Raw genomic sequence first — 70,453 nt, 5'->3', positions numbered from 1 at the left:
CATACTTGACTAGTGTATTTTTTGTTCAGGCCAGGACAGAAACCCTGCCCAGTCCCCACCTGCCCAGAGAATGGCGCTGCCTGTAATGGGGTGGGCCTTCCTACCTCAGTTCCTCACAGAAGTGTCCAAGGGTCAGCTTGATCAAAGCAATTCCTCAACTGAGGTTTCAACTTTCAGATAACTCTAGAGGATGTCAAGTTGACAATTAAAGCTAACCAGGATAGTGGGGGGACTGCAGAACCACCTGGGATGTCCAAGTGGCCTCAGGTCTGCCCTGGGTCTGCCCTGGGTCCACAGCTTATGGCCGTTCACTTATTCATGTGTTTATTTGTTACCTCCAAGGTGGGTCTGTGGACTCACTTCCTGAAGGTAGCTTTCTAAAGTGTGCCACTGGAGGACCAGCCCCGACATCATGTGACTGATTCATGTGATATGTGTGTGGGAGCCATGTACGACCCACAGGTGTGGCCTCCATGCTCCTTTATGATAATAGCTGTCCCGCTACCTGTCTTGATTTGTCATCTGTTTGCCACAAACCTACCCAGTAGGCAAAATGGGTAGGTGTGAGGTCAGCCATGTTACCACCTAGTTCAAGTGAGTCCCGTGCTTCTTAAGTCAGCACCTTCTCTCTCTCTCACTCATCTTCTTACTGGCCTTTGTTAATTTGCTGTTGACTTGTGAGGATTCCTTATGTGCCACAGGCATTAGCACCACCCCCTTTCTCTTTCAGTTTTTCCCCCTCTGCTGCCTTAGGGCAGAAGTTCCCCACCTTCCTAAGGCTGTGACCCTTTGATACAGTTCCTCAAGCTGTGCTGATCCCCAACCATACACTATTTCATGGCTACTTCATAACTGTAATTGTGTTGCTGCTATGAATTGTAATGTAAATAGTTTTGGAGACAGAGGTCTGGTAAAGGGGTTGAGACCCACAGGTTGAGAACTGCTGCCTTAGGCGGAGGCCAGCTCCTCTCCTGTGATGCTTTCTCCTGTCTCTGCTGCGCAGCCTTGCCCACCTGAGCTAATGCAGGACCATCTGTGTTACCCCAGGCTCAAGTGCAGCTACATTCTTCTTCTCTATTGCAAACACTTCTAATCACAAAGGTGCCAGACTCAGGTAAGGAATGATCCAGAACCACCCATTTGATTTTTCCTCCAGAAAGAAACTTCTCTCTTCCAGCATTTTCTCTGTCCTGTTTATCAGAAGGTCTCCCTCTGTCCATCACCCTGCTCTTTGTCATTTTGTATCTCTTTACTTTCATAGCAACACTGTAGGGTCAATTCTTTATTGTTTTCTTACTTGTCAGGTTTTGTTACTGTAACAAATGGGCAAGAGCTGGCTGATGAGGATAAGTTTCCTGGCTCGCCTTTTTGGAAGTTCCTGACTATGGTGAGGCAGAATCATAGTATCAGTATGAAGGAAGCAGGAACCGGAAGGACTGAGTCCTACTATCTCTTTCACAGGCACATCACCCAAAGACGCCCCCCTCTAGTCCTCATCTCATAAAGTTCTTACTACCTCCCCATTACCACCTTGGTAATACTGGGGACCAGGCCTTTAACACATGGAACTTGGTGGGAACACTTTAGATCTAAGATATAGCATTGTAGTACATCACACATTACATAAAACGTATACTGCCTTAAAGGTTTATAAGTGTTCAGGTGATATTGAGACATTTACATTGCTGTGTAACCATCACCCCTGATGACCTTTTTGAATTCCAGATCAAGCACACCATGAACCAGAGACCCCAGTCTCACCTGTCTCTGGGAACCATGCTGTTCTGTTGGAGACCCAGTGTGTGGAGTCATTTTTGTGACTGCTTGTCTGGTATACCAGGATACCTTCAGGTTGCCCCGCCTTAGAGAACATCTCAGAAGGGCTATTTCAAGCATCTCTTTGGACAGTTTACCAGAAATGCATTGCATTTATGACTTGGTTTTAGGGGTGTCCTGACTGACATCTGAGGTGCCCTGTCGTCTGGGTTTGCCCAAAACTGTGGGATTTCTTCCTCTGAAAATTTGGTACACTTTTGTTCAAGCTTTTCTTATAGATTTCTGGAAGGTTCTGTGCCATGCCAACTCTGTGTCCGCACACACCATTGGGCTGATGGACTCTTAAGAGGGATAAAGGTGGATGGGCATGGATCCTGTGAAGACAAGAGCTGCCAAGAGCTATTTTAGGTACAGGTACACACCTGCAAATCAATGAATGTAATTGTAGAGTCTTAGTGTACAACACCGTGTCTGTGGAGAGGGAGGGGAGGAAGGAGAGACACATACGGAGAGAATCTGGGCGGGAAACGTGGCCATTCTCCGCATCTTCTTCCAAATTGTCTATAAGTTTGGAATTATATCAACCCATGCTCCCCTGTGAATGCATGGAGTCCTGGTGCCAGCACCTCTATACATGCATGCATGGAGTCCTGGTGCCCGCTCCCCTGTGCATGCATGCCTGGAGTCCTGGTGCCAGTTCCCATATAGCAAAGAGAAGAGGAGAAGAAAGAGATGGAGGAGGTGGAAGAGAAGGAGGTACCCCTTGTCTCCCACAAAATTCCATTTCTAGTATCCATTTCCTGCTGTGGCTTCGTTTCTGCAGGGTGGGCTCTCTGGTGTCCTTCCTGGAACTGTGGTGGCTTTGGTTTTGATGACCCCCATCTTTGTAAGTACCCTTGGGGATCAGTTCTCTTTGATTATTATGAAGAATTTAAATACCAAATCTCCTGAGCCTGGTAGGCAATTTGGAGTATCTTCTAAAGGAACATTTCCATTTCTTTCTTGTTTATTGGCTTGCTTGCATTTTATACTATTTTAGGTAACTTTTTGTTTCTAATATTCCCTTCAAGTATGTGTGCACTTCAACAATCCCTAGAAGCCATTGGAGGAGGCTTGGGCACTTGTCCTCATGCTCTGGAAAGGCTTCAAGCTGGCGTTACTTCCCCTGTTTCAAGTCCCTGGGTCACCTTTTCTAGGTTACTCTAAGAAGTGTTGGCCTAGTTCACAGCTGCCTGCCATTTCATCAAGCAATCTCTCAACACCTCTGTCAAGACTTTCTACCCTACTTGATTTTTTTCCTGCCTTACCTTTATTTATTACCTTTATTTTGGGATTAGATACCCCCCCCATCCTTCACTGATGACACAGATGACAGAGACACTGTGGGCTACAGTTTTGGCACTTTGTACAAGACAGACGTCTAGGTGCCTGTGTATTCTTTCTAGATAGCGTGTAATTAAAGTATTTGTTTCCCGCTGGACGGTGGTGGCGCACACCTTTAACCCCAGCACTCAAGAGGCAGAGGCAGGTGGATCTCTGAGTTCGAGGCCAGCCTGGCCTACCGAGTGAGTTCCAGGACAGCTGGGGCTACACAGAGAAACCCTGTCTCATAAAACCAAAAAAAAAAAAAAAAAGATAAAAAGTATGTGTTTCTTTTATTAAAATAGTCAAGCAGATTGTGTGTTCCTTCCAAATTTGGGCTGGAGCAGGCTCTTAACCATTGGTCTTAGTGTGTTGGGGTTTGAGAAGGTGGACTAATTGATTCAGGCATATCTGGTCATTCAGGTTTAGTTTCCCAAGACATGAGCCCTTTGTCACTCTTACTGGGCAAGTCCTGGGCAAACCAGGCTTGGTCATTCCACCCTGCTTTGGGGGATTTTCCAAAACTTCCAAAGCACCTAAACATGAACAGTTGTAGGACTTACTACAAGGGAATTTGAAAAGAAGGGTGTTTCATGAAGGGATAGTGCAGAGCTTAGATTTGGATCTACTTATTTAGCTTAATTAACGACAGCTCTCAGTTCCTCTAAAAAAATTTTTTTTTTTTTGCTAATTTGATTAGTCAAAGTTTGAGAGCAGCATGTAAATCTTAGTCACCTTAGTCACCTAGGAGAAAGTGACAGGGGTGTGTGGATGTGTCTTACTTGGGGTCAATATTATAATGTAGCATCATGACCAAAAGCAACTTAGGGAGGAAAGGGTTTATTTATTTGTAAGTCAGGGCAGGAACTCAGTGAAGGAACCTGGAGGCAGGAGCTGAGGCAGAGGCCATGGTGGAGTGCTGCTTACTGGCTTGCTCCCTGTGGCTTAAGGGAGCCTGCTCAGCCCGCTTTCTTATAGAACCCAGAACCACCAGCCCAGAGATAGCATGACCTACAGTGAGCTGGGGCCTCCCCCATCGATCACTAATTAAAAAAAAAAAAATGCTCTATGGGCTTGTCTTATGAAGGCATTTTTCTCAGTTGAGGCTCTCTCCTCTTCTCTGAATCTAGCTTGGGTAAAGTTGATATAAAAGCAGCCAGCACAGGTAGGACAGTGGATAGAATGACCAGAGAAAGAACCCGGATGATGGCTTTCCCAGAAACTGGATGGCAGCAAAGGCTTTGTGGCTAGTCAGACTCTGAAACTGATACGTGAATTTTTCTGTTGTTGCTGTTATTATTATTATTGTGGTTGGTGGTGGTGGTGGTGTGTGTGCGGGGAGGAAGGTATATGTGTGCCACTGTACACAGGTAGAAATCAGAGGACAGCTTTCGAGAGTCATTTTTTTTTCTTCCACTGTGGGTTCCAGGGATTCACCCCAGAGCATCAGACTTGCATAACAAGCACTTTTTTTAAAAAAAAAAACTCTAAACCACCTCATTAGCCCTGGGATGCACACTTTAAATACATGCAGTATGTTACATGTCAATCACATCTCAACTAAGCTATTAAAAAGCAGTGCCAAAAAAAAAAAAAAAAACAGGACAAAAAGTGGTGCCAAGCAGGGTATGGTGACACATACCTTTAACCCCAGCACCCAGGAGACAGGCAGGCACATCTTTGTGCCAGTGCCTTGGCAAGTGAGTCTGAAGTGACGCTAGAATGCAAAACAGAATCTATGGTTGTGGAAATGGCCCCAGGAGCTGAAGAGCAGAGGGCCAGCTGCCACCCCAGGTGGCTGACATTCCTGGAGGGACAGAGCAAAACCCAAGCTATAACCCAGGGGAACTTGTGTTAGATCAATCAGTTTGTTTAAAAGTCACATTTAAAGCATTGCATTAAATACATCAATTTATTTAAAGTCACATTTAAAACATTGCATTAAACACATCGATTTATTTAAACAATAAATTTGGAAAGAGCAGAGAAATATCTTCAGGGTTTGGGGAGATAAATCACTGAAGTCTCATATCAAGCCACCCTGTCTCCTGTAGCAGGGGGACAGTTTTGGCTATGCAGAAATTCAGAGATGAAGCCAGCTGTGGCAAGTCAGCCCCACCCACCCCATGCACATGCACACCACACCCTTCCCACACCACATGCATGCACACCACACACACATGGACACACATGTGCACAGACATACCTGGAGCCTTCCCAGGGCTGCCCTGGAGACCTGTGTCTGAAGGCTGCGCCCTGCTCTCCTTAGAGGTATGAAGAAGGAAACCCCCATGAACACAGTTTGAACACAGAGGAAGGTGGAGAGCCGGGGGTTTGTGATGAGCTGCTGGGGAAGGACACTCATCTATCACTGTTGTCTCCTGCTTCCTCCTGTGCTGTTAAACAGAGATTTAACGGGATTGTCTGATGCTCCTTTAAACATTACAGGTGCACAGACTCTGTTTCCAAAACCCACAGTAGTGATCCTGGCACGGAGCAGCTACTGTGTGCACATGGGATCTGCAGAGCCAAGCCAAGCCCCACCCGGCCATGTTGCCCCCTGCCTGCACTCCAGCCCAGCAGGGAAGCCCTGGACAGAGTCTGTTAGGACACTCCCTCCTTTCTGGCATTCTGGAATGTTCTCTGATGTGCGTCTCAATTCAGGATCCCTCATATCTGTATTCTATCTCTACCCACAGACGCTGGACAAAGGTCAGCATGACTGGGCAGCTGTGGCAGTCTGGGCATGCCTACTTGGTAACACCAAGAATGCCCTTCATTCTAGGCCTGGTGTCATCACTGTCCCCCTGGTGCCTCACGGTTGGTGATTTACCCTATAAGAAAGTACAGGTGACTCTTTTTTTTTTGGTTTTTCAAGACAGGGTTTCTCTGTGTAGCCCTGGCTGTCCTGGAACTCACTCTGTAGACCAGGCTGGCCTCCAACTCAGAAATCTGCCTGCCTCTGCCTCCCAAGTGCTGGGATTAAAGGCGTGCGCCACCACCGCCCTGCTACAGGTGACTCTTAGGGGAATGTTTAAGAGATGAAGACATACTCTTACTATTTAAAAACCAGGAAGTAAAACACATCTCTGACGCAGCCCGTCTAGAGAAGCCCCAACTTTCTTGGCCCCTGATCAAGATTTTGACCTTTACCATCCAGCACTTCCTTTTGGAGACCCTGAGTGCACAGGTGCCCTCCTCTCAGGGAGATCTTGTGTGTTTCTGAGGTCTGTTATTAAAGAGAACGGTGCCGGGGCTGTAAGGAAGGCTGTTCTCAGGGCACTTCATAGCGGGAGTCACAGAGCCATGGACAGTGGTGATGCACGGGGCTCGAGCTGGCTGCTGCTTCTTGCTGGTGCTTTGCATCATCAGAGCCATGGAGATGCAAGACTGGGAGAGATGGCAGTGGGTGACTTCAGTGAGGTCCCAGGGCTCCAGAAGCAGGAAATCCGGGGGACAGCAGACAACCAGCCAATCAAAGGCAGGCTGGTCTGCTGTGTCAGGGTGAAGGCATGAACTTGGCGGGTGACAGAGGGAGGGGGCACCCAGGAGGTTCTGCAGAGGGACGCCTAAAGGTGTTCATATGGTAAAAAGCCCGAAAGCTGCTAGATTTTCCCCATCAAAATAGAGGGTCCCTTGCTCTTCCTGGGCTTATCTGAAGACATCTAAAGTCATCTCTGGCTTTTCTCTCAAGCTCTAGAGAGGGTGATATTCCTGATTTGAAGCCAGTCCTAGCTATGGACTTCCCTGAACCCTCCTGAACAAGAGTCTCAGAACAGAGCAGGACCCTGGCCTTAAAGGGACAGTTTCCCTCATGTGACGGAGCCCCAGGCAGATTCCTGTCTCTGTGGACCAGCCCTCTGGACATCGAGGAGACTAAGTATGTCCCAGCTCTGGTGTCTCTCTTTTCTCTCCACTTTTCCAGAAGTATCCCCTGTTCAGAGCAGCACCCCCTTAGAATATGCTGACCTGGATTCTGAGGTCGCATCCTACCTTTCCCAAGGACCACACTCCCAACCAAGTGTCAGTCACGCCATGCCTGCTGGAGCACAGGCAGGAGTGAGGGGCATGAGAAGCTTGGTGACAGCTTGGTGACCATGTGCACAGCTGGGAGCAGGTGTCCTCTGTGCTCTGGCCTCAAGCTCCTCTTCCTTCATCATGAGCAGCAAGGCAGGTCTCTGCAGGCTTCCACACCAGAGGGTGCTCTTTGAAAAGATGATGTCAGCCTCTGAAACCTGTATGGGGGACCTGGGACAACCCATAGAAGAACAGAGACATGGCTGAAAGACAAACCAAAGTAGCCAGGACCATGGCCCCAGGTGTGATCCAGGCCAAGAAGGGACACCCAGGGGGACTCAGAGACGTGGCTTGGGGACAATGAGCTGAGCTTAGTAAGAGGTGAACGGCTGTCCTGCATTCCCTGCCCACCCATTCTGTATCATGTGACTACAGAAAGCCACGTGGCATGAGAGACACAAGTTGCCCAGGGCCAGTCTACAGGAAGGGGCTCATCCATCAGCCCTGAGTCTGACCCAGGTGCCACTGGTCCAGTGGGGGAAGGGGACACAGGACGGCCCCTGAGCTTGGCCCAGACTAGGATCTGGCTCTTGGGCCTATGCTGAGCCTTAGAGTCCTGGCCACTTTCTGGCTCTACCTCTGCCCCACATCCTGTAGACTGCACAGCTCAGGCCTGCCTACTCTGCCTCAGCCATGTAAGAGCACCTCACCTCATTTACCGGTTCTGTCAGCCTGGGCAGGAGCCAGTCAGTGGCGCAGCACACACAGACTCAAGATGGCTACCCGGTCCAGCTGCCCCGGACAGCTTGCATTCTCTCAAGCTCAGTCCTCTGGCCTGCCAGTGAGAACAGTTACAGGTTCCTGTTCCTCTCCCCATGCAGGCAGCCATCCCCCAGCTGCTGCTGCTTCCTCTCCTGAGGAGCAAGCTGCCAGGCCACGTGGACACCCATGGAGAAAACACTATGAGGTCTTTTCAACGGCTTTCTCAACTACACAAATCCACTGTGAGCAAAACGCAATGCTGGGACACTTCCTCAGGGAGAACCTCTCCATTGCTGCCTCAGGCTCTGTCAAGCTTGGCCAGAACCCAGCCTCACTCCCAGAAGCCTTCCTGTGGCCTCTTCTGGAAGCACCTCAGGCTTCAAGAACAAGAAAAACTAGAGCCACAACCTGCTAAAGGCTCTACCTCTGCCAGAGCACTCCGGCTCTGCTTTTGCAATACTGACCCCCCCCTTTCACTCCTGTAGAAAGGCCTGTTCCTTCTAGCGCCAGATAAGGGTATCACAGAGCTAGGACTGCTATAGAATTTTCGTGGCTCCAAATCATAGTCTCCGTAGGCAGGCAAGAAGCCTGGGAGCTGGCTGTTTGTCCTCCTCTGAAGGGTTAAGACCTCCAGGCTGCATCTGTAGCCAGATGCATGATAACAGAGGTGCTGTCCCCAGCCAGGCCACTCTGCAGGCCCCAGCCAGGCCACTCTGCAGGCCCCAGTCAGGCCAGACTTTTTCCAGACCTCGGGCCTCAGGTTCCCGGAGGGTTACCACAACTGTTCCAGAACAGAAGCGTTCAGTGCGTGGGTGTTGGAATGTTCCACCACAGTGCCGGGTGCCCCCCACCCCCACCCAGGGGACCGGGAAGTGAAATTGCTCAGTCTGCGTTGGGTGTGGCAGTCTGGGGTGGGGGGGTTGGGTATTTGAGTTCATCCGGAAGATTATTATCAAGGGAAGTAAGGCAGCCGGCCTATTTTTTTTCTTTTGACATTTTTTGAGACAATATCTTGCTACGTAGCCCAGGCTGGCCTCAGACGAGTGATCCTCCTGCCTGGAACTACACATAAACATCACCTTACCCTAGAAATCGTCCTCTGGAGCAGAGGACAAACGTAGTACTCGCCCATGGGCTCCTCAGCCGAGAGGGACTCTGTGCCAGCCTGAGTTTCACGACACCCTCCTCATCTTGGTTGGTCTTCTTTGAGACTCCCTCTGAGGTGGACACTGAGGGTCAGCAGAGGAGAGGGAGAAACTACATCTTGAACACGTTGGAAGCTGGTTTGTTTGAGACATCCCCGCCCCGCCCCCCCCCCCCCCCCCCCCCGCTGCGTGCCCTTTATAATGGCACACCTAGGTGTCTGTCCCAGCCCACTATGGTGACAAACAAAGCTGTCTTCCCCTGAGCTGAAGAAAGTTTTGTTTAAATGTTTATTTATGCTGGAGAGATGGCTCAGCAGTTAAGAGCACTGACTGCTCTTCCAGAGGTCCTGAGTTCAATTCCCAGCAACCACATGGTGGCTTACAACCATCTGTAACAGGATCGGATGCCCTCTTCTGGTAGATAGATACAGTGTACCCATATACATAAAATGAATATTTATGTGTGTGCACTCTAGTGTACGTGTGACAATCAAAGGACAGTTTGCAGAAATTCTCTCTCTCTCGTTCCATCCCGTGGGTCCTAGGGAGCCAATTCAGGTCATCAAACTTGATGGCACATACCCACTGAGCCAAACAAGAAGCAGTTTCCTGTGCAGTGGCCAATAAGATGGGCAACAGGCACATTGAGCAGGACCCTGCCCTCCTGTACTGGCTTCTGCACCATGGTGACTGACCTGGACATGTGGTAATATCCCTGTTCTTGGGACCCAGCCATCACTTGCCCAGCTCTGAATGGAGAGGTGGCTGCAATGATCAACTCACTCCAGGTCAGAAGCCAGAAGCAGAGATGAGTGCAGCTACAGCATCCAAGCTATGTAGAAATGGAGTTGTGGTCCCGGGTTAGAAATCTTTCAGCGCTGAGATGGCTACTGCAGAGCCCACGGGGGCCTCAACTCTACACAGCCCCACTCTCTGGTCGGCCTCCGCTTACTGCTCATGACTGCGGAATGAAAGTTAAGCCACCTGTCTCAGTTACTTTGCTGTCACTGTGATAGAACACCATGACCAAGTGTGACTTAGGGAGAAAGGAATTCATCTTGACTGTTGGTTCTAGAGGGATAAGGGCCCATCGTGGTGGGGAGACATGGCAGATGGCAAGCAACAGACCTTTGTGGCAAGAGCAGGAAGCTGAGAGATCACATCTTTTGCCACAAGCAGGAAGCAGAGAGCGAACCAGACGTGGGGTACAGCTTTGGACCTCAGAGCCTACTCCTGCCAAATGGACTATTTCCTTCATCAAGGCCACAGCTTCTAGACCTCCCTCAAACAGCTCCACCCACTGGGGGCCAAGAGTCCAAATGCCTGCACCTATAAAAGGCATTTGACATGTAAACTACCACAACTATGGCACCAAAGCCATCAGTCTACATCACACCCATGGTGGCCACTGGGATTTTGTCAGGTGTGGCTGTGTGCCAATAGAGCTTTGTCTATTGAATAGTCGACGGCTGGCATTTGGCCCTTAGCCTGAAGCCAACGACCTTGAACAAGAGCACTAAGGTTCAGAGTCACCTGACCAAGGTCACATGGTTTTGAAACAGCAAAGCTGTTCAGTCATATTGTGGAACCCTGCACAGAGCATCTTAGAGTGGCCACTGAGCCCCTCAACTCTCAGGGGATGAGTGGGCAGAGAGTCATGTAGAGCCGGGGAGGAACTAATGTGTGTTCCTTTGCTCAAATGGGCTTGGAAGTGGTGGTTCTGTGACCTGTCCCAGCATGCACTGGGAGCAGCAATCCTCTACCCTATCTCCAAGAAATTGAATGGTTCTGATTACAGGTTTGGAATACTCAAGTATTGGAGGTCTATGTAAGATATTTGAAGAGGAAGAGGAGGAGGGGGAAGAGGAGGAGGGGAAGAAGGAGGAGGAGAAGGGGGAGGAGGACTTAAAGGCATATGCATGTGCTAAAAACATGTAAACCATTCAATCCCATATCTCAGCATAAGGAAAACGGATCCAAGAGTAGCTGGCCCCAGCATCCGGGCCTCGCCAAAACTGAAATCCTAGCAGGATAGGCTGTTAAGTGGTTTCCAAGCACAGGCCAACCCACCCGAAACGCCTGGAAGTCACCTTCCACTGGCCACTTACACTTCCTTCTGGAAAGCCCCTTGGGCTTTGTGCCTGACAGTGAAAATGACTACAGCAGTGTCCTGGGCCACCCACCTGAGCTCCCGACGCAGGTACATACCTGCTAATATTATATTGAGGATTTGAAAACCAGGAAACGGGCCGGGCGTGGTGGTGCACGCCTTTAATCCCAGCACTTGGGAGGCAGAGGCAGGCGGATTTCTGAGTTCGAGGCCAGCCTGGTCTACAAAGTGAGTTCCAGGACAGCCAGGGCTACACAGAGAAACCCTGTCTCGAAAAACCAAAAAAAAAAAAAAAAAAAAAGAAAACCAGGAAACGATTTTGGGATCCACCAGGTCAAGTAGGGGGAGATGGAGAGGCTGACTGCCAATTCTGAAGCTGTCCTGGTCCCTTCCTATAGACAGGAGCAGGAACAGCTGAGGAAGGGCGCTAGGTAAGTCGGGATGGGGGTAGGGAGGTAGAACAGTGAACAGGGAGCTTTCATCCTGCCAGGTAAGGGCAGACTTAAAAATATATTCATGATGTTGACCAAATGAAACACCCATGGCTGGCTTCCAGATCTGCAATTTAGATGCAATGGTGTCAATGCCAGCACCATCAGGACCTCTTTCCGGAACACACGGAGCTCAGGGCTGCCTGAGTTATCAACACCATCAGCAAATATTTGCAGAGCAGCACAGACACCTGTTCCTAAACAGACGCACAGCTGCAGAGGTCTGGCCTGCCCCGCTGTGGATTGCTGTGAGGTTCTGAGCAAGCTGGGAGTTGGGGGCGGGGGGGGGGGGGAGCCTCTCTGGGTCTCAGTTTTTCCATCTGCCAAATGGAAGTACATGGTGGGAGAATACAGACTGGCCTCAGAGGGACTCATTCAGTGGGATTTTTTTTCCCTATTCTTTAGGTGCTTTTTAAGATTTTATTTGCTTTGTTGTTGTTTTGTTTTGAAAGGCTCCTAGACTCTCCCAGCTGAAACCAGTTGAGGGCAGAGGAGTCAGGCCCCAGGATGCTAATGATGCACTGTGCTTCCTGAGTCCCAGGATTGCAGGTACATGCTGGGTGGCCCTGTGGATGTGACCCTCTGTGCACAGACACACATGCCCTTGTCCCCAGGACCACAAGGCTAGACACACTGCTGGCAGTACTCCATCCCTGGAAGGGCTCCGTCTGGCCAAGAGGGCTGACAGACATGCAGCAGAAAGCTTGGGCACTGGGCATGCAAGCCGGCACTGCCCCATGGGTATGATTCATTTGCACAGAGTGCTGTCCGGAGTGGCCAGGCCTGGACTGAACCTCTGGCCGTGCCTCAGGCTCTGTGCTCAGTATTAGAGAAATTGCCCTTCCCCCGGGGGTAAAGGCTAAGCTTCAACAGGCCCCTTTAAGTCCTTGTCATCCAAGCTCATTCTAGATGACAGTATGGCGTCCCTGTAAGGACATTGGGGTTATCCAGGGGATACAAGGGACCAACTGCTTTTATTCTCTCAAAATCCAACGTGGCAAAGCCCCTGCTGTGACACTACTCACCCTGGGGCTTCAGCAAAGGAGGAACATGAAGCCCTCTTGAGAGGGGTTCATGTCTATCAGATTAGCCTGTGGGCATGCCCGTAGGGCATTTTCCTGATTAATAACTGACGTTGGAGGGCCCTGTCCATTGCAGTGCCATCCTTGGGCTTGTGGGCCCAGCTGTGTGAGAAAAGCAGACGGAGCGAGCCAGTCAGCAGCACTCCCCACACCGTCTCTAGCACTACCCCCACCGTCTCTGCTTCAGTTTCTGCCTCCAGGTTCACCTTGCCTTGAGCTCCAGCTCTGACTTTCCTCCATGCACTTCAGTGTAGAGGTGTAAGGGAAGCCAACCCTTTCCTCTCTGATGCTGTTTTGGTCATAGTCTTTATCATAGCAACGGGGAGCAAAGCAGGACACCCATCATCATGCTGAAGGTTGATATATCAGGCAGGGTGTGAGGAGTTCCGGGGGGTGGGTGTTGCTCGCACAGCTTAGTGTTGGCACCAAGCGGGAAGACAGTGAATGGTGACAGTTTGCCCGTCTAATCTCATCTAGCATTAATGCCACAGTGTATGTGGGACTTACCTAGCTATTTGTTCCTTGACCATAATATTTCCTGAAAGCTTTTTCTCTTCCTATCCCCCTCCCCTGCCCAAGGCATGGTCTGCTGGCCTGAGCTTTGCTCTTTGTGAGGCACAAAGCACTGGGTCTGCAGGCTACCCACACTGTTGAGTGTGGGCTTCACAGGGACATTGGCTCCCGGTCAAGCGCGGTCGGGTCTTGGAAGCCACACTGTGTGGGAAGGACACTGAGAAGTGCAGGGAGGGAGACTGAGGCACAGAGGGCACACTCGAGCCAGTGACTTCTGTACTATAGACTGGCCCAAGCACACTCCAGAATGCCGGAGCCATAAGTTCAGGGTCTGTGGGCCCAGCACTAAGGGAGCATCATCAGGCCCCTTAGTCCTCCCTTTCCTCTGTGCCAAGTAGTTCAAAGGCTTGGTTCCTCCGGAAGGCACCTGTCCTAACTTCCTGGCCACCTACAGTAGGGTGCCCAAGCTGCTGGACACCCCCAATAATTTTATTTTTAAACATTTGCTATTTCTCCTTCTCCTTCTCCTCCTCCTCCTCCTCCTCCTCCTCCTTCTCCTCCTCCTCCTCCTCCTCCTCCTCCTCCTCCTTCTCCTCCTCCCCCTCTTCCTCCTCCTCTTCCTCCTCCTCCTCCTCCTCCTTTTCCTCCTCCTTCTCCTCCTCCTCCTCTTCCTCCTCCTTCTCCTTCTTCTCCTTCTTTTGGTTTTTTGAAACAGGGTTTCTCTGTGCAGTCCTGGCTGTCCTGGAACTCACTCTGTAGACCAGGCTGGCCTCAAACTCAGAAATCTGCCTGCCTCTGCCTCCCAAATCTGCCACCACTGCCTGGCCTATTTCTTCTTAAGGCTTTGCTCTCTCCACCCCTACAGTCCCGTACTTCTTCCCATTGTAGCAGCCCAGTGGCCTTAGCTGGGTGTCAGCCTCGGGGACCTGGGTCCAAGGCCACTCTCTGGAGCCAGTCTCCTCTAGGGGTGAATTCCAGACCATCTTGACTTGTGACTTTTCCCAGGAGATAAGGTTTCCGAGGTCTAACCCCTTCACAGGGGTCCCTCTCAGTCTCTTCTCACTGCACCTAAATCCCACTCCTTCCTCCCTCCCACACAGCTGGGGCCTGGAAAACTAAGGAGCACCCATCATCTCCTTATCCCAGTACATGAAATTCAGGTCAGGCCAGATGCTCCTCATGGATAGGTCTCTTCCCTGGGGCTCTCTGCAGAATCAGGGATGCTCAGGAGGCCAGAAAGAGCAACTCAGACAGGAGAGCACCTGGGAAATGTGATCATTGTAAACCTCTAAGCTTCTTCCTCAGGCTGAAGGGTTGAGTTCATGTGTGTGGTCTGCTTAGAGCTCCCCTCAGCCTCAATGGATCTCCCGGTTCGCGTACAGTTCCCTCAGTTCATGCAGAGCCTTGCCGTATCGTAAGGTTACCATCCAGGCGTCAGAGGCAGCACGAAGTCTGGCCCTCATTTCTGGACTCTCTCAGTTTCGGGGTTCCCTCAGACAGGAACTCCTCTCCCTGGAGGTCAGTTCTGGAGTAGGGACCCCTGAACCTCGGCTCATGGCGCTGACAGTACTACATCTGCGCCAGCTTGGCACCGGTGTCGGTAAGACTGCTCAGATGGCGTAGGTGGTGCCTGTCGCCTGGCACTGGTGATGAGAAGCACGTGGGCTGTGATGAGATTGGGGGTGGGGGTGGGGCTGCTGACTGAAGGCGGAGGAGGAGCGCAGCGAGAGCAGTGACAGGTGGGAGGCGGATGGAGGATTTGGAAACAAATCAAATTTTCAGTCGCCAGGAAATAGATCCCCAGCCACAGGTAGTCTGCAGAAGAGAGTCGCTGCCTCCCAACTGGCACCTCAAGGGGCAGGCAGGGGCACCTCTCGCAGCTGCTTCACCAAGCTGGCAGCTGTGTTGCCTTGCCATGTGGAGGGAGCCAGTCCCCGGGAGTGCCCATGCCAAGCTGGTGGCAGCTGCAGAGAAACCATATTCGTGGCACTTGGACATCTTTGCCCTGTGAGGCCTGGCATTCGTGGCTTCATGGGAAGAAGTTCTGGCAGGATTGGGGTCTCGATATGTCCCTGCCAGGATCTCTGATCTCATGACAGTCCCACACAGCTCCCTGTCTCCTACATGGCCCTGTGGGCCAGCTTTGTTTATTCACACTTCAAAAAAAGGCCAGCCATGTGCTTGCAACAATTGCCCTGTGCTGTATCTACTGGAGCAAATGTAGAGTCAGGCCCTCTGTGGGTCTCTGGAACTTTGAGGACATGCCCAGAGCCTTCTCCAAGGCCAGACAACAGGGTTGTGGAGAGGAAGCATAGATGATGTGGACGGAGGGGGAGTGTAGACGAAGTGTAGACACAGGCAGAGAAGACTGTGAGTGACATGTTTTACATGGACAGAGGGGCCATGCAGATAAGGTGTGGGCTTGGACCAAAGGGCCAGAGGATAAGTTGGAGACATGGACAGAGGGTCTGTGTGGGCTAACCTTGGATCTAGTCAGAGCAGCTCTATGGGAGAACTGTGGACCAAAAGCAAATGAGGTCACAGCAAGCAATGGGTCATGCTTTGTGCTCCTGACTGGCTTTAAATCCAGGTCCCAGTTAGTTACTTTAGTCAGTTTGCTGAGTAGCTCATAGAACTCAAGGAAATGTCTACTGGTTTATTTAAAAGGGAGGCCAGACAGACAGGGGAAATAGGGAAAGGGCTGGCAGTGCCCCCATGCAGGAACTTCTGACTGAACCGTTTGGTTATGCCAACCTCCAGGGTGCTCAGTTGCCCACAGGCTCCGTCTCCTCTCCTCTTGGGCTCTCGTGCAGACATCACAGTCTGAGCATGATGGTGCATGGGCACATGTGGGGACGTGACTGGGCAGAGGGGGTGAGGGGCACAGGCTAATGTCTGTGGTCAGGTGGTGGATACTCAGCCAGGCTTGTCTGGCCAGACACTTCTTGGGGATTTGAGCTTCTGTGACCTGCTTGGAGAAGAGAAATTGTAATCTTTAAATTTCTATGACCTGTTGAAGAGGTGGCTATGAGTCAGGAGCCACAGAAAAACCCCAAACAGACATCTTCTCTGAGTTCCCATTTCTTGGGACACTGGCAGTGTTTTAGGAGCCCTGTGCCAAAACCCAGTACCAAAATTCTCGGCCTCGCGACGTGAGCAAACACGGCGTGAGCAAACTCACACTTGGTAGACACCGTCTCCCTAGACCAGCCGCCCACAGCATGATGGATCCCCTCAAGATGCTGAAAATTAGCAGTGGACCACAGCCATCTGGCCATGAGGAACGGATGACACTGCAGTGTTGTGTAGCTCAGCCACTGGCTATAGTCTCAGGATGATCTGAGCTATCCAGCAGACCTAATGACTTCTGCTTAATTATTCATCTAATTCTAGAACGCTCCTCTGACCCCCACAAACTCACAGCCTCCCTTCCTGTGCACGCTCCGGGCAGCCTCAGCTAAGCACCTTGGACTCCACGCCACTTGACCCAGAGACCTTGTGCTTGCCATCCCTTTTGTCAAACATGATGGTCCTCTTTTTTTTTTTTTTTTTAAGCCTGATTCTTGAACCAGATCATCTGAGCCCTCACTGCTCTGTGATATAAAATTATAAAGATGGTTTGTGACAGAATGGTGTCTGATGTGTTTGATGCTTGCTGTTTTCCTGGCACTGTGTCCTACCTGGGATTCCTTATTTGACTTTTATAATATATACTGGAAGTGGCCTTCTCTCCTAAAGATGAGGAGCCGAAGGTCTGAGAAGCTCACCCCCCCCCTCCCACGTCCCCTCCCAGATGGAAGCCAGGCCTTACTCCTCTGATATGTTCACATTGCCTTAGAACTTCACGGCCTATAGGGTTAGGGAGATGGCTCAGTTGGTAAAGATCTTACCCATCCTGCAGGAAGCTCTGGTTTCAATCCCCAGCACCCATGAACTATGTGTGAAAGACATCCCAGACGTTGAGCAACAGCGGCAGAAGGGCCATGGAGTTCAGGGTCATCCTTACCTTCAGATATATAATGAGTTTGAGGCCAGCCTGGAATTTATTAGACCATGTCTCAAAAAAACTTTATGAGTGAAAAATAACAAATGTTATCCTACACAATCACAAGCATCAAGAATCCAGAAGAGAGGTCTGAAGATAAAGCTTAGCAGTTAAGAGCACTGGCTGCTCTTCTAGAGGACCCCAGTTCAACTGCTAGTACCCACATATACAACTGTCTGTAACTCCTGTTTCAGGGGATCTGACACACTCACACAGACATACATGCAGTCAAGTCACCAGTGTACATAAAATAACAATAAACAAACAAACAAATAGTTTTTAAAAACACAGAAGGGCACAATCACACCTCCCACAAGTTGTTCATGGTCTTCAGCCTTCATGGGTACTGTGGGATTTCAGGCAGACCCTCCACAGGCTGTTCCTGTGTCTTCCCTCCATGGAAGTTGGTTTCTCTAGACACAGGATCAATCAAGGAAACAACAAACAGGCTAGGGCGCCTTCCATATCCTCCCTGGGAACGTACATGACCTCTCAGTGTCTAGCCATAAATTTGGGTCAGCCCTGTTCCATGTAGGCTGGACCAGCCTGGACACAGAAAACAGGTCAGAGACTGTCACGATCTCTTCTCTCAGTCACCAGGTACAAGGTGGCCTCAGTGCTCCCAGGGCTGGGTCTCACCAGGACACCAGTGCAGGCGCCTACAGAACAGGCCGCCTGCAGAAGGTAATGCATTCACAGCTTGCGGAAGTTCCCCTCGTGAGCAAAGTCCCTGCCAGCCAGATCTGGGCTATGCTTCAGTCAAGTGAGAAGGTGTGACCCAGGCGCCCCCAGCAGCTTCTGCTCATTAAGCTGGAGGTGCAAAGGACTTGGGGGAGGGGCTGAGTCCCCTTCCAGGATGCTGCAGTGAGGAGATTTTTATTTTCTGGAAAAGGCAGGTGTGCTCATGTGGGGGGTCAGCAGGTGTCTGGAGTATGCAGGCATCTGACGGGGGGGGGGGGGTGGTGGAGTGGGGGGGGGGACAGGGAAAGGCCTGGTGTCTGGTTGTGAGATGTGGCCTAGAAAGTGCAGTTATCTCGACCACCTGAACCCAAGGTGGAAAAAGAGGCTGCGTCTTGTCTTGAAACTGTCATGTGGGATGGCTCAGCCATCTCCTCGAGGGAAGGTGGGAGCTGGCTTCCTGCCCAAGGCTGCAGGTGCTGCTGTCTGGCTACTCCCATTTATCTCACATCTGTTGACAGGCACCTGTCCTGGACCACAATGGGGAGCCAGTGATGAAGAAGGCCAGAGTAATGGCAGTTCACACTTGCCTGCAGCAGGAAGTGTTCTGGTGGCCTGAGCACACAGCCTCCCTCTGAGGGGCAACTGCTACACTCCACCCTTGCACTTGCAAAGCTCACGTGTCCACCTGATCCTCTGTGCCAGGCCCTCATGGCCTCGTCTCTGCTGGCTCTTTTGAATTTCTCCTATGAATTCCCTTGTTCTGTCTTTTCCACTTTCCCTTCACGAAACCTCAAATCCTGCCCACCAGACTTCCCAGCAGACCCAGCTGATCTATTCCTCCTCGCTTTTCACCTCAGCTGTTTGTCCAGACACACACACACACACACCCTTGTTTCCAGCCCTTCCGTGGAGGATTCTGCTTAGCCACCACTCTTCCTAGCCCTCAGGTCTTTGGGAAACTCTCTGCTAGAGCATCTTGGTCCTGCAGGACATCTGTAACTCAGCTGAGGACAGTAATGGGGGTTGTGCTGGAGTTCTCCTCACATGGATATGTCTGCTTTCTGCATTTGTTTTTCCTGGCTGGTTAGTCCACATCTCTCCTGTTAGTGACTATCTGGATAACCTCAAATGTCTGGTCATTCCAGACAACCCGTGCTGTGGTCACTGAAATGTTAATCAGAAGCTCAGGGGCTGGGTGGGACTGGACCCTGTGGGCCTCTTGTTATTTTTGTATAAGTGTGTGTGTGAGAGAGAGAGAGGGGGAGAGAGAGAGAGACCACAGAAGCCGGATCGCCCATGGAGCTTGAGTTGTAGGCAGTTGTGAACTGCTTGGTATAAGTGCTTAGAATCAAACTCAGACCCTCTGGGAGGGGAAAATACATGCTCTAACCACTGAGCCATCTCTCCAGCCGCTCTATCTCTTCTCTTGTTGGTTTTGTGGTTTTGTTTGTTTGTTTGTTTTTGAGACAATCTTATGTATCCCAAGCTGACCTCAAACTCTCTATGTAGTCAGATAACCCTGAATTTCTAATCCTTTTGCTTCCACATTCCAAATACTGTGATTAACATGTCTGGTTTAGGCAGCACTGGGAATCCAACCCTGGGGGTTATGCTAACAACTGAGCACTCCAAACCCAAACCCAGACTCTTGATGATTTCCAAGGCCCACGGGCCACAGAAGCTGACTTGATTCAGGCCATGTTTAGGACTATGCTTCGGATATAGACATTTAAGCATAGAAGTTCTAGGGCCTGTGGTGTAAATACCAATGTTAGACATTGTGATTCATGTTGATTCTCTGCCTCTTCCTCTCTTTGATCTCACTTGCCCAAAAAGGGAAAAGAAAAGGAAACAAAAAGTTTGTTAGAAACATGGTACTGGTATAGTGACAGACAAGTAGACCAATGGAATAGAATTGAAGACCCAGAAATAAAGCCACACACCTATGGTCACTTGATCTTCGACAAGGGAGCTAAAACCATCCAGTGGAAGAAAGACAGCATTTTCAACAAATGGTGCTGGCACAACTGGTTGTTATCATGTAGAAGAATGCGAATTGATCCATTCCTATCTCCTTGTACTAAGGTCAAATCTAAGTGGATCAAGGAACTTCACACAAAACCAGAGACACTGAAACTTATAGAGGATAAAGTGGGGAAAAGCCTTGAAGATATGGGCACAGGGGAAAAATTCTTGAATAGAACAGCAATGGCTTGTGCTGTAAGATCGAGAATTGACAAGTGGGATCTCATGAAACTGCAAAGCTTCTGCAAGGCAAAAGACACCGTCAATAAGACAAAAAGACCACCAACAGATTGGGAAAAAATCTTTACCTATCCTAAATCAGATAAGGGACTAATATCCAATATATATAAAGAACTCAAGAAGGTGGACTCCAGAAAGTCAAATAACCCCATTAAAAAATGGGGCTCAGAACTGAACAAAGAATTCTCACCTGAGGAATACCGAATGGCAGAGAAGCACCTGAAAAAAATGTTCAACATCCTTAATCATCAGGGAAATGCAAATCAAAACAACCCTGAGATTCCACCTCACACCAGTCAGAATGGCTAAGATCAAAAATTCAGGTGACAGCAGATGCTGGCGAGGATGTAGAGAAAGAGGAACACTCCTCCATTGTTGGTGGGATTGCAAGCTTGTACAACCACTCTGGAAATCAGTCTGGCGGTTCCTCAGAAAATTGGACATAGTACTACCAGAGGATCCAGCAATACCTCTCCTGGGCATATATCCAGAAGATGTCCCAACCGGTAAGAAGGACACATGCTCCACTATGTTCATAGAAGCCTTATTTATAATAGCCAGAAGCTGGAAAGAACCCAGATGCCCCTCAACAGAGGAATGGATACAGAAAATATGGTACATTTACACAATGGAGTACTACTCAGCTATTAAAAAGAATGAATTTATGAAATTCCTAGCCAAATGGATGGACCTGGAGGGCATCATCTTGAGTGAGGTAACACAATCACAAAGGAACTCATACAATATGTATTCACTGATAAGTGGATATTAGCCCAAAACTTAGGATACCCAAGATATAAGATACAATTTGCTAAACGCATGAAACTCAAGAAGAATGAAGACCAAAGTGTGGACACTGTGCCCCTTCTTAGAATTGGGAACAAAACACCCATGGAAGGAGTTACAGAGACAAAGTTTGGAGCTGTGATGAAAGGATGGACCATCTAGAGACTGCCATATCCAGGGATCCATCCCATAATCAGCTTCCAAACACTGACACCATTGCATACACTAGCAAGATTTTGCTGAAAGGACCCAGATATAGCTGTCTCTTGTGAGACTATGCCGGGGCCTAGCAAACACAGAAGTGGATGCTCACAGTCAGCTATTGGATGGATCACAGGGCTCCCAATGGAGAAGCTAGAGAAAGTACCCAAGGAGCTAAAGGGATCTGCAACCCTATAGTTGGAACAACATGATGAACTAACCAGTACCCCGGAGCTCTTGTCTCTAGCTGCATATGTATCGAAAGATAGCCTAGTCGGCCATCACTGGAAAGAGAGGCCCACTGGACTTGCAAACTTTATATGCCCCAATACAGGGGAATGCCAGGGCCAAAAGAATGGGAATGGGTGGGTAGGGAAGTGGGGGGGGGTATGGGGGACTTTTGGGATAGCATTGGAAATGTAATTGAGGAAAATACGTAATAAAAAAAAAAAAGAAACAGTATAACTTCAGAAGCCTCCTGAATTTTGTGTATGGCTATTGTAAAGACACCGAGTGCTCTCTTCAGAAGTCCACATCAGTACTAGGGCGTCTACCATCCTTCGCCTAAATCAGTTCCCTTACCAGTCTGTCTCAATGTTAATGCTTAAAACTATATTAAAGCTATGTCTTACTAACTCCAAATGTGCTTCATAATGAATCTTCCTGAAAGCCTAAGTCAAGAATCCGTGTTTTACCTACATGGAGGTCTGTGAGGCTTCCCCAGCTGCTGCAGGGAGAGGAGTTTTATCTGTAGCTTTGCTGCCACTGACAAACGGACCTTAGTGTTGCGAGGTTTATCTTTACTGTACAGAAAGCGTTTAATATCCTACCCTAAAACTGGCTGTGGAGGCACAGACCTGTAATCCCTATACCCAGGAGGCTGAGGCAGTGGGATTACCAGGAGTTTAATGCCAGCCTGTGCTACAGAATGAGGCCTTGCCTCCATCCTGCCACAGCTCCTGGTCTGTGTCACAGAGGTGTGTTTAGCATATAGACCCCCCAGCTGCAAGCTGAGGAACCCCTCTTCAGGGGCCAAGGGAGTCCATTTACATCCTGTTTTGGAGAAGATGGTGACCACAGCTGTGTGGTCCCTTTGGCCACGGGAGCCATCATGCCTATTAAAATGATCGTTGAGGGCTGAGAATACAGCTCTGAGTCGTTGCGGTGCTTGTCTAGCATGTGTGAAGCCCCAGGTTTCCTCCTTGGCACTACGTAAGCCGAATGTGGTGAAGCAAGCCTATAATTAGTCATCTCTCAAGAGGTAGAGGTAGGTCACCCTTAGCTACATTGCCGGCTTGGGCTACATGAGACCCTGTCTCAATAACAACAGTTAAATAGGACCCAATGCAAACAACCCACAGTACTTGATTCATCAGGACAATGGATCCAGAGATCTGGTAACAGCTGCCAGGCACCTAAAGGAGACTCTCTAGCAGTCCCTCTCAGGACTTGCGACCAGATGTAGTATGCGAATGAGCAGGAACGCTCGATCCCGGAACGCATTACCCAGGCGCTGAATCCGGGGACATATTAGATCGACGGACACTTTTCGCCTGCGGACACTTTTAGGTGTAGGACTCATTCCGGCCCGCTCCACCTACCTGGGCGACCTCGCACTCCCGTGCCCCACCCCGTGACACCCCCACCCCAACCCCGCCTGACCCCAGGTGAGCGCGCAGCAGACGACAAGAAAGGGGGTGTCGAGGTGAGCTGGAGCTGAGCCGGGGGCCGTGGGACCTGTCGGGCAGGTGTCTATCACAGCGCGAGGGACACTTCTGTAGGACCCGGGCTGACGTCACACGAAACCCCTCCCCGATTTGTTTGCGCCGAGCACTGTGTGGGATGCAGGTCGCCAGGGTCCTGGCTCGGATGGGTCCCGAGAGCCGACTAGGGCGGCAGGGACGGAACCAGGGACCAGCGTGCATACGAGGAAGGGCTTCTGGATTTAGAAGCGGGTCCGGGAATTTCTCTAAAAGAGAAGTGTGTTGATTCTCATCCTGGAAGGGAGGGACTTGTCTGTGGCTGACCACTAAGACCGGTGAGAGCCTCCAGATACTGCTGTAGGAGCACATCTAAGCCATAGGCTGTCCGGCGAGGGAGTCCTGAAATCAGAAATGCACTAAGCGTTCTCAAAGCCAACGTGATTATTGTAAAACCGGTATCCCTGCTGCCCTTGTCTCAAGACGGATGTAAACATACTTTTCTGATGGCATCCCTGGACATGAAGTGGGTCAGGGAACCATGCACAGCCAGATGCCCTGAATAGACAGACTGTGTTTTGCCCTAAAGGCCTGGCTCTGGTTGGACGAACTGGGAGTTAGCTCAGTGCTGACAGATGTTTAATGATTGGGCCAGGCTCATGCTTGAAGACTGTCTTAGTCAGGGTTTCTATTCCTGCACAAACATCATGACCTAGAAGCAAGTTGGGGAGGAAAGGTTTATTCAGCTTACACTTCCATGTTGCTGTTCATCACCAAAGGAAATCAGGACTGGAACTCAAACAGGTCAGAAAGCAGGAGCTGATGCAGAGGCCATGGAGGGATGTTCCTTATTGGCTTGCTTCCCCTGGCTTGCTCAGCCTGCTTTCTTATAGAACGCAAGACTACCAGCCCAGGAATGGCACCACCCACAATGGGTCCTCCAACCCTTGATCACTAGTTGATCTCATGGAGATCACAGCTGGATCTCATGGAGGCACTTCCTTAAAGGAGGCTCCTTTTTCTGTGATAACTCAGGCTTGTGTTAAGTTGACACAAATCCAGCCAGTACAAAGACCAAAGCGAGCCGGGCGTGGTGATGCATGCCTTTAATCCCAGCACTCGGGAGGCAGAGGCAGGAGGATTTCTGAGTTCGAGGCCAGCCTGGTCTACAAAGTGAGTTCCAGGACAGCCAGGGCTATACAGAGAAACCCTGTCTCGAAAAACAAATAACAAAAAAACAAAACAAAAACAAAAACAAAACAAAAGACCAAAGCGGCTTTGGAGGCCTGCACTGGTCCCATTTCCATATATGGGAGAGTAAGACAGTGCCTCAGAGGGGGACATGGTAGAACTTATAAGAACTGACGATGGCACAGCAGTGCCACCCCAGCACGAGTACAGCTGTCCACACAGGAATCGGTTTGCTCTTTCCCTATACCACCCTCCCTGACCTGTCACCCCAGGATCAGTGTGTCCTCCTCATGGGGGCCACTGTTCTTGCTGGTGTGGGTGTCTCCTCACAGAATGAGGGCCCCATGGGTAACTGTAACTGAGTCTATTCCACAAGGAGCCTGGCTTGATACCTCCCGATGCCCAGTGTCTGTCCATGGCTACCAACGTTCAGGGCTCAGGACTCTACCCCAGAGGTCCTGAAGCTGCATCAGCTCTGCCTGCTCCAAATCTTGTGACCACCCTACTGTGTTGCTTATGCCTGGTTAGCCAGGCTGACTCAGCCTTACCACCTCATGGGGTATGGAGGTGTCAAAAGGAGGGTGCCAGATAGATTGGTGGCGGCCAGCGCTCTATTGCACATGCGTGTTTGAGTGTCTGTGATCTACTTATGCTTTTCAGAGGACCATTGGCTAGTGTCAGTTAATGCCATGACCACTTGTGTGAGCATACTGTATGCACAACTTTTGTGTCCCTAAGGTCATAGTGTTAATGCAACAAGGGGGGGGGAGGTTTGCAAGTATTTGCGCTACTGCTAAGAGGGCTTCTTTCTCATGATTCAAGCTCTTGCCCTCCCTAGGACTAGAGGCCTGTATCAGGAGGGCTCTCCCATGCCCTTGTTCCTGTGTGCCGTCGTCTCTCCAGGCAGTTCTTCATCAGGAACCTGGTCTCCGGGGTTCCTTTGTGCGGCTTCCTGATACTGATGAGTTCCCACATCTGGGCACTGGGCAGCAGGCAGTACCTCCTGAGTGCTGGGCTCTCCAGCTGCTTCAGAAGGAGTTGTGCCATTTGGAGACTGTAGTGTTAGATGCTTCTGGTGTCTCTCACACAGCAGGTCTTTCTGTGTGAGTTTCTCTCTTTTCTGTTCCCTTGTGCAGAGAAAATAGATGAATGACAGATGTTAAATCCTTCCTGTTGATCCACTCTTTCCCCAGAGCACCCTGAGACATCTCACACTCTAACCCATAGGAATCTGGCCCCAAGTCTGTAACTCAGAAATACCACCCAGCGCGTCTTTCTCTTGCTTTTGGCATCTCTGACTGTGAAACAAATAGAGAAGTTGTGTGCTTGCTGACTTCTGGAAGCCCACATGGCTGTCGAGCTCTTGGCTTCTCTTGCCTAGCCCTGCTGTCGCCTGCATTTTTTTTTTTGGTGTCTTTATAGAAGTAGAAATCCAGAGTGTGAACAGCCTGGGACCTCTGAGCCCCCGTGGAGCAGAGCTGAGAGCAGCTGTGGGGCCCTCACTGCCTCGTGCAGACCCCATGTGCTTAGAGCCCGCAAGCAGCCACAAGCTAACTTCTGCACAGAAAAGTGAGGTGGAGTTTTCCTGCTATCTTGACCTGAGCGCCTGGATAGAAGGGAGAGCAGCCAAGCCCAGCAAGAAGGCAGGCAAGCAGTCATTCGCAAAGATCTTGAGCACAGAACAAAATTTAGTATTCAGACTATTTATTGATGCAGAATTTGTTTTGTCAGGTAATTATGTAAGTATTGCAAATAGTCTGTAATAACGCTGTCCTGGTGTGGTGGCACATACTTTTAATTCCAGCACTGAAGAGGTAGGCTGATCTCTGAGTTCAAGGCCAGCCTGGTCTACAGAGAGAGGTCTAGGACAACCAGAGCTACACAATGAGACTCTGCCTAAAAACAAAGCCGTGTGTAGTACATATAGCAGGCAGTGGCGTGTTGGCTTGCCCCGGCAAGCTAATGAAAAAGAAAAGTTGGTATGTGTCAGAAAGAACATGCTAGTGGAGACAGACCTCACAGAGGGAATGTGACATGCAGTCGTGCTTCAAGATGCAGAGGGAACTAAAGGGAGGCGGGGCAAGGGTATAGTCAGTCTTGTCTTTGTCCTTCTCCCGGGCCTCCTAGGATATTGTAAGGCTCTCAGCTATCCCCCAGAGCATGCCAGCTGTTGTATCTGTCAGGGAACTTTAGCCACATGGCCTGGGGTGATGGCAAGGTTCCCGTCAGCAAGTGACTTTTTTGACTTCATATGAGTGATGTCTAGTGTGAATATGTAGTGCCTCGATAAGAGACAGGTAGCAGTGCCTTCAGCCCACCATAATCTCTGCACTGATCTCTGATCCAACTCAGCTGTGTCTGCCAAAGCAGGCATGGCCTCTTGGCTCTTAACTGTGGTTGGGGAGGCTGCTCAAATGAAAGCCACAAGTGATTGGTGGGTAGGTGAGGCCGAAGCCAAAGGGCCTTAGTGGGGAGTGATGTGTTCTAACCGATGGAGACCAGACAGGGTGGGGGTTGTCATCTTGCCAGTATTATCTGGAACATGTGACATGAGGGTTATAAAGCCAGAGCAGGGGACGTTGCTAGCTAGCACTGGGGAACGGATCTAGAACAGAGCCAGTGAGGAAGTGTGATGGCCCCTCTGTGTTGCTCTGAGATGGACCTCAGCTTCACAGAGCTCAGCAGTGACCTCCTCCCTCTCCCGAGCACACTTCCTCTGCGTATTTCGTTACAACTTAGTAGTTGTGCTCGGGAAGACACACTGATGTTGTCTAGCCTTCCTTAGGTTCTGCTGAGTCGCGTTTGCTGAATCACCATGCTTTGGGACACGCTGGGAGAAGCAGCTGTGTCTTCCTGAGCAGGCTGTGTCTCAGGTGGGATCTGAGGGGGGCGAGGGTGACTTTGGAGTCCCTGCAATGCCTGTGTCTACTAACTAGTGATTTTCCAGGCTCAGAATCACAAAATCCATTATTCAGGTTTTACCTTAAGTATACTGTATTTGGTTTTTCTAACTTTAAATTATTCGGAACTTTTGCATGGTTTTGAACTCTTTAAAGAATCCAAATAAAAAGCTTTGATACTAGACACTTTCTAAACTGGTTGTACCACAGAGAGTGTTAGCCCCTTTGTTTAGGGGATGCTATGTTAAGAGTTTCTGTAGCCAGCCAGGCGTGGTGGCACACACCTTTAATCCCAGCACTCGGGAGGCAGAGGCAGGTGGATTTCTGAGTTTGAGGCCAGCCTGGTCTACAAGTGAGTTCCAGGACAGCCAGGGCTATACAGAGAAACCCTGTCGGGAAAAACAAAAACAAAAACAACAAAAAACAAAAACAAAGAGTTTCTGTAGTTTTTGGGTGTGTTTGGAGGGTGTGTTTTAAACCTTGCTATGGGCAGGGCTTGGGTGGGCACCAGATTCTCATACTCTGCACTCTCATCCTCCCCAGCCCAGCCAGTGGTTTGTCGGTGTGATGCCACCCCACTTGGCACTACCCTTCAGGCGTCTCTTCTGGTCCTTGGCCTCCAGTCAACTGATTCCCAGAAGACACAGAGGACATAGCCTCCTGCCTACCGCTCCAGAGGCCCACACAGATGGGAGTGTCCCGGTATTCATCCGTGCCCTGGCCTTTGGGGACAGGATTGCCCTTATTGACAAATATGGCCATCACACCTACAGGGAACTGTATGACCGCAGCCTTTGTCTGGCCCAGGAGATCTGCAGGCTTCAGGGTTGTAAAGTTGGGGACCTCCAGGAAGAAAGGGTCTCCTTCCTGTGCTCCAATGACATCTCCTACGTTGTAGCGCAGTGGGCCTCCTGGATGAGTGGTGGTGTTGCTGTCCCACTGTACTGGAAGCACCCTGAGGCCCAGCTGGAGTATTTCATCCAGGACTCCCGGAGCTCTTTGGTGGTGGTTGGCCAGGAGTACTTGGAACGGCTAAGTCCACTGGCTCAGAGGCTGGGAGTCCCTCTTCTGCCGCTCACGCCTGCCATCTACCGTGGAGCAACAGAGAAGCCCACAGAGCAGCCAGTTAAAGAGAGCGGGTGGCGTGACCGGGGTGCCATGATCTTCTACACCAGCGGGACCACAGGGAGGCCTAAGGGTGCACTGAGCACCCACCGTAACCTAGCCGCTGTGGTGAGTGCCGGGGTGCTCCTGGGGCCTCTCTGTACTCCTCTCTCACTGTCCTGGCCTCATTTATGGTCACCACTGAGTGGGGCCCTGAGGTGCTTCCTGGGGTGGCCTACTTTTCTACAGTGTCATTCACAGCTGTCACTACCCTGTAAATTCTGAAATTCTTGGTGACAAGGAGTAGCAGTGACCCATCAGCTTACAGTACGTGGTGATGAGGCACACAGAACAGGGGGGTCACTGGATCCCTGCATTGTCCGGGTGTGTGATCAGTACCTAAGGTTGGGATTTATAAGAACGTCCTAGAAACAGGAGTCACTTCTCGGTCAACTCCAGCCTTGTGTGTTAGCTTTATATTCTGCCATGCCCAGAACCAGTCACTGACTGTGCTCACTTTTTACAAAGTGTGACTATGTCCTGGGAAGTCTCCTTACAGTAGGAACAGTGAAGAGAAGCGCCAGGCAGCACACAGAGGAGGGAAGAGTGAATCCCAGGCTCCTGGCTCCTAGCTCATGAAGTGTGCATGGTTCCAGCAATCGGGCTCATAGGTGTGATGGGTCGTGTGCAGCATCACTCCGGAGGAGATGCTCGGCTTAAAGACCATCTCCTACCTCAGTAGAGGCCCAGGCTGTGGTGGCCTGTTGGAGCCGGTATCATCACCTTGCTGGTCTAGCAACCATGACTAGAAGGAAGGAACGAGGCCCTGTCTGATCTTCCTCCCCTGCTCAGGATGCCCTAGAGACTCGTCTGCCAGTGCCACCCCTGCAGCCTCTCATCCCTGTTCATAGGCAGTGCTGTTCCCCACAGGTGACTGGGCTGGTCCACTCATGGGCATGGACTAAAAACGATGTGATCCTTCACGTCCTCCCGCTGCACCATGTCCACGGCGTGGTCAACAAGCTGCTCTGTCCGCTCTGGGTAGGAGCCACCTGTGTCATGCTGCCAGAGTTCAGTGCTCAGCAGGTAAGGTTGGATCAGGGGTTCCTGGCAGGCCCAGTCAGTCACTGTAGGCTGGAGGGTTAAAACAGCACATATTTGCTGGTTGGTGATGACACACACTTTTAATCCCAGTGCTCATGAGGCAGAGGCAGGTGGATATCTGTGTATTTGAGGCCAACCTGGTCTACAGAGTAAGTTCCAGAACAGCCAAAGCTACACAGAGAAAGAAACCCTGTCTTCAGAAACCAAACAAACAAACAAAGCACACATTTATTTTCTTAGCTGTCTGGTGGGCGGAGTCTAAAATGAGTTTGATAGAGCCAAAATCAAAGTATTGGAGGGAGTTACACCTGAAGGCTCTGTTGAGGTCACTGCACTTTGCTTTTGATGGCTTCTAGTGGCTCTTGCTCCTGGGCCTGCAGCTGCTCCTGGGCCTGTGACTACCCCTCCCCATTCAATGCAGCCAACTCCGGTAGACACGTCTCGCTTGCATTCTCTGATGATTGATGTGCATGTCTAGTCAGGGTCACTTCCCTGTGCAGACCACCACTGCCTCCCTGTGATCCGCAGCCTGTGATCCGCACATCTCTGGCTCCTCTGCACCCTGTGGAGCCACTGTACTCTTCCCCTTCCCAGCAGATAGGAAGCAGGGTGTGGCATTGGCTGGGGGGAGGGGGTGTGGCAGCATAGCCAGTGTCACTGAGTTGTGTAGCATCACCTGTGCAGGGCAGTGTCACCGGAGCAGCGGCTCAAGGCCACTGCAGTAGAGTGGGCTCCCGCTGTTGGTGACGTCTGCTCTGGGAACTGGAAGGAGCAGTCCTTCACCTTGGTTCTTTCCACCTCTGTTCTGTCTCTTGAGACCTCTGCCTGCCACTGTAAGACACCAGAGCCCCTTGTCAGTGTCTGCAGGAGGAAGCCTGGGAATTCGAGGGTTGTGTGAGGAATTGTCCTTTTGACAATCGTCGATTTTCAACCCACGAGCCAGACTCTGTCCTTGCCTGAGATGGCAACGCCATGCTGTTCAGTCCTGTCCTGCAGACCTTGCACTGTTCATTGGCTTCTTTTCTTCCTGGATTTGAGCTTGCATCATCTGCCCGCCCCTACCCTGCCCCACCCCAGTCTGGCTTCTCTCAGGCTTTGTTCTGCAATGTGTACTCTGGTGCCACGTCTGCCTGGTTCATCCCTTTTGCATCTTCAGGTTTGCTGGTGGCTCTTCACGGGAGTCTGCAGTCCTCCACATTCTCATTGCTTATCATCTGAGCCCCTGACACAGTACTCAGTGCCTTTGTGCCGTGGTCTAAGAACTCAGCACCTGGCCTTCCAGGCTCTGCACTCGTGTGCTCTCTCATTTCCTTTTACTCTCTGATATATGGCTCTGTGCTCCCAGAGGTGTGTGTTTCCTCAGTTGTCCTCTGAGGTGAGGGCTCCTCATACAGCTCAGTGGCAGGTGACCCTGCACAGGCAAGACTCGACATCCTGGTTTACCTTTTCCAGTGCCTGGCTTGTGAGAGCTGCCGTGTGTGTGTGTGTGTGTGTAAGCTGTGGAGCAGGAAGCAGGTCCACACAATGTGGCTTGCTTACTTGACATTGACCCTTAGGTGCCTCAGAGCAACAAATGAACACAGTTTTTCTTAAAGAAACAAAACCCTAACTGTAATGTAAATGTAAATGTTTTTATGCTAAAGCTTCTTAGAAGTTTGTTGTGGGGTAAAATGCAAAGTTCACAGAAGGCTTTTGGATAAGAGGCAGACCTACCTCCTACTCGTCCTGTGCCTGTCCAGACTCCTGAGGCTGCCCCATGGTCCCTGTGTGGTTGCAGCTGAGGCTGGGGTTGCTTTAGGCTGCAGTTCCTTCTGGATTGTTCCTCCTCCCAGGCCAGACACAGATGTCCAATGGGAATGTTTCAGAGGCACAGGAGCCAGCCCCTCTGAGCTGAGCCACTGACGGACACATTCATCTCATGCAGGAAACAGCCTCTGTCAGGAGGACAGAGGGAATGGAGGCAGGAGGCACTGTGTGCTGGCAGCCATGCTAGCTTCTGACTGCTGACTGCTACTTCCTGTCTCCTTTAGGTTTGGGAAAAGTTCTTGAGTTCTGAAGCCCCACAGATTACTGTATTCATGGCAGTGCCCACTGTCTACAGCAAGCTGCTGGACTACTATGACAAGCATTTCACACAGCCCCGTGTCCAGGATTTTGTGCGTGCAGTTTGTAAAGAAAGAATCAGGTGAGTGAAGAGAACCCACATTCCTTCCCATGAGGCTTGGCGGTCAGCAGGCATAACTCATTCTTAGTGTCTGCTCAGCTCTCTCCCACTAAATGATGGCTCTGTGCATCGGGCAGCCTCTGCGCCCATCTGTCTTCTGTCCTCTGCCTGGATTCTCTCTGTGTGTCATCTACAGCCACGTGTCTGTCTACCCTGCTATCTCTGTCTTACACATCTCTGCTTCTCTGCCTGTGGAAGGCTGAGCCCAGAACCAGCCTTTTACCACTTCTCTCTGAGGCCCCCTTACACTCTACCCCTGCTGCTCACTGTGCCCCGCCTCCTCCCCAAACTTCTGGACAGGCCTAGGGGCCATTCAGTGGCAGGAAGTTTGCCCTTTCTCTCCTGAGCCCAATGACATCATTTCTTTCCTGACTTTATGTTGAAATGTGATTTGCTAACCTGAGGTGAGAACACTATAGATTACTGAATCAGCACGCATGGACCAGGTCCACATTTTCAGCAGATGTGAGTAGGGCACTTCTCTTCTGCCAGAGGGACAGGGGTGTAACCCATGGGAAGGGGACTGAAGCTGGGACAATTTTGAGCTAAAGCTCCAAGCATGGCCTGTGTGGGTACAGCCACAGTGCGTGCCCCACATCTGGATAAGAGGACAGGCAGCAGTGCCTTGTGTCCCCAGAGACTTCTGGATGGTCTGAGACAAATATGACGGCTTTACATTTTGGCTCTGCCTGGCATTCTTATGCTCCCTATCTATAAAGACACTGAGGAAACCAGAGGCCTGTTTCTGCTGGTACAGCTGCTGGTTGCCTCTGTGGACCCCTGCCCAGGCCTGTCATCTGAAACATCCTGGGGCAGCCAGTGCTTAGCAGCCAGAGCCAGGGAAGGATCACAAGGTCCCACCAAACCCATGGGACCACAGGCACAGCTGCTGTCCGAAATACAGAGTCCTCAGCAGAGGCATCGAGACTCTAGCAGAGGCTCTAGTTGGCCACACACTGTGGAGAAGAGTGGGATTGGTTCCCACTTCAATTTAGAAGGCACACAAAGGACCCTCCTTTCTGCAAGTGGCATGCTGTGGGATTGTAGCAGAAAGCAACGTGGGGACTCTTGAACGTTCCCACTGTCATTGCCGTCATCATCTCTGGTTCCCAATCCCCTTGCATGTCTTCAGCTTAGCACCTCTGCTTGTACAGCATCTGCCTTCTCCTGCAGGTGTTGTGGCCTTTCCTCTGAAACATAGGCAACCTTGTCACCTCCACCCTGATGTGATCACCGTGGTTTAAGACTCTTTGTGAACAGCATCATAATTATCTGTTGTGTTACCAAAGATGCTGCTTTAGCCAACACCCCTCTGAAAGACCTGCTTACATTTGCCTAAACACACTGGGGAAAGTCCATTTTAAAAACCGGTTTTATCCAGGTGACAGTGGTACACACACATACCTTTAATGCCAGCTCTGGGGAGGCAGAGGTAGGCAGATCTGAGTTCAAAATTAACCTGGTCCATATAGAGAATTCCAGGACATCCACGGCTGGCTACACAGAGAAACCTTGTCTTGAAACCAGTTGTGCCCCTCCCCCCAAAAGAAAAAAGGCCCAGTTTAGCCTTACCTTGCTTTTATCATAAGTTTAGATACAGAGATGGAAATGTTCTGTGCACTGCTCTGTGTGCGCATAGGGAAGAGTGTGTGTGAGCTAAGGAAGCCCCTATGTTGTGCTGCCTAGGCTGATGGTCTCAGGCTCGGCCGCTCTGCCTGTCCCACTACTGGAGAAGTGGAGGAGCGCCACGGGCCACACGCTGCTGGAGCGCTATGGAATGACAGAGATCGGCATGGCTTTGTCCAACCCCCTGACGGAGGCTCGAGTGCCAGGTACCAGACGCCCCAGGGCTGTTTCTCTCCCATTTGCCAGTACCCGACATGCAGCTCCTGGTCCACCCGCACTTAGATGAGAAGGACATGGAGCACACTGCCCTCTGCAGCAGGCCTCAGGGCCAGGAGCACCTTCTCAGGTGCAGCCATCCTCTGCCTCAGTCCTCTTCCTTTCTCCCACGGAGTGAGTGGTGGAGGGAAGATAGCAGGGTGCTCATTCCAAGCTTAAGTGAGTGCCAGTGCCCTTGGAGAGAGCCCAACTTCAGGGTAGAGTCCCCTTGCCTTGCCAGTTTCTCCTCCTCCACGCTTAGGCAGTAGCTGCGGTCCTGAGTTCCCATCCCGGGACTTTGCTCTTCTGTGCTGTGAGTTCATGTGTCAGTGTGTGTTGACCAGTGTAGCTCATTCCCTGCTCAGTGGCCAAAATGTTGATCTGTCCCTCTGGGAACCTGGCAATCCTCCCAGAGCATCCGGCTCCTGTCTGTCCTGAGCTATGGTGGAGTTCTGAACATCTGTGCAGGTTTTCTGTGTGAGCGTGGGCCTGTATCACAGAGTACACTTGAGCACGGGCTTATATGTTAGTTCACTTGTTTATTAACTTTCCCATGTGACTGCTGCTCAGGGTATTTTCCATGTTCTTATTTCCACCCTCCTGAGTCCTGAACCCCAGCGGTCCAGCATGGTCCTTCCCAAAGGCATCCTGGCTCTTCTCCCTTTGCCTTCCTGGGTGGATCGGGGTGATGCTGTGCCCCAGTGTTTAAGAGGGGGGTCGAGGATTGGGCAGATGTCTCTGGCCAGCCAGAAAATGACAGTGGTCCAGAGATGAAGCAAGCACTCCTATGCTAGGTCAGAGGCAGAAATGGGGAGAACAGTGGTGGGTACCAGACAGTGGGCTCTCCTGTGGGAACTGCAGGCTCATGGAGTGCAGGCATGTGCTTGTTCTGAAAAGGCAGGATGTGATTAGGAATCAATTATGTGGTTTGTCAAACCCCAGATACCACTGTCAGTACCCTGGCCAGTTAGCCAGCCTGCCTTGAGCCACCATCACATACCAGCACCATTTCTGCACCAGCTCTTTCCACCATGGCCACAGCAGCCTGACAGAAATAAAATGGACACTGGATCCCAGATTAAGGGAGCCACCTTGGATTCCTCCCTTCCCTTCTGTGATCTTTCTAGTTGACTGTGATGACCCCGGCTCTTCTGCTGGGGCCCTGAGTTTCTAGAATGAGGAACTGACTAGAACACAGTGGGTTTTCAGCCCAAGAATGCTAAGTCCAGCTACAAACTGGAGCTGCAGCATGGCAGGGTCCCCAAGTGGAAAGGCCTGGCAGCAGAAGGCTTGGTCACCTCTCTCCACGAGAGCATCATGGAGTGTGTTCTGTGACTGAGCAGAGTGTTTGTGAAAACAGTCACATAGCAGAGGTTTCTGTGTGTCTTCTCACGTGGCCCCTGGTGCCAGGCCACTTTACACCATCACAGACCAGGGGACAGAGCTGACCAAGGTCCCTCCATTTGGGACCAGACTGAGGACCGGGCCTTCTAACCGACTTCAGCTGTGGGTAACACAGTGTTCTAACAGAGCCCAGATCTGGAGGGGGCTAGGGAACCAAGTGGCTATAATGACAGCAAAAGCAAGAGTGAAAAGTGAGGCCAGGCCAGTCAGGAGCATAGGGCACTGAGGCTGGAGCCTGAAGCCACGGGGAAGCGTTACACAGGCCAGAGGGACTCAGGGGACTATTAGCACTCATCAGAGGCCATGGTGTCACTCTTACCAGGTCATGGGGGCCATTTGTGTGAGCTATTTGGAACCATTCTCATTAAGCTATAAGGATGATTTATATACGGCCATGAGGGACTGTCCATATGAGGTATATAGGACCCATTTCACCCTAAAGGGCTTAAAATATAAGACAGAAGCTCAGGTGAGCTGAAAGGACTCTGATGTCCCTGGCGGCCCTGCCTTTGCTGGCCTCCTGTTGACTGAGGGAATTGTGAATTGCAGCCTGCATCTCTCACTTTGGCCCGTTTCCACTGGGTGTGGAATGCTGGGAACAGCTATTCTCTAGCCCATCATGACAGGGCTCTGGGACCTTATCATTGGGTTCACTTGTTAGGACCCAGGCATGCAGAGATGCAGGCTATGTCCCTCACACCCTCGGATATGGAGACCAAAGGCCAGTTGTCTAGGAATAGCTGACACCATTCTCAAGAGTGGCCAGCTGTTAGAACACTGACTGCTACCATCCATTCTGGCCTAGGAGGGGTCTTGTTCCTGTGGTGTTGATTTCAGATGGGTCCTGGATCCTCTGTGGTGCTCCAGTGCTATGTGTGACAGGGGCAGGGACCATCACACCTGCTTACCAAAGGTGGCTCTGGACCAGACTCAGCTTCACTCACAGGGTTCTCCCTTTGTCCCAAGACCTGAAAGCTCCTCATAGTCTGATGACCCTCAGCTCAGGTGCAGCTTGGAGCTCGGGGGGCTCCTAAGGCCTCTAGAACAAGGAGGTCAGCAGGCATGAGAAGTGAGTGCATCCCTTCCTCTGAGGGAAAGTGGCAGTCCTGTTTACATCTAGTACAGTGACATCAACACTACCTGTCTGCTGAGGGCACGCTTGTGCAGTGTGATTCTGGTGAAGACCTCAAGATGTCATCTAGCTCATCTCAGAGGTCAATTGATGGTAATCCTTGGGCTGGCCACACACACACACGGTGAGGTCTGTAGGCATGAAGGGGCTAGACCCCCCCCCCCCCGTAGCCTCTGGCTGAGACATGCCAGGCTGGGCACTATTGTTGGAAATTTGTCTTAACAGTCAGATTCCTGGGAGTCAAGGCTTGTCCCGTCAGCTAGATCTTAGCAGACATTATGGCTGGGAAGAACAGCATGGGTGCTCTAGAGGACAGGAGCTACCTCAGCACTGAAGAGGGACTTCATTAGAGGAGGAGCGTGGCCCTAGAGTCACCAGGAAGGCTGTGTGAACGTATAAGCACCTAGCAGATGACGGGGGACTCGGAGATGATGAGATAGAGAGGAAATGACCTCACCATGGCACTGAAGACATCCTCATCTACAGCGCTGCCCACTAAGGATACTGAAAACCACAGTTTATGTGGTCTCCTCTGCCTGCAGCACTGGAGCAGGACACACAGAGACAAAGCAGAACCTGCCTAGCAGTGGGAAGGGAGTTTCCACTGGGATGGCTGTGTCCCGGGCGATGAGGAGGCTTTTAAGCTGGTGAGGCAGAGGCAGCACAGGTTCCTGGGTCCTCACTGCATCAAGCTGTGCGCTTTGACATCATAGATTATGCCATACATGGTCACCCTGAGTTTTGTTTTTGTTTTTGAGGTTTTTGTTGTTGTTTTGGGGACAGGTTTTTGGTTGTTGTTGTTGTTGTTGTTGTTGTCGTCATGTGTTACAGCCTTGACTGTCCTGGAATCTGTTTTGTAGACCAGGCTGGCCTCGAACTCAGAGATTTGCCTGTGTCTCTCTACCTCCCAAGTACTGGGGTTAAAGTCATGCACCACCACACTTAGCCCAGTCACTCTTATTTTTAAAGTCTTACAGCCCAAAAGACAGAGCTACTTAGCTATCTGACTGGAGTGGGGTGACTCACGTCACCAGAGGGGAGGCCTAGGCACCTACACACCTAGAGACAGAAAGCAGCGTCTCCATCGGCCTGCCTCCTGACCCTCTGCACTGCAGTGACAGCCATGGGGGGTCAGTGCCTCATCTAAAACAGGGACCAAGCAAACAGAGCTCACTAGGAGCCAGAACCCGAGATACTGAGTATGTGCAGGGTCCCCTGAGCTGCTGTTTGGGAGACGTGTCCTGGTAGAGTCCTTTTAACCACAGTGTTAAAATAAGGCCTGAAGACATAAAATGAATCCTCAGGAGAGAGGTGTTTGGACGTTGGCCTCATGCCTGGACGTGCTGACCTTTATACGCCCCACCCTGTACCCTGTTCCTGCTATGCTTGTTGGCACCAAGGCTCAGGGCCCCAAGTCAGCAGCAGAGTAAAACTTCAACCCAGGGCATTGTCTAGAACCACAGGGACTTCCTGGGCACATGCCCACCAACTGGGTCTGTCTCAGCTTTGCAGGAGGAGGTGTAATGCCAGAGGTTTGGAGCAGCCCAGTGTAGAGTAAACCATAGGTGCCTAAACACCAACCCCTCCCACTTTCACGTTAGCCCTTTCTGGGATGCGCTCGTGGTCTGCTTTAGTCAGCCCCTGCACACATCTGTCCCCTCATATAAATCTCTGGGTCATCCAGCTGGTGGCCAGCTCTCCCTGACCAGGCAGCAGTAGTGAAGAATCCACGTGGCCATGGCAAGGCCACATGGCCAGCAGTGACTCTGGCTGTGCACCAGCAGCTGCTACCATAGCCTCAGTGAGGCTTTGGCTTGCAGGCTGGCTGCTCACACACACAGGTTGCCACTGTAACAGAGCACAGTTATCTCACAGTAACCCCATGTCTCACATACAGGAGCAAGCATAGCCCAAACCCAGCTCTAATTCCTACCTTTCCCCCATTTTCCTACAGGTTCTGTGGGGACCCCACTGCCAGGAGTGGAAGTCCGCATCATCTCAGAAAACCCGCAGAAGGGTTCCCCCTACATCATCCATGCAGAGGGAAACGAGAGGGGGACAAAGGTGAGGTCATCGTTTGAAGGTTTCTTCCTCACCATGCAGGGGTGGGGCAGCCATGGACAGTAGAGATGCTGAGGGATGTGACAGGTTATGTGCTAGTGTGTCTGAGCCTCACCCAAGAGGCTCTAACGTCCCTTCCCAGAGCAGCCTACGCCTCCCCATAGCTCTGTCCCTGGAGGATATTTTGAGGGGACCATATGGTTTTACTAAGGAGCATGGGGCAGCACGGCAGCAATCCTCACGGACTAGGCCTGTGGGAGCGTTGAGCTGTCAGGTACTGGTGCCGTCTGAAGGCCCATATGTTGAGCCCCTTCATCTGCAGGAAAGTGGGTCTCAACTTCATACGTGACTTTTAACTTGGCAAGTGTGGATAGGAGGGGGATGTTGTCTTCTTCGATTGATGTTTTTAAGAGCTAGGAACTGGAGGGTGGGAGGGACAGCTCAGTGTGTAAGAGCACTGGCTACTTTCCCAGAGGACCCAGGTTCGATTCCCAGCACCTACATGGCAACTCCTGTTCCAGGGGCACACACACATGATGGCAAACCACCCATGCACACAAAATAAAAACAAATAAGTCATCTTTTAAAAGGAGCTAAGAACTTCTAATCAAAAGGAGCCTCAGCCCTAGAGATTTAGGATTCATGGGAAGTGGAATTTTGACCTGAGAGGAAGTGATTACCCCAGAGACTGACAGGGTGTTGTGTGCCACTGACACTGTGACCACGAGGAAGGAGCCTTGTGCCCTCCCCTGAGTCAGTGTCTTCTCCACAGTGTTAATGTCGTGCCGTCAGGCCTCCCAGCACTCCCTGGATCCATCCCTACAGAGGCAGCTGTTGAGGTCTTTGGAGTTCTGTCTTTACTGCCCTTAGCCTCCTCCAAGGGCAAAATGGTTGCTGGTGCTCCAGAGAGCAAGCAAGTGCGACATGTCGGCTCTGAGCTTAAGTCTATGAAGAGCTTGTTTCATCATGAAGGAAATGTTCTGTTGTCCCAGGAACACTTCCCACCCTTCCCCTGTGGTGGGGTCAGCAGTGTCTCTGGCCTGCCCTGGAGCTGCCTTGGTCCCTTATTGAGCGAGCTCTTATTCTCTGGACTCTTCCTTCTGGGGCCTTCTCTGAAGACCACCGACCTGACTGAACATCTCTTATCTCCCCTGCCCACAGGCCCCATCAAGCTGGCCCAGACCCCTTCCCTGACCCTGCCTCTGCCACCTTCCTACTGAAGTGTCTGTAATCACCTGACTTGTCCTGGGCCTGGGCCCTCCATACCCACCCTCAGCTCAGATAACAGCGCGTGTTCGGGCCACGTGCCTCCCCAAGGCTTGACCAGTCCCCAGCTTCTGTGCCTTGGTGGATTCTCTCGGGGGGGGGGGGGTCGTGGAGGGCTGAAGCTGCACCACGGTAGCTTTTCCCATTCAGGTGTCTTAGGTACTGGACCTCAGAAAACGGCACAACTGTGGCCTAGGTCAGGGTGGGGGGGCAGGACACTGTCTGAGGTTGAGATGTAACTTATTAGCACCTGCACAGCAAGCTGCAGCTCACCATGCCTGTCTGTCTGACTGACTGACTCTGTGTGTGTGTGTGTGTGTGTGTGTGTGTGTGTGTGTGTGTGTAGTAGACAGTACACAGACTCGGCATTTTGAGCTGAGTTCATAGACATTTGGTTTTCTCATAATTATAAATCCTAAGACCTTTATCTGTGTGGCTTCCAGAACATGACTCTAACTGTTGGAGTTTCTCCACTGGTGGTTAGTGATGGGCAGTGCCCACTGTGCCCACTGTCCATATGTGTGGTGTGGAGGACATACCTCTGGGGCTGTTGCCGATAGCCTGAGAATGCCAGTTTTACAAGTGGGACTTCCTGCGGGCCGTGCCTACTGCCTTCTAGAAGGCACTTTCTGCCTTTGCACACTGCTGCAGCAAGCATCTGTGCACCCGGCCCTCTGTGCTCACCTGCCAGGGTGTGTAGTCTCAGCCAGGGGCTACCTTCATGGAATGCCAGTGCCTCTGGCTGGATAGTGTCTAACCTGACCCTGCATTCCTTCTCATTGCCCCTGTTGGCATAAACCCTCGTGAGCATCCTGGTCTGTGCCTGACCCTCAGCACAGTCTAAAGATGGAATGTTGTCCCTGTAACTGTGTGCCGAGGTGTGGCATTTGACAAAGTCGGATTCTCTGACTTCTGCGTTTATGGGTTTGGGCTTGGGGGAGCTCAGTGGTAGAGTGCTTACCTGCCCTCAGTTCTATGCTAGTCACACAGACAGCAAAAGCCTAGAACTTACCATGTGATCACCCTAAATCTCTCTCTTCATACTTCATACTTCATACTTCATACTTGGCTAGGAAAGATTATCTGATCAGATCACAGAGAGGGTAGTAAAACAGAAACCCTCATCTCGTCCTAGTCTCTCTTGTTTTCTGTGGTCACCTATGTTACTGCTTTGAAGAGGTTCTCCCTGTCAGCCTACTGAAGCCTGTGAGAGCTATGCCTTGTTCTCCCCTCTCCATGACTGACAGGAACCCCAGGATGGCCATCCATAACTCCTTGCTGTAGATTTTCTGGACTTTGTAAAGTCAAGGATCCTTGGGGATTGGGCCACTAAGCCTGCAGCTGATGTAGGCTCTCTGATTCTCGAGAGCTTGTCTGGCCATCAGACTGATGACCTGTACTGTCAGGAGGACTCTGGGAGGGGCTGCGTGTGTTCCTGGATCAAGCCTGTCAATCAAGCCTGTCAATCAAGCCTGTCAATCAAGCCTGTCAATCAAGCCTGTCGTCAAAGCAAGTCAGAGCTGCGAGCTGAGACTTTCTTCTCTAGGTAGTGGCCATGTGCAGTGAGAGCAATGGTCGCCTGGGCCCTTGAGAAGGACCCAGTGTGAGCTGGTTAAGAGCACTCCCTGTGTGCAGGGGCTGCCAAGCCCGGTCCCTGTGTGTGAGCCTCTCTCTTTCTCTCCTCACCTGCTTAGCCCAGAGCCTCCGGCACTACACATCTCAGCCAGCATCCCACTAGCTGGCTGCCTCCCTGTCCCTGGCATCCTGAGTCCTGGAGCTCGGGCAGGCAGTGAGGCTCTGAAGGAGCTGTGCTGGTCTCTTCCTGTCTGTGGACAGGGCTCCCTCTGAAGTCAGTCTAGCTTCACAGGCTCCTCAGAGTGGAGGCTTCCAGGGCTCTCAGCCTGACCCCTCGCTGTGAAGAGGTGAATGCCCCTCCATGCACCAGGCCTGCTTTGTTGGCTGGGATCCACGTCTCATGGGCCTCAGCTCTCCAGCTGGCTCCTGCTGCCGGCCGGGCCTGCGAGTGCGTCAGGCATTGTCTCTTTATTTATTTATTTATTTATTTTTATTTTCTCAAATTGCTCACATACATGAGAGCCAAACACCAACCAGTGACAACAGGGGTCTATCAACAGTAAATGGCTGCACAGCTGTGGATAATGCCGCCCTACAAGCGGGGCCTTTCCACAGCACTGCTTGTCTCCCTAAGGATGCAGCCGCCATAAGCGTGGGCTGGAGCAAACTTGTTTCTCTAAAAAAATTAATTACCTCATCAGTTCTCCACAGGCAAGCCACCACTCTTGTCAGCTCTGCCGTCACCTTCTCCCCTGTTGCCACCAGCACCCTGGCCTCCCCTGTCTCCTCCTTTCCCTGCCCCGTCTCTCTGCTGTCTGCCCTGATGTGTCAGCTGCTATACCTGCCCCACACAGAAGGGTCAGACATTGGCGTCCTTTACCTGCTGGCCTTAACTTGAGATGGGGGTGGCATTTGCCAGGCACGTGTCCTGAGATGTGCGTGCTTACGGTATTCAGGGCAGTTAGGAGACAGCTGCTCCCAGGTGAGGAATCAGCAACCCAAAAGGCAGGTGGTTTGCAGCCAGCCTGGCTTGCAGATAGCCTGACTTTTCAGTGCCACCCCAGCCCCAATGCACTCATTGTCTTGCCTGCATATGTGTGTGCACCCTGTGCATACAAGTGCCTGTGGAGGCCAGAAGAGGACTTTGGATCCCTGGAGCTAGAGTTACAGACAGTTGTAAACCAGCGTGTGGTTGGGAAGAATCTAACCCAGGTCCTCTGGAAGAGCAGCCAGTGAGTGTTCTCAACTGGAGCCAACTCCTCAGCCCTACTTAGTACCTTTATTCTGGGCATGGGCCTGCTTACCCACACTGCCCATTGGAGTGGTGCTTGGAAACCTAGGGCACTCGGGGCTACCCCACCCCACCCCAGCTTTCCTCCTGCTTTCTTGCCTTTCTCTGAGAAAAGCCTCAGCCCAGAGTGGCCTCCAGCCCTGCCCATTCTCTGGGAACCTAGTTCCCTCCCAGGAGCTCAGGGACCCCCTGTCATTGCCCACAGGAAAACAAACTGTATCGTGTATTGCTGCCTTGGCCTTGGTTTTAAAGCGCTCTGTCGAGATGCACAGTTCTCCCTGTGAATGTCCTGCCTGGCAGTGTTTTCAGGGACCTATAAGAGCTGTGTACCAGCCCCTGCCATCAGTCTTAGAACCCCTTTGTCATCCGGGTAACGGTAGCCGTTTCCTGCCACTCCATTCCTGCCCCATGGTCCTCTCACCCTGGGCCCCAGGCAGCCACTTACCTATGTGTCTATATATTCCCTGTGTTTAAGTCATTTTAGTGGAGACAGAAAAGCACCAGAAAAGCATGACCTCCAGCAACCCTTGATGATCAATTCTGAGCAAATGAGACAGGAAAACAACACAAAGGCCTCAACATAAAGGAAGGCCAGATATGACAGACAGGTAGCATTGTCCTGAATGGACAGGGGTTCAGTTTTTCCTTCACAGTCTACAGCCAGCCAAGGATAACCATGTGTTGTTGTTTTGTTACTGTCCAACACTGTACTCGAAGATTTGGCCCAAGCGTCATACCTGGAAAGGGGAAAATAAAATTTCCCTGTTTAGAGATGGCATGAAATTATATAGACACAAATCAAAACACTATCAGAGTTAAACAAAGAAAATCTGCAGGTCATACAAACAGCATTCCCATATACTAATAGTGAGTAATCTAGAAAAAAAAGTCAAGAAAATGATCCAAATATAATATTCTTTTTAAAAGTATATCTTAGCAAAAGAGAGATGGTTCGGCAGATAGAGGTACTCGCTTTCAAGCCAGAGACTTGAGTTCAGTCCCCAAGGATGGATGAGGGAAAGAACTGACCCTGCAGAGTGTTCTCTGGCTTCCTCATGACTCCCCACTCAAAATAAACCACTTAGGAACAAACTTAACTGAGGAGGAGAGGACTTGTACACCAGAAACTGTAAAAACTTGACAAGAATTGAAAAGATTGATTGCTCAGCTCTTAAGAGCATTTGCTGCTCTTGCAGAGGACCTGGGTTTCGTTTCCAGCACTCACGTGGCAGCTCACAAACACCTGTAACTCCAGTTCCAGGGGATCTTTTGTCCCTGAGGATACTCCAAACTTGTGGTGCACATACATATGTGTAGATAAGCCCTCATACACATGCATATAGTAGAAAAACACATAAAAATAAATCTTTAAGTCTATACTTAAATGGATACCCAAAATGTTTCAAAATTTTCACAGAAGTAGAAGTAATTCTAATATTTGCATAGAACTACAAATGATCTTAAATAACCAAAGCATCTTTAGCAAAAAGAACAAAGCTGTGGGTCTTGAGCTACCTGCCTTTAAAATCTGCCAAAGACCACTAACCTCAGGGACACAGTACTGCCACAGAGAAGAGATGTGCGTGTGGACCAGCACAATGGAGCAGAGGGTGAGAAGTCAGTTGTTTCAGATTTTTAAAAAGTTCCAGGAAGACATTTAAGGAAGAAGGCTGTCTCATCAATGAATGTTGAGAAAACCAGAGCCCAGATCTAGAAAGACAAGATCAGAGGCTGGGGTGCTCCTGCCGTCATCACAGCATATGAGGGGTAGGCAAGAGAGGTGTGTTTGAGGCCAGCCTGGGCATGTGCAGTGAATTCCAGGCAAGTCTGGGTCGCTCACTGGCTGATGCTATTCACTGGCTATCATGGAGTGTTGCAGCAAATGTGGGCACAGTCTCATATTACAACCTCCCTTGTACTACACAGAGATTGTTGGAGCATGTTCTTCCTCTTGTCCCCTTTCTGATAACCCTCTACACTATTTTCTGTGATGACTATAATGTGTTTGTTTGAGATTCCGACTCAAACATTCAACAAAACCTGACTGTAAAAGAGCCAGTTCTGAGTCAAGGAGCCTTAAATTTGGCCCAGCAACTTCGACAGTACTAGAAGACAGAAGGATGGATTGGTGACAGTGTTTTAGGCAGAGGTATTAGGAATATAGCAGAGACAAGCAGAAATCAATTCCTGGGATTGGTTTAATTTAGAAAGCTTCGGGCTGTGAAAACCCTATGAAGAGATGGTCACAGAATGGGAAGAAATCCTTGTAAACCACACATCTGATAAGAACTAGCATGTAATCTAGAGGGGACTCTGCCGACTGGCGAGGAAAAAGGCCACTCATTGGAAAGGGCGGGAGACCTAGACACTTCTCACAAAATGACAAACAGGTGGTCAACAAGTGTACAGAAAATACTGACATCACTAATTACCAAGGACATCCAAGTGAAGGAAGGCCAACGTAAGTGCAGGTGATCTCCATTAGGACGGCAGCCATCAACGGACTGAAGACAGCAGGGAGGACGCAGAGGGGACCTGAGCCCACCGTGGGAACGTACGTTAGTACAGTATAGTCATCAGGTAAAATAGTGTGGAGAGGGACAAGAGGAAGGACACGCTCCAACAATCTCTGTGTAGTACAAGGGAGGTTATAATGTGAGACTGTGCCCGCATTTGCTGCAACACTCCATGATAGCCAGTGAATAGCATCAGCCAGCGTAGAGCTCAATAAAGAGACCAGGATGGATTATGTACCCAGTATGCACAGTGGACTGTAGAGCCATTCAGCCTTTTAGAGGAGGCATACTGGGCATGTCAGTGCGTGCCTACAAGCCCAGCACTCAGGAGTCAGGTTAGTAGTAGCACTATGAATCCCAAGTCAGTCTCAGCTACATAATGGGACCTGACCTCAAAAAGGGGCATGTGCTGTCATCTGGAGACACATGAGTGGTGAGGTGCTGGAGGGCACCTGTGAGTGAGGCAAGCCGGGCACTGAAGGCTCCATGGTGGTAACCAAAGGCTGGGGCATGGTCCTATCGTGACACCATCGCTGGGGTGTATGCACACTGAGTCCAGTCAGGACTGTTGGGCATCTGTCTCCATGGCCTCAGACAAGGAGGACCTGTTTGAGGTGCCTGAGGAGAGGTTTGGCTGGGTTTTAAGCGGGATTGAACTGAGAATCTTGGGGAGCCAGTGTCCTGAGGACCCTGACTCTGCTCTGTGTTTTGGGGTGCTGATGCTGTGATAGCTGCTGGTCTCAGGAAAGCTGGTGTGACACCTGTGGGGTGATACTGCACATCCTCAGGAGCCATAGCATCCATGTTTCAAAACCCAGGTCACCATGGCGGATGAGCCATGATTTCAGAAATGCAGCAGCCTGCTGAGACTGGGGGAGAGGCAGACATGTGTCTCAGTGTTAATAAGCTGGTGTGCTTCTAGTTCATGCCACTGGCCTGGGAATATGTATTCTTATTGTATGGAAGCTGAGATTAAGATTCATGATGAGGGATTCAAAGATCCCCATGCCTGCTGCCTGCCCACTGTATGAGCCAGGCACCGATTTGCTGTGTGGGGCAGGGGGTCTTCAGGTGTCATTGTATAGCTGGCTGTGGAAGGAGCATGGCTTCACCATGTTTGACGTCTCACTAGATCCTAAAGTCACACGTGGTAAGGTTACACTGACTGGCTTTCTAGCCACAGGAAGAATGCAGTGCTCCTGCCTAGAGCCAAGCCTTCTGTTAGTGAGTTAGCTGTGCGTGTTATTCTGTTCCAGTTGAACAGGACCCATGCAGTGAGTATCATACAGGTGATGTTTACTACCAAGCTGGGCTGCTCTGAGATGTTAGAACTCAGCGGGGTCCCTAGGAGGGTATCTGAGAGGGAAGGTGGGGTGCAGTAAGGTAGCTGCACACTGATCGATGTCAGGGATGGCTCCTGGTGCCTCAACACAGCTGGTGACTAGTCAGATGGCATTATTGGGATGTGTGGATCTAAAGACAGAGTGAGGATTCCTGGGTGGGCAAGAGGCCTGAAATGACTGTGCTGTGGGGTTACTACGTCTGTAGAGTCCATCAACAGCACCCAGAGCCTCAACCACGGAGAGAGGTTCCTTCCAGCCCCCAGCCCTGCGCTCCATTAAAGTCCTGCTTCCTCCCAGACACAAGGTGGTAGAACCCTGGGGAGTCACACTGGAATCAAAGCCCTAACACAGCCAGATGTGATATGTGTTCCTTTTTTGCTGCAAAGAGATGTTCCATGAGGTGGGCGGTCACTAATTGCTATTTATGAGACATTTGTTTTGTGTGGTGATTTGAGTCTGAGGTGTCTTCAGATGCATCTGCTGGGGGGATGGATGACAGCAGATGGGCTTTAGAAAGTTTGTAGACCCTGAGGCCTCTGATCACATCAGTAGATCCAGCCCCTGATGGAATCTTGGCAGGATGGCATTCTGGGAGATAGAGCCAGTTTGGGGGAAACGAGTCACTAAGGGGGAGCCCTCCCAGCTCCTCCCCTCTGCTTCCTGCTCACCATAAGGTGGACAGACCCGCTCCACTCAGCTCCCACTGGGACGGACACCTCATCACAGGTCCAGAAGTGAGGAGCAAGGTGACCCTGGACCACGAAGCCCCGGGAACCATGAGGCAGAACAACTCCTTTGTCCTTTAGTTGTCCTCTTAGAAGCTTGTCACAGCTGTGAAAAACTGAGCAGCATGAGGTGTTTCCAGACTTGGGTCTTGATGAGTCATTTGATACATATTGATTTGAGGTTTTCTTCTGCAACTGAGGATTTCTGTCTCTAAGGTCAGTGCCTGGGAGGAGCCTGCTGTTATATGATGCAGCATATTTGAGAACTGCTCAAATGGTTCCTGGAGGGGACGGGCTGCTTCACGTGCCACCATCAACAGGTTCTGTCTGTTCCGTGTTTGGAGTCTGCAGTTTTGCAGTGTTAGGGGTCAAATCCAGGACCCACGCCTACTCAGCAAATGCTCCACCACTGGGCAGTTGCTCCCCACAATCCTGCACATGCCAGCCACGGCGTGCATGTGGGGACCAGAGGGACTCCTCAGGTGTTGGTCCTTGTCTCCATCTTGCAGGACTTTTTATTCACTAGCATTTATAGCAAGATAGCTGGCCCTTACGCCTGCAAGAATCCTCCTGCCCCCAACTCTCATCTTGCTGCATGCTTGCATTACAGATACACATGACCACATTTGGCTTTTGCATGGCAAGGGCTTATCCACTGAGCCATCTTCTCAGCCCCAAGAACCAGCTTGTCTGTATCTACAAAGAGTTATTTTGGGTTCTTAATTGGAATCCAATTACACCTATACATCACTGGGGGGGGGGGGGGCGCGGGAGAGAATTAACAATGACTAAGCCCCAGTCCATGAGCATGTATGCCTTTCCCTTCGCTCTTGTCTGACCTACCCTTGTGTGCGCCATCTTCAGCAACCAGGTGCAGTTTTCTTTTCTTTTTTCTTTTCTTTTCTTTTTTTCTTTTTTTTTTTTTTTTCAAGACAGGGTTTCTCTGTGTAGCCCTGGTTGTCCTGGAACTCTCTCTGTAGACCAGGCTGGTCTTGAATTTAGAAATCCGCCTGCCTCTGCCTCCCAAGTGCTGGGATTAAAGGCGTGCCCCACCACTGCCTGGCCTTTCCTTTTCTTTATCTTCTGTCTCAGATAACCCAGTGGGTGTGAGTGCTGGTGGCTCACTGATAGTCTGTAGCAGCACCGCTAGCTCTGGGTGGGCACTGGCATCCTCTAGTAACTTGGCTAAGTTCACCCGCTAGTGCAAGGGCATTGTTTGACTTCAGTCTGTAATATATTAGGAATTTTCACATATGCCTCACATTTTTTACAAATAGCCCTTTTATTTCTTCTTTTCAAATTTTTATTCATTTCTTTTTTTGCACTATTTCCCCAGTTAGGATTTACATCATTGTGTCTCATAGAGGCAGGAAAATGGGCATACTTTGTGTGTGTGTGTGTGTGTGTGTGTGTGTGTACTCATGTCTGTGCCCATGTGTATGTGACACAACATACATGTCGAGGTCAAAAGACAACTTGTAGGAGTGGTTATCTCCTTCAGAGATGTGTGTGCGTCATGTGGGCGCATCATGAGTTCTAGACCAGCCTGTCCTACAGAACAAGACCCTGACTCAAGACAAAAAGTGGAAGACTCATACTCTAATAACAAGGAGAAGTGTAGACTAGCAGGCATGTTCAGCAGCAACACCATCGTTCACCACTGGCCTCAAGCATTACAGCCAAGGTGCAAGTGTATGTGCTGATCTTACATAGCCAGTGTATACAACATGACCACAAACAGCAGCCCCATGGTCAAGACACAGTGTCCGTGACAATGCTAGAGGGGCCACATGTTCTACTTGACATCTAGGAACTTGGTCCCTTGGTTGGCCACTCTGAACCAAGCTGTTGTTGTCCAGAGACTATGCCAGCTGCTTGGGCAGTGCTGGTGAGTGTTTCACTGCTTCTGAGAAGTGTGCAGAAATGCAATTCAGGAACAGGTTTTAAGAGTGGGCAGGCACTGACCTCAACTCCAGGACAAGGGCAGAGGAGGAGCCCAGGCTTGTGTGTGACTGAGGTCTACCCATTGAAGGTTGTGATTTTCAAAGATTTCCAACTATCTGGTTTCAAAAAAGCCACCTGCCTGGGTCAGCAGTGGGGTAGAGGAGCCATGGAGACCCAGTGCTGCCCTGCTCTGACCTGCATGTCTCCTCCCTTCTGCAGGTGACTCCAGGGTTCGAGGAAAAGGAAGGGGAGCTGCTAGTTAGGGGACCCTCTGTGTTTCGAGAATACTGGGATAAGCCAGAAGAAACGAAAAGTGCTTTCACTTCCGATGGCTGGTTCAGAACAGGTAGGACAAAGGCCTGAAGTGGCAGAGGGGACTGCGGTGGAGGTGGGTCTGGTCTGTGTTGGTGTCTCTCGGCCTGTGCGTTCCAGAACCTCCCACTGAAGGCGGAGGCCATTTGGAGGCTGCTATCTGACACCCTGTTGAGTGCCTCCACCTCCTGCCAACTACTGGAGAGGGTCTGAGACAACTGCCCTACAAGGAGCCTGGAGCCCTGTCCTCAAGACATAGGTAGCATCTACACTGTCCCTCTGCTGGCTGTCCCTCTGCCGGTTGGCCACATTTCCAAAGCCTTGCTGATACCTGATGATTGTGGTCCTCCTGCCCTGGCGGTCAGGCCTCCTGTTCCTCTTGGGCACCCCACTGCTCCTGTCCACACAGCCATCTTCTTGCTCTGTAAATCCCCCTCCCCACCGTGGGGTCAGAAGCAGGTTCATTTACTGTGATTTGGTTTGGTTTAGGCATTAATTTGCATATTCCAGTTGGTCTCTTCTGTGTGGCCTGCGGGCTCATGGGTGGGGTGAGGGCAGTAGCTCACGCAGGCTGGGAGACGCTCTGCTTGGCCTGTAGCTTCTCCACCTGAGCATCAGTCCTCCTGAGAGCCCTCCGTAGCTTAAGGGAACCTCATGTCCTAAGGACAGTGGCTTTTTGTCTGAAGTCCATTGCCATCACGTGAGGCACTGACCTCAGGAGGTAACGCTCTGGTCACTCTTCCTTTGCCCCTCTGTATTCCTGACATTCTGAGTATATGCTTTCTTATCTAGTTCTTAGGTAATACTTTTCAAAAAGAAAGGCTTGCTTCTCATGTGACATCCTGACCCACGTAACAGAGGCGGTTTAGACCATGTTCTTTTGGAGGCAAAGCCTTTTGGGGGCCATGGGCCCTGGCTGGGTACTGTGGCTCAGCTGAGAGAAGCAGAGTCTGTAGGGAAAGAGGAGACAATCTATAAGTTTGCCAAATGTGACCCTCAGTGTGGTGGCCCTGGAAGCATGTGTTGTCCTGGCTACCTTGGGCCAGTATACTCTAGCTCAGTGGGGGCATCAATCCAACTCCTCCAGGGAGTGCCCAGGGTCCACAGTTGAGACCCACAAACTTCCGGGCATGCCCTGTGGGCTCTGCAGGCACCACTGTTGCAGGGTGTCACCAGCTCAGTGTTGGAGAACCTGATGTGATTATATCATGATTATATCAGTAGATCAGGGATGGACAGTGGTAAGCAGATAACCACGGCTCCTCTGTGCTCCCTCTGTGAGCGTCCTGGTTAATGCCAGCTATCTGGAGGAAACAACCCTCCCGCCATTGTCCCTCCAGTGCAGGATTTGGGAAAGCCTGCTTTTGAGTGAGTCCTGCGTTTACAGGCCCCTCCAGCAGCCTTCTGCACAGTCCCTGCAGGGATCCCAACTTGCTTTGTGGTCACCTTCTTTTATGTTTAGGTTTGGATAAAAGACTGTGTTCTTCCCTTTAAAAACACAGGGAGCAAGCCCTATAGGTTTTACTGATGTTGGGACTCATGGAGCCCTGGGGTGCAGCAGGAGCCACAGTGGGCAGTGAGCGCTCCCTCCGGGTGGGCCTTTCTGTTGAAAAGGAATAGCATGCATTAATTATTGTAAAGAGATGTCTTCAGGAGAAAACGATTTTGAAATTCAGTTTAATTTCATTGTAACGTGCTGCAAACAGGAAGGGAGTGTGTGTGTTTAATTGGCTCTCGGGGGTAAGGCCGGGAGCTGGCAAGCCTTTGTCACAGGCCATTAGCGATACAGGCTGCATAATGAGAGCGCGCAATCAGCTCGCAGCTGCCGCTCCTACGGGGAGAGCATGATATTAAGTAGAAATCAGGATAAATTAAACTTAACCCTTTCCCTAACTGTCCCTCCTGCCACTTGGATTGTGGCACAAGCTGGAGAAAGGCTGCCCTGGGCTCTTGGGAAGAGCTCTTCCACAGCCTCTCCCAGGCCACCCTCTGGGTCAGGATGAGAGGACGGTGGCCCCCTGCTCACCCCCTGCACCCACTGTTCCATCATCTTCCCCTTCTTTTCTGTGATTATTCTTGCCCCCGGGAGTATGCAGAGGAACTCACAAGGTTGGTGGTGACTCAGAAAGGAGCTAGACCTCCCTTGCTGCCAAAATTAGTCCTCCTAACTCTGTGACTTCCAACAAAACTGTTTAGAACACATGGCCTGCCTGGAGTTTGGGGCCCAGGCAGGCAGTAAGTAATAGGTAAGCCTAGAGTCTGGAGTTAGGCTCTCCTCGGTGGGTGATGGGAGGGATCAGGATACTCCTGTGCCACCTGAGGACCACCAATGCTAAAGAGCCAGTCACCCAGGTCCCTACAGCAGAGAGGATGGAATCTAGACGCTGAGAGTTAATTCCATTAATGTGCACAGGAACCAGGTGTCATTACCAATAAACCTGCAAGGGGCACGTCAGCTGGTGGAGCTCCTTAGGGAACAGAATTCTGATCTGAGGAAAGTCACCAGCAACTTGTAAGGCACAGAAGGAGGAAGGAGAGAAAAACACCTTTACTCTTCCAGAACAAGCCTACCATGTCCCGCCATCCCTCCTTAAGATCTGTCCCCTACTTCATGTGTGTCTGTCTGTTGGGGCTCTGTTGTGGTCTGTTGTGTGTGGCTGGCTTTGGGGACTTTGCCCTTCCCTGTTGCTCTAAACCAGGCCACCATGGGCGTTTGGAGGACCCAGGCTGCAAAGTCTCTTAAATGCATGGCTGTAAATGGTTTTCAGATGTAACCTGTTGCCCTTTCCTCCATAGGAATGGTATGAGGGATGCCTGTGAGTTAGGACCTCTGAACCCTGTGCAATGGGCAGAGGCTGCCTGCAGGACTGGAATCAGCCAAGATCTGGGCTGGGAGCCAGCCTTGCCTTCATGCCACAGTAATTACACATGGTGGGCAGTTTGTGCTATGCTGTGCCGTGGAGAAAGCAGGGCACCAGCAGGGAGGGCGGGAGTTAACAAGACCCCAAGGCACCGGGTGTTCAGGAGGGCTGGAATCATGCAGACAAGCTGTGCTGCCCCTCACTTGGGTTTCCATGGGGACATGAGACATGCAGAAGCCAAAGCTTAGCCTGGAAGAGGCCACCCACTGATAATGGTGCTGTCCACCACCCACCACATAACCTGTGCTGGGTAGGCAGGCAGGGAAGTGAATATCCCTAATTGAGCTGCCATTTGAGCAATCTTTCTCCTCTGCTCTCCATGTGTGCCAAGTTCTCCATGAGGCTCTGTGCATGCTTGCTTAGGGTTAGGACCCAGTACTGCTAGGAGGCTCCTTAGCTCTGTCAAATGGCTTTTCCAGTGCAACCTCTAAAGGTTATCATTCGTTTTTAATCAGTTGTTGATTGATTAATAGTCTTCCCAGAGACTCCTAGGCTGTTCCGTGCTGTCAGCCAGTGGAGGTGTATATGGGTCCTCATTCCTCACGGCTGAGCTTCCTGCCCCTGCCTTGCTGTGACTGTCACCTGGGAGGTTGGGAAGGCACTGGTACCATCCTGACTGGCAGGCACAGAAAACGGGGGCACCTGGCACCCTTTGTGCTTTGTTCCCAGTGCCAAGTCCCTGGGCTCAGGTGCTATGTGTGGACGAAACAGGCCAGGTCCACAGGACAGTGGCCTCATCCCCCTGGTGCTAGACTGGCATGAGGGCTGACAGTGTGTGTCCCTGGTTTGTTCCTGCACAATGAGCTGGAAATCCAGGCAGGAGTTTGCAAACTTTTAAAAATCTGAGTTATGTGTCTATCCGTGGCTTAGACCTCCACAACCCAGCCAGCCCAACCCTAGCCCAGAAGACCCCCTCCCGCCTTCTCTCTCCCCCAAGTCTTGCTGGTGGCTTCAGGGATACTGACCCCCTTCACAGAGGATGACCTGACTTGCTTACTCACACCCTGCCATCCTCTGGTGGACCCCACTCCCACAGGCCGTTCCCACACTGGTCAGTCATGGGCAGTATTTGTTCTGCTAAGCTCTGGCTGGTGAATGCCGACTGCCGGTGCTGGAGAGGCCAGGATCTGCAGGGCTCCGGGACCTGTTGTCCTTCCAGGGGAGCTGCCCTGCTTCCCAGAGCATCTAGAGCCCAGGCCCTGCAGTGATGCACACGCGTGCACTCTTTGTTTGCCACATGGAGCTCCCGCCAGGCTCTCCAGTTCTTCACCACCTGCCTGTCTGCTTTCTGGTGTTCAACTTCTGACATATAATTTCCTCTGCTTTCTCCCCACTTTAAGATTTATGCCTTTAAAACCAAACAAATAAACTATTGTTGATCTAGTCTTTGGGGCTCCTAGCTGTGCCTGGTCTGAGCTGTTGCAGGCAGGTTTTGGTAAGGTTTAGGATCCTGGGACGTTATCATGTCTGCTTTGCTTTCATTCCCTGTTCCTTCTAGTGCCTCTCTAGGTCCTGGCCCCCAGGCTCTAGTCTCAGAGGCTTTCTGCTTCGGTGTCAGTGACAGCTGGCTCCCTTCTGCCATAGGCACGCCCTCTGTTGGGGTCATGATGCCTCCCCTTCCCTACTTCAGCCACATCCTCTGTCAGACAAGAGAGGCCCAGGTGGAATTGAAGCTGCTGGGAGACAGGACTGTGTCAGCTGTGAAGAGCAGCCAGGGGACAGGTATTCCTGCATCCCCAAAGCTTTGAGAGCCAGAGTCCCGAGTGTAGCATGTCGTCCTGCAGCTGCCTGTGGGTGCCTGGCATTGTGCCAGACCAGCAGCCTCAGTCCTCAGCAGTGCTGTGCTATTGTTTGCAGGGTCCCTAGCCAGAGTGAAGTGACCAGGAGGTGGTGTGCAGTGCTCCTGACAAGGCCCCTCTCTATTCTTGCATTCAGAAACCAACACCCAAGTATCACAGATTTATTTTCAATTACAGTTTAAGGCAGAGACATGAACTAGCAGTGGGTTTGAAAGCAGTGCATAAATCCATGTAATAAGATTTTATTGATTGCATGCTGTTTCTGTCGGAACAAAATCCCCTCGACACACACATCAGGTCAGACCAAGGAGGCTAAATCCAAATCAATGCCTTCTGACAAATATGTGGTTATAAAAAGTAAAAGTTACTTAACTCGTTTGATGTACGTTTCAAAACCCCCAGCCCAGCAGCCTGGTCCCTTGGATGCTTGGAGCCTCTTCCTTGCCTGTTTGCCCTGGCTTCCCTGTCTTTAATTACTTTGGCCATTGGTAATAGGATTGTACTGAACAGGCCAGGACAAGCTGGAGGCCAAAATGGGCTCACACTAACAAGTCAAAAGTCACAAATTAGGTGAATTTCTAAGGGACTGGCTCAAGACAGTAGACTATCAGGAGGCTGCTGAAGAGTGACACCCAGGGGACTCCTATGAAGGTCCCAGCCAGAGAGCATGCAAGACGTGCCAGGCGGGAGGGGTCCCAGGCAAAGGCACATTGATGCCAGGAGGAGGGCACGTGAGCAGCGTGAGGTAACTGCTGGAGATCCCAGCCAGCAGGATCCTGCAGGGCCTCAGGGCCCCGGGAGCTTCCTGGGCTTCCTTCTGAGACAAATGAAGCCTTCTCCCCAAGGGCACAGACAGAGTGAGGGTTTGCTGTAGGGCACAGAGAGGTAGCCTGACCAGAAAGAGCCAGCTTCCTGGTGCCCCAGTGTAGAGACAGCTCAGCCATTGAGCTAGCGTAACAGAGTTAGGCTGCAGTCGTGGAAGATGGTCCTTAGCCCCATGCCAAGTACAGCCTTCTGATGGTAACATCCCCTTCCTCCCAGAGTCCTGGTGGCCTGAAAAGGGTGTGGCCTCCTGCACTCTGCCTTGTGGGTACTATGAGCAGAACACGGGGCACTTTTTCTCACTCCCAGCCACGAAAGGAAATCAAGGTAGTCAAGTTCCTTCATTCAGTCCCCGGAGATAGCCTAGACCCCAGCACAGTGAGGCCGCAGGGCACATCTAGAATAGTTCCTGTGTGGACACTGTGTTCTCAGTTCCTGTGTGGACACTGGTGTTCTCAGTTCCTGTGTGGACACTGGTGTTCTCAGTTCCTGTGTGGACACTGGTGTTCTCAGTTCCTGTGTGGACACTGGTGTTCTCAGTTCCTGTGTGGACACTGGTGTTCTCAGTTCCTGTGTGGACACTGGTGTTCTCAGTTCCTGTGTGGACACTGGTGTTCTCAGTTCCTGTGTGGACACTGGTGTTCTCAGTTCCTGTGTGGACACTGGTGTTCTCAGTTCCTGTGTGGACACTGTGTTCTCAGTTCCTGTGTGGACACTGGTGTTCTCAGTTCCTGTGTGGACACTGGTGTTCTCAGTTCCTGTGTGGACACTGTGTTCTCAGTTCCTGTGTGGACACTGTGTTCTTAGTTCCTGTATGGAGGCACTGCTGCTCTGCCACAGATCAAGTAAGGACCCAGCACAGTGCCCTGGAGCAAAAGCGACTCATCCTGTGTGGCTGTCTGGCCATGGGGAAACCCGATACTGCTTCTGTCACCATTGGGAAACCCCAGCATCAGGGTCCTCTCTAATCCACTTTCGTGCACTCTGAATTCCAAATCTTTGTTTTTATGAGGACATTCATTGTGTCCCCTCGAATACTTACTGTCGCCTCTGTCTGGAAGTACCCGTGTCAGCAGCATTATTGGGAGGAAGGAGTTAAGAATTGAGCCTCTGGTTATAAACGTACCTTCAAGCCCCCTTGACTTGCTATCTTTTCTAAGCTAGTGATGTGTTGCCTAGTGATCTGTCCCGCAGAAGCCACTCCGTGGACAACCATAGAGACCACACCCAGGTTCTCCCTCCACCTGATGCCATGCAGCCTACAGCTCTTAGTTCCCTGCAGCTCGCCAGACCTTGGCACCAGCATCTGTGCTGGCCCTTCCTGCCTTTGAAGGGCAAGGACACGCAGTGGCCTGGACAGAGTAGTTTTCTCGAGCCTCAGAAAAGGCGTGGACCGTGCTCTGGTGGCGGTGCTGACGGCAGACCTCAGCCCTGCCTGCCTCAGACTCTGCCATGAGCAGGACTGCTGAGCAGAGTGGGATCCAGTCATCCAAGTGCAGATGGGGGCCTGGGCTGCCAGTGCTTTGTGTGCTGCCATCTGAGCAGAGATGTCACTGCGAAAGCCTGCACTCTCTCTACCTGCCTGTCACCTGGGGACAGGCACCAGCTAGAGAGACTTATGGAGGCTGTCTGCAAGGCCAGGGTTGATGAAGGCTAAGCACATCCCCAGTGGCTTGGACTCCTCTGTCAGCATCGTCAGAGCTCAGAGCACGCTAGGATTGAGGTCTTGCCGGCTGTACGAAACCGCGAGCTGTAAGCAGCATGGAATCGGCAGAGGGAAACCCCGGGTGTGGCTTTATTAGTTACAGAGTTGTTGTATAGACAGAGTGTGAGGTAACACATCGCAAGCTTAGAGAGGACGGCACCTCCCAGAGCTTTGAGGGTGAGCCAGAACCTGGCACTCAGTCTTAACTCCTCTCTCCCAGTGCTGCCAATAGGTAGCCGGACCCTGGCACCCGTCATTGCCATGGGCTGTGACAGTCCCTCATGCTTATGCACTGTCCCCAAGTCCTGACAGCGAGGCAGGATATGCTGAGAGAGCAGACTGTGCCCAGCCGTGCCCGGCTGTGCCCTGATCTCTTTCCTCAAGAGAGAAAAGAGCAGCATGGGGCACAGCCCCAGATCAAGAACCCACATGTGCAGAATCCCTTGTCCCAAGGCCTCTCACCAGATCAAACTTAGAAACTCGGGGCCTGGGGCGAGGGTATGGAGCTTTGTAGTGGGCAGTATGGTATCTCCTGCAGGACCAAAAAGAGAAGCCATGTTCAGGGCAGGGCTGCGGCTAGCTGTGCTGCACCTTAGAGGGAGTGGAGGCCCAGGGAGCAGCATCAGAGAGCCTCCTGCTAGGACCCTCAGTGCAGGCTGCCACCTCACTGTCTCACGTGGAGACAAGCAACCTGATGCTTACAGCAGGAGATGCCGATGGAAGACAGGCTGAAAGACACAGCTGGACCCAGAGCTACAGCAGGAGTGGGAAAGACAAGTCCTGTATGCCCCATAGGTAGAGGGTCACTTAGGACCCAGGACAAGTCCTGTGTGCCCCATAGCCCACACTGGGTCCTTTCCCTTCAGTCAGTATTGTCCAAGGCCTGTCCTGGTCTAGGCTGAGGCTGCCCATCCAACTCTTCTGTCACCTGCCGTACACACAGCTGCCACACACGAGAGAACTCTCCAGGGCCAGTCCTTTCTCCAGGGCCAGCCTCTCCTTGTCTTCCGTGAATAAGCCCTGAGCTCGTCCAGGCCCATCCATCTTGTTTAATAGACTGGAGTGTGCCCTGCACTGCAAGTCCCAGGGACTAGCGGGGTGATGGATGGTGCCTTACCGTGTCGGGCCGCGTGATGTACGATGAAATATTTATGATTTATTCCAGGTAATAACCCACAGGGAGTGCAGGGAGCGTGTGAGCAGACAGGGAGGCCCCAGCACTGCTCTCAGGGCTGCTGCTGGCATCTGCATGCCTACACACAGCCGTAATCATGCAAATGTGCGTGCATGGACATGCACCCGCACTAATGCGCAAATACACACACCGCCGTGCTGGAAGAAGACTTGGCCGGAAATATAGCCCTGTGCTCCAGCCCGGGCCCTGCTCCTGGCACTGCCACCGTGTTTGTGGGGCATGACAAGCTCACCGGGCAGGCCCCATGCTCCTATGTGAAAGGAGCAAGTGAGACAGTTATTTCGTTTAGAGAAAAGGGCACTGTGGCTGTTTGGGGCTGGTGGGAGTCAAGGGCAGAAGAGCAGGAAGACATTTACCACAGAGCATCCCCATGTTGGAAAAGGAGCTGGAAATGACTGTCCTTTCATCCAGGACCCACCCACCGTGCAATGATAGAGGCTTGTGGATAGTGGTGGAACAGTGCGGGACAGTGCTCAGCACGTGTCTCTGTGAAGCAGAGGTCGGGGTCAAAGGCCACAAACTATTTGCTGCTCTCTTGAAAACGGTGCACCCTGTTTCTGATTGCTCTGACAGGAACATAGCCCAGAATCCAGTGGCCCCGTTGGTTCCCAGCCTGCCACTGCCACAGACTCTGGTGGGCTCCACCCCACTGCTGGCAGCAGGGCTGGGTGCCAGTGTCACAGGAATAGAGAATGGGAAAGGACACATGCCATTGGAGCTAGCCTCTACAGGAAGTGGACCTGGACAGTGGGAATGGTGGGACCTACATATGCATGCACGTGGTCCCCAGGGACTCCTGGGGTGACAGTCAGGAACACTGAAGTCTCCTGTGACCAGCTTGTCCAGAGCGATCACAGAAACAAACTCCTTTTCCAGGAGACACTGCCGTGTTCAAGGATGCTAGGTACTGGATCCGAGGGCGCACGTCCGTGGACATCATCAAGACTGGAGGCTATAAAGTCAGCGCCCTGGAGATCGAGCGGCACCTGCTGGCCCACCCCAGCATCGCCGGTGAGTGGATGGCTACCTCAGGCTTAGGGGAGCTCCGGCCCCAAATACAATGCCTCCTTCTCTACTCTGTCAAGGTTTGGGCTGTCAGGAACCTCCTCCACCTGCTACTAGGGCTCCTGTGAAATATGTCTATGTTCCCTCCGTCCCCTGCACACAGCAACAGAATGGCTATCCCAAGCTGCTCCCTGCTGCACTAGTGCAGCCTGCAGGCTTGGCCAGACCACACAGCTGCTCTGCAGACCAAGCAAGAGCAGGCCGAGCCCCTAGAGATGCTTCCCACTCCCCTGAGTGTCATCCCCACGGGTCTCACTCCAGGGGCTTGGGCACTGCAGCCAACGGTCATCAGGACCTTCCCAGGAGTCCCCAACCTGTTCTGCTGTCCTCAGATGTCGCTGTAATTGGAGTTCCCGATATGACATGGGGCCAGCGGGTCACAGCTGTGGTTGCTCTTCAAGAAGGACATTCACTGTCCCACAGGGATCTCAAGGAGTGGGCCAGGTAGGGCTAAAGGGACTGTCCTGGGTTCTAGCGCATCTAAGGGAACCAACCACCTTGGAATCGGGGACAGAAGGGCCTATCCTGGGGCGGGAGGGTGGGTGGACCATTCTAGATTCTGGACGTGGGGAGGGTGAAGCCAAGAAGCCAGCAGTGGGACCCGTGACTAGTTTTGTCTCTTCCCTCATTAAATGTAGACTTGGCAGTAGGAAGGGCCTCTGCTGCAAACCAAGTTGGGAGACAGTGATAGTCTGAGGCAGAAATGTGTGTTCCTGGGACAGAAGCAGATATTTTGGTATCAACTTATAAAGTCATTTCAAGGCTGAGGACCCCCCCCCCCCAGCAAGTGCCTGACAATCCAGTGCCACACCAAGTACCCCTCCCCCCTTCCCTATCCTGCCAGACTTGCTCAGCCCGCCACAGGATGGCCTGGGCTTCGCAGCCCTGAGGACCGCCTGAGTGCCTCGAACTTTACTGTGGGGCCTCCCAAAGCCTGGGAGTGCCTGGGCCTGTGCCCACAGCTCCCTTCTTAACCCAGGGCAGGGACGGATGCTCCCTGGTTCCTGTAGATGCTTATTTTGGGGGTGGGGGGGTCGTGTTGAGACAGGGTCTCTCTGTAGCCCTGGCTGTCCTGGAACTCACTCTGTACACCTGGGTGGCCTCCAACTCAGAGATCCACCTGCCTCTGCTCCTCAAGTGCTGTGATTAAAGGTGTGTCCCACCACGGCCACCATACTGTACTGGCTGGCTTGCCCTATGTTGTTTGTGGTAGACTCCAGTTTCTTTCATCTTAGCCCCTGGTGATTGCCGATATCCTCCCAGAACTCTCAGGACAGGAGACTCTCGAAGCTTCCACTGTAAGGAGACCTTCAGGTTCCTTCTTTAGATCTGAGTTCCCTCCACTCCACTGTGTCTCCTCCCACCCCCCACCCCCACCCCCACCCCCACCCCACTTGCCTTCTCTTGGGTAGGACTATTTTTGGCTCGTCCAACGAGACTCCACACGCAGCAGGGGTCCTCGTTCATCAGGGCCACACAGCTGGGCAATTACTGATTCCCCTGGATTCGCAAAATCACAGTTGGAGCTCCATAGCTTAGCAGAGGCAACAGTCTGCTTGGCCGGTTGCTGCTTTGATTAAACAATTACTTTTTTGAGAAGAGAAACACAGGCATCCTCTGCTGAGAGCCAGTGTGGTTGTTGGATGGAGGTCCCACGTTGGCCTGAATCCCTCAAGCCATGGTCTATGTCCACAACTTGGTGGCTCCTGCACTCTGAGTGCTTCCCCCAGGGCCTGAGTCTGCCGCTGAAGTCAGGCTCCTTGCTTGGGTGTTCAGGCTCATGGTGACTGGAAGAAGACCTGAGAAGAGGGCCAAGGGTTAGAGCATTGGGGAGCTGGAGCTGTGTACAGGGGGACGGTGCAAGAAAGATCGCCAGGCACTGCCGAGCTGTCCTAAGACATTTTGTCCCCACAGTGAGTAGCCTCCCCACCAGTTGTTCTTGAGGTTAGGGATCTGAGGAGAGGCCCCCCACTTGAAACCACAGCCCTACCCAGTCCCAGGGAACAGTGTCTGAGCTCCCCGGTGCTCGTCCTGTGAGGACACCTGCAAGGCCATGTGGCCCAGTGATCATCACCCTGTGTGATGTCCAAGTCCATGCTTGGTGAATGCTGCTTGCTGCTGGCGACCCTGCTGCCTCAGGCCACAGGGCTGTGCTGTCCAGTTGCCATTGGAGAGGCGGGTGGGAAGGAGAGAGAGTAGAGCTCTCATCCTGAGGTTGCAGTCGGCTAATAGGAGTTCCAGAGAGAGACAGTGTCAGGAGAGAACACTAACAAAGAACCAGGTTTTCTCCATGTTGAGTGAAAGACAAGTGGCCACAGTAGCACAGGCCTGGAGCAAGTTCAAGGCCAGCCTGGGTGACCCTGGTGACCCAGATGAGAAAGAGGAGGTTTGGGAAGGAGCAAGAGAACCCAGGTGTCACTGTGTCCACCTGTGATATCCACCTTCTGGGAGGTACAGCGTGTACCTCACGGCAGCCCAGCGATTGTCAGGAGGTCTACACAGTCCCAAGTTGTCCTCCTTGTAGTTGGAAGAACCAGTGATGTGCATAAATTACCGGAACTAATATGAGAGCCAGGCTGAAGAGCTCTGTGTCTGTGGAGCTGAATCCCAGTTAAAAAACCACAAGGCAAATGCCAGGCCCAGAGCACCTCAGGGGACACTGCCCAAAGTGCATACAAGTCCATTCCCACTAGGAGGGACACTCCCACCTCACTTCATGGGACCCAAACCAGACAAGAAACTCAGACCAGTTTCCTGTCAGACAGACACAAAATGCTTAACCAAATGCTAGAAATTAGGTCCTATTCACAAAAGAGCCAACACATCCTGATCGTGTGGCACTTACACCAGAAACGGGAGGTTAAACATTGAGAAACCCAGCCGTGTGCGTGGGGTGTTTACAGAGTGAGAGCCCTGCTGTCAGTTCAGTAGACACGGAGCATGCATTTCTGGATGCTCATGTCACTTGCAGGGACTCTAGCAGTACCAGAGAAGGAACATTCCTGAGCTGAGGGAGGGGCTCTGAGGACCACTGCAGGTGAGACTGTTCAGGGGTTAGAACTCACTGCCACCTCTTCCCAGTCCCAGAAGTATAGTTCATCTGGAAGCTAATGTGTCTATTACTTATGATGGGGCTGCGAGTCCAGGCAGTGGGCAGGCTGTGCCTCTATCTGGAGCTATGTGTCAGCCAGTTGTACAGGTTTGTACTCAGTCCCCACATTACACTGCAGTGGACCTCCCTGTAAATCCTGCCCAGTTTAGTTTCTACACAGAGAAATACACAGGCCAGGTAAACTTAACAGGACAAGAGGAGAAAGATTGGGGGGGAGGGGTGCACCAGGAAGAATGGGAGCCACAAACTAGGAATAGGAGAGGCACTGGAATCCCTGTGGGAGACTCAAGAGGATCCCTTGGGATAAAGTCATAGGGAGTGAGGCGAGCCTATCCAGAACCAAGGGACACAGTCCAAGTGGTTAGAGGAGCAAGGCTCAAGGGCCACAGTGCCCCAGACAGCCCTGCTGGAAGGTCTGAGCAGTCACTGCAGCAAGAGAGCTGGTGAGCCAGGTTCAGGGAGGACAAAAGTGACATAGAAGGCCACGAGTCACTCAAGACTGAAAATTGTATCTACAGTTAAAACTGTACATACAGCCTGTGGACTCCTGGAGACTCCCTTCAAACCCTTGGGAAAGCCAAGGTTTCTCTGGTCTGAGGAACTTTGGGGCAGGCGGGGATTCTGCCCCAGGCTGTGCACATGATCTCTGGGTAGGTTGTCTGTGCAGCAGAGCAGGAGAACATCTGCAGGGCTCACATCCCTACCCCAGTGCCATCTGAGACTCAGAACAGGACCTGCAGTCTTTCCTACCAAAAGCAATGCCTCCCTCTCATTACATTCTGGTGGTGGCCTAGAAGCTACTTGTCGGTAGTTGACACCTGCAGGAGCCACTCTCCTGTGCCAGAGTCACCTTAGTGGGAATGGCAGCAGGCCAGCCTGTGGTCAGTTATCCCCAGGGCAAGAAGAAACCAGTCTGGATGAGGAGAGCAAAGGGCTCGCTTTCTTCCCCTGTCCCCTCCTCTCAGTGTCCTCACCCATGTCACTGCTGCCTCCAACATGACTTTGTAGGAAGCCAGAGAGAAGACAACAGTCCTGTTGCCATCTGTCACAGTCAGGGTGCAGCCACAATGGCTTCTGGGTATATCAGATGCCTACGTTTCACAATGGCTTCTGGGTATATCAGATGCCTACGTTTCCCGGGGTGGGGTGCTGTCCTCAGGCTGTGCTTGTCTCTGCAGAGGTGTCCTGGCCCCCTATGCTGTGCCCTCAGAGCTCCTGCTGCTGGAGGAGATCCCCCGGAACCAGATGGGCAAGGTGAATAAGAAGGAGCTGCTCACACAGTTGTACCCCTCAGGACAGAGGAGCCAGCCAGGCCAAGGCTAGAGAACCCCAAACACCCCAGCAGTCATGTGCTGTGGGCCTCGGATGGAACTCCCTCGCCCCCTGCAATCAGGTTGACCGGAAGCAAAACCTCTGGGGACGAATCACCAAGTGAGTCCCCCAACCCCAGGCTGATTGTCCAAGCCCAGGTGACCCTGACCACCGGCTGTGTCCTCAGTGGTCCTTGAGATCACTGCTGTGTGCCAGTCTCACAAGCACAGTAAGGACATGGCTGTGGCCAGCTCTCCAGTGCCCGGGGCTGCTGCCTCTCCTGAGGGCAGGTCCCAGAGAGTCAGAGGTAACAGTGAGAAGAGAGGTGAAATAAAGACACACGATGTATGTCGTGCTTGCTTCTCTGACTGTGACCTTTGAATTGTGTGTCTGCACACATACATTTCCTAGGCTGTCACAGCTCCCAGCCCACGTAGAACGACAAACAGCAGCACTGGGTGGAGCCTACAGCTCCCAGACCAGGATTCCTGCTGTTGGGACTATCTCCCTGGAACTGCTGTGTGTGTGGTAGAACACTTGAAGTCCTTGTAGCCTCATCCATGTCAGGTGAGGGCCATCCCCAAGTAGCCCTGAAGCTCCTCTTCCCTGACCTTGTCTCACCCCAGTTTGGGGTCTTTCTGGTCCTCTGTGCCTTCTTCTCAAACCTCTTCCTACTCAGCTTCCCTGGCCTCCATCTTCCAGCCCACAGACCTTACACGTCCTGCCAGCTCAGATCCTGGTTATGTGCCCTCAGGCCATGGGGAGAAACAGCACAGCGCTGGCTCGCTCTCTCTCTCTCTCTCTCCCTCTCCCTCTCCCTCTCCCTCTCCCTCTCCCTCTCCCTCTCCCTCTCCCTCTCCCTCTCCCTCTCCCTCTCCCTCTCTCTCTCTGGCCTCTGACATTGCCACAAGGCCTGGTAGAGCTCCAAGTGAGACTGGACGATTCATTGTTGGAAGGAAAATGCTCTGCCTCCAGAAACCAGGATGTGGAAGGAGCTGTCAGATATCTGGGCCTCCCAGAGCCATCCCCAGGGGCAGGATTCCCAGAGAATCCCAGTGCAGTCTGTGGGAGTGACCCTATGTGGCATCACCCTGTGTTGGGCCATCTTGCTCAAGAAAACACATCTGCTACTGGGCTCAAGACCCTGGACTCAGTGAAAAAAAGCCTCAGGAATGGTGGGAGGTAACTTCACCTGGAGCCCTTCCATAGCAGGTATCACAGGCCAGCCCAGACCTCAGTCCTTACGTTTCCAAAAGATATCCTCACAAGGTCACGGAAGGAGGCACCTGTGCTGTGCACACCTACTCTGTTGGCTCTTGGCCAATGCATCAAGGCCTTCACAGGGAAGCCTCCTGCTCCTGGGAGACGGAGAGCAACCAGGCACTCTCCTGGTGAACTGAGCCTGAGAAGACAGCAGGGCACTGCCCATATGGCCCAGCATAGTGAAAGATAAGATGCCCTGGGGCCATCATATAGACCTAAAGCTGGAGCCACACTAGCTCAGATAGCCATGCAGAGTGGAGAGTAATGTCAGCCTAGCCACAGGAGATCTGTACACACACACACACACACACGTCTCTTGCCATTCTCTGTATGGTGTTCTCAAGGCCACTGTGGTTTGACTGTTTCTAGACAAGACATCACTTGCCAGAATGGGGAACATCCATTGATCCATTGTCACACTTGTCACGTTCCTGTGGGTGCAGTACTGGTGGCTCATGGACGGCCCTTGTAGAACCTTCCAACACCCAAGAAGACTCACTTCCCCGATGTCTGGGACTCTGGCCCTCAGTGTTGGTCCCTGTAATTGTTTCCCCATTGTAGCTGTGAGCAGGAGGTCAGAGCCACCTCCACAGGCCCTGGTAGAGCCGACTGCCCTTACTAACATCCACCATGCGGTCAATTTAGCTCAGCAAATAGATCGATATCAAATTATCCCGATTCACCTTCATAACTCTTAAGCGAGCAATAGCAGAGGGGAGACAGGGTCACTGGAAATAAATAGCCGTGAAAGGCCTTCGTGATCTATCACCTGAAGACAGTCGCAGCATCCCATGCCAGCTGCTGACACGATCGTTAATAAAGCCCAGGAAAGCGCTGTCAGCTACAGTGAAGGATAGCCACAGGTCATGCACGGGGACCTGCCTCACACTGGCAGGCAGGGAACAAGATGCACTGTTTGTTCCCTGCGCCCTTCTCAGAGGTGGCAGTGAGTACTACCCAGGCAGAGATGCTGCGTGCTCCTGTCTGTGGGTGCTTTTTACACATTGAGGGGGGCACCTCTGGCCTGCGAATGAAACAACCGAAAGTTGGAGGGAGTGGCTGTTTTAATCCGAGAGAGAAGACTGTGGTGTAGACTGCACTCACTGCTCAGGTCCAGAGCCCTTGGCCTCCGTCTGTCCTCGCCACCTCTCCCATCTCCATCCCATCTGCCTAGGGTATTTTTGTGTGATCAGAGGTCGGTATGTGAGCTCCCATGGAACTGCTGTGTACATACGTGGTACACATGGACAACCGCCTCTGAAAAGTGAGCCCGTGTAGGCGAGGATAATATCTCTGCACACTCACAAGTGACCATGTTTGTGTGCAGGCTTGTAAAAGGGACTTTCCTGAGGAATGTGGGTGTCACGTGGAGTGCTCGGGCTCAGACCAGGCTCAGCTGGGTCAGCCGCATCTGTATGTCCCATCTTTGGTGACCCTTCTGAAGCACAAGGAGGTCATTGACAAGGTCAATGACAGGTTGATCAGGTAAGGGTGAGATAGACCATTAAGTATCCTTCATCCCAGACTATCAGACACCCCCACACACACCAGTTAAAAACCAGCAACAACCAGCTGCCACACCATCAGAGCCTAAAGCACCTGCTTGAACAGGAATGAGCTACTCTTTAAAAAGGGACAGCACGCCATCAGGCTGGCTGGTTGTGCACACATGCCACCAGGCACACACATGCATTGAACATACATAAAACATATGTACACATGGCTGTCAAGACAACACGATTCTGGTCTCAGAAATGCCTCCCTCAGTGAAATGTCAGTTGTCTCAGAGGCTCCAGCGGCCAATGTCAGCCTGAGCAGTGTTAGATGCTCTGGAAGAAAGGGCATGGGGCCCTGCAATTCCTGCTAGGCCACTGGGTTCACAAAGCATCACCAGGTCTGCATTCGCCCTGCATGTGACACCTGCTCCTTCCCAGGGCAGCGAGCCTGACCAGTGCAGAGGGAAATCATCTTTAAAAGCTGTTTTAAGCATTGTGGGAGGACAGGAGACGCCCTCTCCCCCAACAGACACAAGTTTATTGAGTAGGAGGTTCATGCTATGTTTGCCTTGGTCATCTTCAAGAAGTGAAACCCGTGGGGCTGGAGAGATGGCTCAGTGGTTGAGAGCACAGGTTCAATTCCCAACGCCACATGACAGCTCACAGCTATCTGTAACTCCATTTCTACGGGATACAACGCTGTCTTCTGGCTTTTTTGGGCACCAGGCATTCATATATGTTGTGCACAGACATACATGCAGGCCAAACGCTCATTTAAAAAATATGTGAGCTAAAAATGAGACCCAGAGTTTGCTCACCAACTGGGTCTGCAGGTGGACCTTTCTTGACATCAGCTGCACCTCCACCCGGGAGCAGACAGCTGCTGTCCTCGGTGCTCACAGACTGTGAGCCCACCCCTGAGCACTCTCTACTCTTCTGAGATGAGTTCACCGCCACAGGGAAGGGGTTCCTCCATACCTGAGTTCCAGCATGCCTTTGTAAAAGCAAGGTTCTCCACGACCTCCAGGAGAAAGTTGAGGAATTAGTGGACTGAGAGGACGTCTAAATCCAAGTGAGAATTCGAGATGCTGGACACTCAAGGATGAATTACAAGTAATGAATATGAAAGACAGTTGGCATCCAATGTTCTTATAGGACTGTAGCCTCAGAGGGTTGTTTGGGAATGCAGGAAGGACCACTGGAGCATTTGTGCAGATGAAAGCCCTTGAAGCCCAAGGTGTCTGAGGCGTGTCTCAGTGGGCAGAGTGCATGTCTGCCATACACAGAGTCCCGGATGTGATCCACCTTGCAATGTAAAGCCAGACATGTGTGGTGGTGTATGTACACCTGTAATTCCAGCACTCAGGGGTGGAGGCAGGAGCATTGTCATGAGTTCAAGGCCAGCAGACTCTGTCTTAAAGGGGTGGGGGGAGTTGCTGGAGAGATGGCTCAGTGGTTAAGAACCCTGACTGCTCTTCCAAAGGTCCTGAGTTCAACTCCCAGCAACCACATGGTGGCTCACAACCATCTGCAGTGTGGTCTGACGCCCCCTTCTGGTGTGTCTGAAGACAACTACAGTGTACTCACATACATAAAATAAGTAAATCGTTTTAAAGGGGGAGGGGGAGGAAAGAAAGAGAAAAATAATCCTAACTGATTTTATTGTACCTTAAAATTAAAGATATGAAAACAAAGCTGGTCGCAGTGGTGGTGGCACTGGGCAGTGGCACCAGTAGTGTACTCCTTTAAATTCAGCACTGGGGGGCAGGGGGGACAGAGGCAGAAGGATCTCTGTTAGTTGGAGGCTAGCCTGCAAGTTCCAGAACAACCAGGTCATAGACTTTGTCTTAAACAAATATGTGTGTGTGTGTGTGTTCCATTATAGATAGATAGATAGATAGATAGATAGATAGATAGATAGATAGATAGATAGATAGATAGTATTCCTATAATTTATCATTGTAACCTAGGTATTTATTCTGCTTGTTCCTATTTATAATTGTGGGTTTTTGTAGCATGGATGTGGTTGGGTTCATTCTAATTAGAAACTTCACAGATTCATTGTTTAGATAAATGAACAAATAAATATGCAATGAATATATGTATATATGTGTGTATGTATAGATATAAAGCATACATAATTTTTTTTAAATGTTCCCCTACGGAAGCCCACTACTTTGTAAGCTGATTTAAGTATATAATTTGGGGCTGGAGAGGTGAGGGCAGTTAAGGGCACTTGTTCTTCCAGAGGACCCAGCTTCAGTTCCCAGCATCCACATGACGGACGGCTCACAAGCATCTGTATCTCCAGTTCCAGGGGATTGGATGCCCTCTTCTGACCTCTGTAGGCACCAGACGTATGTGTGTAGTCCACATACCCACATGCAGGCAAAACAGCCAGACACACAATGACTCTCTAAGACTAGCCAATTGAATAAGCTGAATAAGCCTGTGAGGTTAGACCCTGACAACACGGACAAGGCTATCCGTCATTTACTCTTAGCTCACTCTTCCAGGGACGCCCTCTCCACCAAGACGCAGGTTTGCTCTGTCCGGACAGTTCTGTTGGAGTAGTGGTCTCTGTTCTTTCCAGCCTTGAACGTTATTTCTAACAAAGCTTCTCTAAACAGAAACTTGTCTAGGATTTGTACTGGAGCTGCAGGGTTTATCTGTTAACTTGGATAAATCTGACCCTGCAAGAGCACACCCTGGAACCCACCTTTCCTACTTTCTTCTGAGTGGTTCCTGTCTTTGGTGAGATTTGATCTCCGATGTCAGTAGCTTCTGGTGGACCCTGGGTGAGATGGTTTTGTCTTTCATTTTAAAATTGCTTACTGGGGTTCTCGGGGGTGGCTGGCATTCGTCCCCAAGCCTCCAAGCCTGGGTCCCTCCCTGGTTTCTTTTCTGAACTGTCCAGAGTTTCCTCGTTCATTCCCTAAGAAAATAAAACCCCGAGGCTCCTTCCTCCTGCCCACCTACCCCCCCCCAGGGTCCCAGGCAGGACCCTGGCCGTTCTACCACACCCCCTGAGCAAGCACTGACTTGTGCTCACCATTAAGTTGATTGTACTCTTGGGGACTTCCTGTTGCAGACCCTCCTGCTCCTGAAACCGTTGGCTATACAGGACCACAGTTTTGTGTGTGTGTGTGTGTGTGTGTGTGTGTGTGTGTGTGTGAGAACAGCTTCCTGTCAGATCTGACTGTGACTCTGCCAGGCCCTATTTCCAATCCTAAAACCCAGAAGGCTCTGAAAATCAGCGTGGTTTGGGTTTTGTTTTAGTGTTTTTGTTTCCTGCAGACTCTTTCCCAAAGAAAGCTGAGCTGAACGCCTGGGGCTCCATCTGGTCCTGGACCCCACTTGGTGCGAAGCTTTGCAAGTCTTGCTGGGAGCTACAGTATGTTGGCTCTGGAAACAACCCCAGACCCTGTTGGGTGTCACATACCAGGTGTCTCCGTGCCTCTGAGACAGCTGAAAGTTAAGAATCTGACACACTTCGTCTTGCCCTGGGTTTTGGATGCAGGATGCAGAATTACCTTTAATCTGCGATTTTGCAGGGTAGTAAACTGGTCTCTGAAACCTCATGACCTCCGAGCTGGGAAGGAGGAGGGGCGGGGTGCCTGGCTCCAGATTCCATTTCCTAAAGGTTAGAGGCTTACTTAGAATTACACTTGAGCATGAATGGGTCTCATGCAGGTTTTGGATTTTCAAGCACAAGGTAGCTCAGGCCTCTCTGTCTGTCTGTGTGCCCTGTGTACCTTCCTCAGTCCTGCAGAAGTGTTCGGGCGGCTGATCTGTGGGCCCACCCTTCAAGATGTGTTCAGCGTCCCTCCTGAGAGCCCAAGCTGAGCTTGTGCCTGCCAAACTTCCCTCTGGCTTCCAACCTTTGAGACAAAGTCCTCTGCTCTAAGAGAACACGTTCTGTCAGGTTGGCAATGAACCTGCAGGACAGCAGTGCCAATGTCTAAGCGTAATCCTAATGACCACCACAGAGTCTGCACGGCTTTTTCTCAGCAGCTTGGCAGCCCTGAGATCCTGGCCCTCGTGGACCGCTGCATGTTTGAATGGGTGTTACTAACACCTTCTCCATCCACTGCGCTGCTGGTCCGACGTCTGGGTTGGCATTTTGTCCATCTTTGTAAGTCTCTCCCCACTTCCTGCATGGCTTCATTCAGCAACACTTTTGTGGTTTTAATTCAACATGATAAGATTAACCTATCTAATGTGATTACCAATGAATGTAGACCACGTGTCTTGTGTGCTGGCTGCCCATTGGGCTTCCTTTGTGGCATTAACCTCTGCATTTTTTTTCCTCTCAGCTTATCTAGAAACTATAACTCAAGCTTATATTCTTTAACAAGTGCCTTGAAGTTTTCTAATTGCATATTTAGCATAAAGCTGACCATGTCTTCTCTTGACTATCAGTTGTTCACTGAATGGATCCTCGTGGGCAGACTTGACTTTTTACGGGGTGCCCCTCTGCTGTCTTGGTGCCCCTCTGCTGTCGGGTGCTCCTGTGCTGTCTGTCGGGTGCCCCTCTGCTGTCGGGTGCCCCTCTGTCTCTGATGTTTTGGTTCCTGAACTGCTTCTGGTTTTCGAGACGGGGGTCTCACGATGTAGCCAGGCTGGCCTTGAACTCTGCTACCATGCTTCTCACCACGGTGACAGCAGACTCCTCCTCAGGACTGTAAGCCAGCCTCCGTTAAGTGCTTTCCTGTAGAGTTGATGCAGTCATGGTGTCTCCTCATGGCAGCAGAAACTCTAACAAGACACTACACGTGACAGCGCCAAACCTAGAAAGGCCAGCTGCCCACAGGAGAGCAAGAGGCAGACATTGACCAAGGCAAGTAGCCTGGGG

At 51.4% G+C, this 70,453-nt stretch overlaps 1 protein-coding gene across 3 annotated transcripts; it reads left to right on the top strand.

Moving 5' to 3' along the window:
* Positions 1 to 22,809: 22,809 nt before the first annotated feature.
* Positions 22,810 to 63,207, top strand: Acsf3 (acyl-CoA synthetase family member 3). Of its 3 annotated transcripts, none has more exons than XM_021169908.3 (10): positions 22,810 to 22,941; positions 27,571 to 28,260; positions 29,062 to 29,217; positions 31,266 to 31,420; positions 33,146 to 33,291; positions 37,831 to 37,940; positions 48,817 to 48,943; positions 58,228 to 58,362; positions 58,749 to 58,860; positions 62,707 to 63,207. In XM_021169908.3, the coding sequence occupies exons 2-10, from the start codon at positions 27,595 to 27,597 to the stop codon at positions 62,849 to 62,851; spliced, it is 1,752 nt and encodes a 583-aa protein (XP_021025567.1). In that variant the 5' UTR covers positions 22,810 to 22,941; positions 27,571 to 27,594; the 3' UTR covers positions 62,852 to 63,207. The 3 variants fall into 3 exon arrangements, with proteins under 3 accessions (XP_021025567.1, XP_021025568.1, XP_085699657.1); XM_021169909.2 differs by having other exon boundaries at positions 22,828 to 22,903; XM_085843531.1 differs by lacking the exon at positions 58,749 to 58,860 and having other exon boundaries at positions 22,862 to 22,941.
* The last annotated feature ends 7,246 nt before the right edge of the window (positions 63,208 to 70,453 follow it).

This window comes from Mus caroli, unplaced genomic scaffold (genome assembly GCF_978045245.1).
Source record: "Mus caroli unplaced genomic scaffold, Mus_caroli_1 scaffold_10, whole genome shotgun sequence".
Classification (NCBI taxonomy): domain Eukaryota; kingdom Metazoa; phylum Chordata; class Mammalia; order Rodentia; family Muridae; genus Mus; species Mus caroli.
Note: the sequence above shows the minus strand (reverse complement) of the source record. Positions and strands in the feature narration are given on the sequence as shown.

Excerpts from the sequence above, each read along its gene's own strand:
- Acsf3 (XM_021169908.3), top strand. The coding sequence starts at position 27,595 with ATGCCACCCCACTTGGCACTACCCTTCAGGCGTCTCTTCTGGTCCTTG. Across the intron at positions 29,218-31,265 it reads CAGAGTTCAGTGCTCAGCAG|GTTTGGGAAAAGTTCTTGAG; the intron begins GTAAGGTTGGAT and ends TGTCTCCTTTAG. Across the intron at positions 48,944-58,227 it reads CGATGGCTGGTTCAGAACAG|GAGACACTGCCGTGTTCAAG; the intron begins GTAGGACAAAGG and ends CTCCTTTTCCAG.